The following is a 72089-nucleotide window of genomic DNA, read 5'->3' on the forward strand; positions in this document are numbered from 1 at the left end:
GCTTCCCAAGGGGAGGATTTTGAAGGTGACCATAGTGATATTCAGCAATGAGGTGTGTAGCACTTTTTCTAGGATGAATTTGTGAACTTAATTGTCTGACCTCGTATTACTTACTGACCTCTTGGTCATATTTTTTGACAGGTTGATATTGGAAGAGACAGAGGTAACATTGCATATAGCAATATCAACTTTACAAATAATTTCCCAAGATGGGTTCCTTTATAGTTGTCTGATATGTTTACTTTGTTATGATCATTTTCATAGGGGGCATTTCCTCACCTTGGCTTTAAGGTTAGATGACACTGAGTAACTTACTCTGTCCTTCTCAAAGGACAATATTTATTGATAAATCTCTGTTTGCTCTATGGCCAGCCTTCTTAATTTTTTGGATATTTATCATCTTTACTCCTAAACACTTTTTTTTTTTTTTTTTTTGTGAAAGTAAAGTTCACTAAATGAACACAAATGGGCTATTTATTCATAGCTGGGAGTCAGGCACCATCACTTGTATTTTGGCAGACTCAAAGGCAGGCTGAGGAGTAGAAAAGCTTTATAGTGGAATAAAATGGAAGGCTTCAGGTGTGGCCTGATTGGAGATTGTTGGCCTGGGGAAACGGAAGATGTGCTAACTAGCAGTGGGGCATCCTATGTGACTGGTTTGGGAACATATTTGTCTTTCTCTGGTTGCTCCTGAGTTGGAAGCGCGGGCAAAAAATAGGGAAACTGTCAGTCATTGACCAAATCTTGACCACCCTGGGTCAATTGCTGTACAAATTGAGGTTTGACTTCCCAGACCAGTTGATACAGATTTTTGAATCAGAGGTCTATGTATTGTCATAGATGGTCAGTCAGGCTATTGTGTGAATGTTCAGCCTTTCCAATCGGAGTAGTTGTGTGTGTGTTTTTTTTAATTATTTTTTTTTCAGTTACAGTTGACATTCAGTATTATTTTCTATCAATTTCAGGTGTACAGCATAGTGGTGAGACATTTATATAATTTATGCATTATGATCCCTCTGATTAGTATCCATCTGGCACTATACATAGTTGTTGCTACATTATTGATTATATTCTCTATGCTGTACTTTACATTCTCTTGACTATTTTGTATTAATAACTACCAACTTGTATCTGTTAATCTTTTCACCTGTTTCATCCCGCTCTGCAACTCCCAAATATTCAAAATTCAAAATCCTCTTAATCATTTAGATTGCTCTTATTTTGATGAATTTTTAGTTTATTTTCTTTTTCTTGAAGTCCAGGGATAAGTGTTGACCACCTATTATAATACAAATACAGACTTTCCATAGGTTCATAGATAGGCAAGATAATGTTTTTCTTTTCTACCTGAAGAGGATTTGTTTTCATCTGCCCTGCTAATACACTATATTGTGTTAGATGTGTTGGTTTATTTATGTATTTATTTTTCCCCAGTTTTATTGACATATAATTGACATATGACATTGTATAAATTTAAGGTGTACAACATAATGGTTTCATGTATGTATACACTATGAAATTAATAGAAAGAGTATTTTAAATTTAACTCAGTTTGGGATTTGTAATACATTGCTTAAAATATATTAAAAACATAACTTTAAAATATAGTTTTAAGAATACAACCATTTTGTATGCCAAAAAATGCCTGTCACATTTTAGGCAATATAATTAAAGGTAGTAAAAATTGCCAAAACTCTCATAGTGGAAGCTTGGAAGGGTTGATGGAATTAATTTATATTTCTGATTCTCCGACAGTGAATATTTATCTGTCAAAATGTCTGTCTGACTTTCAAAAGGAACTGCTTAACTTTCAGCAAAATACAGTTCAAGTCAGACAAAAATTAAGCTATACATTTAATCGTAGGAAATGCAGACAAAACCTGAATATTTTTTGATATGTTTCAAAATAATGCTGTTGATCGTAAAGCTGCTAACTATGTCAAGAACATAAACAAGTATGGATTTTGAAAAACAATGTGTTATCATAATCTTATCCATGACTATTCATGGCCAAAAGTCTTTTATTTCCTCTCTGAATACAATTACATTTTATTTTTTTCCTTGTCCCTTATTTCCCATGTTATTTTTTAAATTTTTTAGTTGATTTATTTGGGTGGCGTTGGTTAGTAAAATTATATAGGTTTCAAGTGTACATTTGTATAATACATCATCTATATATCGCATTGTATGTTCACCACCCAGAGTCAGTTCTCCTTCCATCACCATATATTTGACCTCCTTTTCTCTCAAAATAATCTTTAGTTTCGAAAAGAAAGAAGCTTTTTGTAATAAAAGAAGAAAAGGATGATGAATTAGTATATGATATTAGACTGTTTTTGTTCAGTTAAAGTAAAACAACAAAAAATAAACATATGCACATTTTTTGTTTTTCTCTAGAAGCCTGTTATTAAATTGATGATGCAGCTTCTATTTGATGGTGTCGCAGAATTAAGAAAATAGTGTATCTCTATATTGGGATAAGGAAGCACAGGCTTTTCTCACAGTTTTTATTTTCCCTATAAACATTTTCTTCTAAACTCATACAGCAATGTTTTGATCTGTTGACTATGTTGATTATAGGGCCCCATGGCTCACCTATCCCGACTCTCTCTTTTGTGCTTCAGCAAAGAGCTTTTTTGGCAGTTAATAGCTAATGTTTCTCTTGGTATCCTTTTCCTTGCTGGTGTTGTGACCAACTCTTTTGGAAATTAATTTTCTTGCTTTTAAATGCAAATTGAAGTCTGAGGGAGAGAAACATTTTGAGAAATCTTGCCCCTTGCTTTGAGATTTACATATTGATCTGCCTTTCGGATACTTGTGACCAGCTCACAAGATATGCTCGGACACTGCAGAATTAAAATGAATTGCTTTTACCTCTGGTGTTTCATTGGGGTTTTCAACATATTCATTAGCTTTTACCTTTAAAGCCAAAATTACAATGAGCAGAACAGTGCATTGGATACTATGTCTGGGTTGCTTGAAAATGTTTAGAGATTGTTTAGGAAGATAAATTTTGCTTGATAATGTTCTTTCTAGACTTGGCTGCATTTAGCACCCTGTAACAATTTCCAAATTGCATGTATTTTCTTAAAGTAGCTGGGAGCAAAGTACATGTGGGATAGTTTTTAATAGTACATATGGGATAGTTAATTAAACTCACTCAATGCATGTCACCATTAAAATGAATCTGAAAGCAGGTACTTTTTCTGTTGAATACTACACTTCCCACACACTTATCTTTCTAAAGTCGTATTGAATATCTCATCTGCACAAGCATCTCATCACCTTCTTATGGGATATCAGGTCAGCCCCCCAACCCCACCCCCCCTCACTCCCGCCTTGCATTTTGCCATTTTATTTGCATGAATATCTGAAGATGTTAATAGACATGTGGTGAAAAGCATTAGGTCCCCACCCAGATCATCAAGATAATCATTTCTGAACAAAGAAAGAAGCCATTCTCATCTTCTCAGAGAGATTGACTGACTGGCTAGCATGCTTGAAGGTAGGAGATATCCAGGAAAACGTTCTAGACTGTGTATCACACACCTTTTGTATGCCACTCCAGGTCTTCTCAAACTCACCTGTCTCCAGGAATTTTAGCCAGTTCCAGTCTCAGCCATTAACCATGTAATATGTCATCCAATCCAAAACAGTTTTTAGACTAAAAAGAGATGATTTAAATAATTATATTGTGACCATAGAACTAAACTGGGAGACTGTCTGGTGAACCAGAACATAGGCCAAGCTAAGTCTGAACAAATGACTTCCAGTGGCCACCATCTGACAGTGACTTCTGCTTGCCCACCTGCAACTGTTAGCAGGGCTTTCCTGTTGACTCTGGGCTGTAAGTCAAGGTCTAATCTTGGTGCTCACACATGTTGCAACTTGGAAGTGTGAGAAAATTAATATCCAGTAGAGTAAACCTTTAATCAATGGGACAGGGGAGCCAGTGGATTATTTTTACCCTGTCCTTCCCTTAACAGATTGTAATAAGTGATACAGGACCATAAAGGACCTCTCCAAGGACAATCACGGACAAATGAAGAGTCAGGCATTGTTGATGTGAAGCCTGGCCAGCTCTGTCTTGCAGGCCTGCTTTGTCTCTTCCCCATTTCCTGCTTTCTTCTCCCTTTCTCTCACAGCTGACCCATAAGATCTCACTTCCTAATAGGCAGTACCACAGAAGCCTATATGCTTTAGGCTCTCCTTTCTGACTAAAAAGGCTGAGAAAATTTGCAGCACTTCTGTCCTTAAAAATATACCGTGTTTCCCCAAAAATAAGACCTAGCCAGACCATCAGCTCTAATGCATCTTTTGGTGTAAAAATTAATATAAGACCTGCTCTTATCCCGGTACCTGGCACTGTTGTAGATGAATCCATTGAATGCATTTCAGTTAGTTCTTTGGGAAAATAGCAACTAGCTCTCGGCAGTAGGCAGCTGTAGAAATTAGAGGTCAGGGTCTTAAGAAAACATAATTTTTATGAGACCAAAACTACAGATGTAACACCTTTCTGTGAATGCTAACAAATGTAAAGTCTGAGGAAGTGTGGCTCCCACCTGATGGAAAACTTGTGAGAAAATAGTATGGAAATGGGGCGACACGGTAAAGGAAAGCAGAGGAGGTGGACACATGTAGAAGCAACGATTTCACAGGAAACAGTTGCGTGTGGCTGCGGAGGAGCAGGGACAACGTGCTTTGTGGGAACCAGCCTGTCTGGGAATTCAGGCAGGCTTCACTCCTCCTACAGAAACCTCCTGCAGACAGCTGGCTCCAAAATTCCCAGTACTGTGGCTAGTGTGATAGGAAAGGAGCTAGAACTTTCCTATATACAACATCCATAAAAAGATACTATAAAAGAATGGGAAGGAAAGAACAGCAAGATTACCAACAGAAGAAGTAGATTCTCCAGAAAATTCTGGCTTTGGAGGAGGTGAAAATTGTAAAAATTTTCATTAATTTAAAAGGAATACCATTTGAAAAGGTATATAGTGAAGCAGAAATGCAAGAACTCAGGAAAGAGATGTAAGACAGTGGGGGGATATCAAACACAGCCTGATACAGCTCAGGGTAAAAATATGATTGAAACAACAAACTATCACCAAAGTGAGGATGAAACTAAATGGAGTCGAAGAGCAAATAAACACTAATCAAAAAAAAAAAAAAATCAATGACATGAAGAAGTGAAAAAAAAGCAAAGAAAAATGAGGAAAATTTGTTAAAAATATTAGTGTGTGTGTGCGTGAGAGAAACTAGCCCAAATATCTTTTGAACATGGTATTTTGAGTATGTGCCTCAGACTAAAGATAAAAATAGTATACACATATCGAATTCTATTTAGAAGCTTTAGTTTTCACAGTCATATGGGTTAGAAATCCTGATGTTACTCTAGGTATTTTAGGATTCCGTGAATAAGTAAATATATTGAGGTAATTGGCCTCAAGTTTCTCCTTTCCTGTTAGAGAACTGAATTACAAGTACAGAGAGGGTAAAGATTAAATGAACTCTGTGATATGTAATGGAATTGAGGGATCTCTATAATTTCATGATTACATACACACACACACACACACACACACACATGTGTGAATTCATATATTTCTTAGTTCTCCTTGCTGAAGGAGCTATATGCCTCAGTACCAATGAGTACCCAGAATTTGGGTTCTATAATAAATACCATTCTCTAATAAAATGGCTTGGGGAAATGATTTCCTTGGAGAAATGACTGATTCTAGTGTTGTAGCAAGGAAACTGCAAGATGAGTAACAGAACATCCTTTTGTGGTGGGAAATAAAAAGGTAAACAAAGGATGAGGTGCCGGAAGTCACCAGGAGCCAACTGACAAAGACATTCCCACTGGTCTATTCTGGGACCATTTGAGCATCAAAACAGATAACAATAGAAAAGAATTATTGGCTATTGAATAAAATGAGAATCAATCAGTCATTACTGATATAAATACATAAATAAATAAATAAATAAATAAATAAATAAATAAATAAATAAACAAACCTCCCTCTTACTATAGAAAACCAACAAAGAAAAGTAGAGAGAAGGATGGAGTTAGGAAATCACTGTCCTACAACTGTTAAAGAAATAATTGACTCAGGCCAAAACCAGTAGGTGAAAGTTTGAGACTATGTAAATCTCCTGTTTCCATCAAGGTGTCTCCCGATAAGATATTTATTAGTTACAAAGGGGAAAAGTAGTAGCTTTACAGCAGAGAAACCTTGCAGACACCAGAGAGTCATGTGCTACATGATGTTTCCGTGAACTACGGATGCATATACCACAGTGTGCCCATAAAATAAACCTCCTCTGATAAGTCCTGTTTGGCTTTTGCAAACTCAATAACCTCATGTTCTGAATATATGTAGATCCTGTATCCATCTGACTGGACAATTTCTGTTGTAGGTTTTCTTCTATATTTTCACCTGAATTTGTATTTACTTGAGATAATTTCTTAAAAGTGATACTCTGGTGACTGGCATAGAGCAAACACTTAAAAAGAAAGCTTATACTGGAGCTGAAAAACTGCCATTGCCAATGATGTCATAGCCATCCTAAGGCTAGCACAATGCATTGCTCACTATTTTGTGGTGAGGCTGCTATAAACACACCTACTTCGCTGCCGGTCATATAAAAGTATAGCGATACAATTATGTATAGTACATGATATTTGATAATGATAACAAAAGACGGTTACTGGTTTATATATTCACTATACTATACTTTTTATTGTTATTTTACAGTGTACTCTTTCTACCTATAAAAACGTTTGCCAGCAGCAGTCTCATACATCTCGTGTTTACCCTGTCTCTTGATGGCATCATTTTCTCTTGTGCTTGGTTTAATCTCATGTTGTTTTATAAATTTAGTGCAGCCTAGTGTACTGCGTTTATGAAGTCTACAGTCAGGTGCAGTCATGTCCTAGGCCTTCACACTCACTCACAACTCATTCACTGATTCACGTGGAACAACTTCTAGCCCTGAAAGCTCCATTCATGGTAAGTGCCCCATACAGGTATACCAGTTTTTATCTTTACTTTGTACTTTTACTGTACCTTTACTGTATTTAGGTATGTTTAGATTCATACTTACCATTGTGTTACCATTGCTTACAGTATTCGGTACAGTAACATGCTGTCCCATAGAGCCAGGTGTGTAGTAGGCTAGACCATCTAGGTTTGTGTACATGCACTCTATGAGGTTCGCACAGTGACAAAATCGCCTAGCAACACGTTTCTTGGAACGTATCCCTGTCGTTAAATTGTGCATGACAGTATTCCCCAAGTGATTAAAATAAAGACTGCGACACACCAAGATCAAGTACCTCTGGGTATGATTCACCGGGTAGATTACAACATCACTTCTGTGGTATTTCTGCCCAAAACGTACAACTTGCAACTAATCATTACAAAATATCCAGTTACACACATTGAGTGATATTTTACCAAACAACTGGGCAAAGTCATTAAAAAACCCCAAAGTGTAAAGAATGTTTCAGATTAAAGGAGCCTAAAGAGACATGACAATTACATATAATGTGAAACCCTTTATTAAATCATGGACTGAAGGTGGGGGTGGGGAGACTCTCTATGACAGACATTATTAAGACAATTAAAATTTGAATAGACATGCAAGAAGATGCAGAACAAAGGAAAGAGAAGTTGGCTAGGCAACCACCAAAAACAAAAAAATTGAATAGAGACTGTGAATTAGATAATAGTATTGTATCAATATTAAATTTCCTAAATCTGAAAAAAAATTTCTGTGGTTACGTGTATATTAAAAAATAGCCTATTGTTTGGGAATATACTAATATGTTTCTCAATTGGTTAAAAAAATACATGTACATGTGAGTGTGTGTGTGTGTGTGTAGAGAGAGAGAGAAAGAGAGAGAAAAAGTGAGAGAGCATGCATACCTCATAAAACCAATAAAGAAAAAAGTAAACAATTGATGAATCTGGGTAAAGGAAAAATGAGGGTACTTTCTACTATTTCTGCAACTTTTCTGCATGCTGGAAATTTTATCAAAATAAAAGAAAAAGATCAGAAAGAGAAAAATAAATATAGATGACAGGCAAAAGAGATCCATAGGTGAATTGCTGAAGAAGAAAATCAAGATAACAGAACTGAAAAATATATTCAAATATATAAAACATTAATATTTCCCCTCGAGTTAATAGACAACTTGAATCTGCACTTAAGAAGTATGCCAAGTCCCAGATTATATTTAGCCCAAATAATCAACCTCAGACATTTTCTAGTAAAACTATTGGTTCTCAAGGGTAAAGAAAGACATTGTAATGCAGCTGGGCAAAATAAGACATGGGGGGGAATCAAGCTTTTCTGTTTTTTTTTTCACAAAAAATTTTGCAATATGTCAAAGACATCCAAGAAATAAAAAAGTGAGCTAAGGATTTTATAATCAGTCAAAATGTTCTTCAGCTGTAAGGAATAAAGGCAAAACATTTTGAACTTGTGCAAACTCAGGAAAACATTGTTCCTATTAGGTCGTCTAAGGAAGTTCTTTTTAGCTAATGAAGAGATGTTAAGAGAAACCACAATAAAAGGATTTAAGTAAGTATTGCATATTTAACAGTAAAATCAAATCTCACACAAATGTGGATACTAGATAACTTAGTAATGCAGAAATGATGCAAATCCCATTAAAAGGGAAAAGGGAAGAAATTGAGAAAAAATACTACCTTATTTGTAATAGTTGGAGTCAAAGAATAAATTTTAAAACTGACATATTTAGTCGTAGTTGTATATAACGTGGAGAAAGACAACAAAAACACATGTTGAAAAAAATTTAAGAAAGAATAGTGAAGAAAACAGATATAGAAGAACAATGGAGAAGAATTACTCTTAGCAGATACAAAAGATACTATACAGACAGATAAATTAAACCAGTGAGGTATTGTATGACTAGACAGACCAATGGAAAACAAAGAAAACAGAAAAAAGATCCAGAAATTTACCGTAATGCAAATTTTGCATATGATAAATGAAGAAAGACAAAATATTCAACAATTTGGGATATTACAACTGGACAGGCATCTGGAAAAAAAACTGAAGTTAATTCTATATCAGAAATAGAATATAGGTCATACTGCAGTAAAAAGGACACTTAAATCTTAGTGGCTTAATTTAATCTAACAATGGTTTATTTCTCATTAATTTTACTTATCCATTACGGGGAGGTTTGCACTCTGCTCTAGTCGTCATCATTCTCCCTCTGGAATCACAGCCTCTATCTGATACATTGCTATTGTCCTGCTGAAGAGAAAAGAGAGAACAGAGCAGAGTATTCACTATCTCTTAAAGCTCCTGTCCAGATGTGATATATACTACTTCAGTTCACATTTCATTGGCTAAAGCAGGTCACATGATCTAAGCTGATGTCAAGAGAGCTGGGAAATATATTTTCCCAAAGAAAAGGCACCAAATATTGTAAATCAGTTATGTAGTCAATAGTAGATGACTCACTCTGAGCTCCAGGACACATTCCACGTGGACCAAAGACTTAAATATTAAAATGTGAAATTATAAAATATTTTAGAAGATTCATGAGATAATCATTTTATTACTCCAGAGAAGGCAAGGTTCTTCTTCTACCTATGAACCACATTCCAAAGCCATTAAGGCAATTAAGGATACATTTTACTACATAAAAATTAAAAGAAAACCTTTTTCTTGGAAAAAATCATTGATTCTGTCAAAAGACAAACTGCAACAGGGCTAAAAAAGTAGTTGCAATTTATAACATACTCAGATTCTTAATATCTTTAATATATGAGGTTGGTGCAAAAGTAATTATGGTTTAAAAGATTAAAAATAATTGCAAAAACCGCAATTACTTTTGCACCAACCTAATATAAAGAGTTTCTATAATTTAATAAGACAAAGAAGGCCCAACGCAGTACTAAGGCAAATAATTGAAGAGGTTGTTCACGGAAAGGTAATACAAGGAATTCCTAAATAAGGTGTTCAACCTCGTTCATAATAAGATACATGTAAGTGTGATCAGACTGCAATATTATTTTCACGGATCAGACTGGCAAAATTCCAAAACCTTGACAACATGTTTTGGAAAGGCCCATCATTTGCCTGTGGGAATGTAGACTTGAAACCATCTTTTTGTAGGCAAAACTATCACTACTTATCAAAACTACAAACTCATATGTACGTGGTCCTAACAATTCAAATTCTAAGCATTTATCCTGCAGATAAATTCAAGAGCTTGTGAAGTGAAGGAGCTGTACAGTAAATCCACATTGAGCAAGTGCTGCTGAGAGAAACTGTCCTGCCCTGAATGGAGAATCTGTTGTTGGAGACACAGAGGCCATTGATTAAATAGAGATCAGAGGACAGAAATGATCACTTGGGCTGAAAACATACCAAGTAGAGACTCTTTAATAGGTTACAACCTTCCCTGCCTACACCAAATGCTAATCTCCATATAATACAGTTGATGATTCTTCTCTAAAATAATTGGTTTGACACTCTGGAATAAATTAGGACAGCTAGGATGGTTGCTAGTGTTCCTATTTAGAGGTTCCAACTCGTAAGAGCCACTTGCTCCTGAAGCATAAAATTAGGCCTGAAGGTAGAAAGCCTTGTTTACTTGCAAAGAGCTTCCAGGTTTCCTCCTATTTCCACATTTTAAAATATGAGCAAAACATTTGAAAGAGTAATTAATGCTAAAATAAATTACACCAAACCTAGAAAAAAGACACTGTAGAAACAGATGTACGTCAAGTAATGAAGAAAACTTTTAAAAGCTCTAATTAGTATCTGTAGAAAGATTTTAAGGATTTGCATCCATAAAATAAGAAACAGGAACTGAATGCAATGAAAGAGGAACAGATTGTATATTTGTTAAAAGGGTGGGGAGATAAGGATAAGGAAGTCCCTTTGACTATAGAACAGAAAGACCAATGGAAAACAAAGAAAACAGAAAAAAGATCTGTTTTTTTCATTTGAAAATGAAAATGAAAAAGAGAAAAGATTTGAAACTCAAGAGGATCAATTCAGAAGGCTATCCAACTAATAAAAGTTTCAGAAAGATGGCACAAAGAACATGTAAGGATAATATTTATCAAACACATTTAAAAATCTTTCCCAGAGTTGCAAAGAGAGATATCTTTAAGACCATAGGAACATGTGACAGGTAACCGCATCACAGCCTTGGGCTAAGCCTATTAGAAAGCAATCTCATATATTGTTCCTTCATATCTCAGTGAAATAGAAAATACCTAAGTGTAAACATTATCTGGATAACTTCCAAGTTGACTAGAACAAAGAGCTAAGAAGCAAAACATTAGCCAAAATCCAAATTCCAGAAAATTAGGACCATTCTCAAAAGCAAAACACCCCACGATGATGGTAGTCGGCACAGGGACGCAGGAGCTAACTGATAGAGCTGCTTTCAGCTCTTTCAAATTTGAAATAATTTGAGCAAGAAAATTAAGTAACATTGGATTATAACTCAAAGTATAAAATAAATATTCATGGGTCCATATTAATATACATGATAGGATAAATAAATGGGAGCGAAGAGACAAATCTCCTATGCAGAGTATTTCAAATAATTTATGTAGATACTTCTCCTTCAAGGAGAAAGAGCTGAACTCCCTGCCTTCAGTGTGGGCTGTACGTAGTGACTTCCTTCCAAAGATTATAGTATTAGTATGAAAAGGGGAAAAAGAGTAACTTCACAGTGGAGAAATCTGGTGGCCGTCACTGTGGTTAACACCAAGGTTAAGATCAGCAGTGATAAATCAGGCAGAGAGCACGTGTGAGAATAGCCCTGTTCCTTTATTGTCTTCCAAATCCATCGCCCCACTCGAACCATTGGACAAACGTTTGTGTCTTGGCTTTTTGGATAACATTAAGTGTAATATCTGTTTCTTATTCTTCTCAATTTAATATCTGATACATCCTCTATCTGAGGACAAAAACCAAAACCAATCAAACAAAACCCAAAAATACATTAGATAGAGCCCTACTGAGGGACATTCCACAAAATACCTGACTGGCACTCCTCAAAAAACTGTCAAGTCATCATAAAACAAGGCAAATTCTGAGAAACTGTCACAGCTAGAAGGACTTTAAGTAGACTACATGTAATGTGGTCTTCTGGATGGGGTTCTTAGTTTTCCCAAGTAAAAACTAAGGAATTTTGAATGAAGTTTGGACTTTAATTAATAATAATGTATCAATATTGGGTCATTAATTGTGCCAAATGGACCACGATAACATATCATGTTAATAATAGAGGAAATTGGTGGGGGCATGTGGGAAATCTCCGTAGTATCTTTGTACTATTTATGTAAATCTGAAACTACTTTAAAATAAAAGAAGTTCATTTAAAAAAATCCAAATTCCATACCCTTCTCTGAAGTGGGTGAGGTGCCACATGGTTTGCTGAGGCATGTCCTCTGAACTCGCCTCGATTTGGCCGGACACTGCTCCCTGATGTCCTGGCTCCCACACGTCAGCAGGAAGTTCAAGGGCACTAGGAGTAGGCACATTTCTGTATATTTATTACTGTTCCTAGATCCTGAGGCCTTTCCTGAAATCCCCAGAGAGCTAATTATTTATTCCTAACCTGCCACTGGCCGACCAGACCTCCCACATCCTTTAACTGTAATCACTGAGTTCCCGGCCTCTGCTCTGACCTCCTTCCTGCCTCTCGCAATTTGATTTATTTCTAAAGAAGAATCAAAGTATGGTAGACTATATAGGCATTTTTTTTTTGAGTTATATATAAAATGAAACTGAGATGCAGGGAGAAATGGAGGGCTCATTGTTAGTCTTGACCTCGTGGGCAAATTGATCCCTGCAGACCAGGATATCAAGGTTGATTTTGGCCCCTTCTTGACCAACTGGGCAATCCTAACAGCAGATCTGTTTTAAATTTCATGTTTTATGTATACACACAAAACCATAAGAGTGTGTGTGTGTGTGTGTGTGTGTGTGAGTGTGTGAGTGTGCATGTGTGTATACAAGTGAAGTTTTAGTCTGAAATCAATTTAGATCTTGCTCTCATCTTTTACCACAAAGCATTTTCTCTGAAGATATCAATAGGGAAACCTTGATAAGGAGTACAGGAACAACTATTGGCTAAAAAGACACACGTCTAGTCTGTTGAATGTTCTAACCTATTTTTTCAAATCTTTTGGAGTGAATGTAAGATAAAATATTCACCCAGTTTCTTACTCCTTGGCCACTAAAGCTCCTAAAATTCTTTAAAAAAAAAAAAGATAGCCTGTGTTTGATTCATTAGTTAATGCAGCAGAGTGTAAAAAATAGAATTGATTTTAACTTTTAAGCCTTGGTCTATATTTGTCTTTAAAAACAGAGGTCACATTTTTCTTCATGGAAATGAACTTGAGAATATTATGTGTTTGAATGAATCATTGACCATGTTAAGTTATCCTCATTTGGTTGATATGAGAAAATTTGTGGAAGCAATCTCCAAGAAAGCAATCTAAATTTAGAGTTGTGCTTTGGGTAAGATGTTGTAGGCTCTCAAAATAATACATTTACTCTAGAGCTTCTGCAAATTATTCCTTGGCAATCCCAACAACAACAATTTCAAAAATGGGGACATTTTTGAAAATATACTACTGGTACAGAAGCATGGAATTTTGGCCCTTTTGACTGGTCATATGTTTGAAAATATCCATGCTGGCAATATGTAATTTTTTCCTTTCCCAAAATCATTTTAGACCTTTCAGACAGAAAAAAGATAAAATCAAATTATCACCTATCTGAAACAATCCACCAAATCTCAGGATGGGTTTCAGAAGTGGAAAAAAATATTTGGGATTTGAACACAAAAAACTACGGTATATTTTAAAAATGCCATTTCTCAATGCTTTTCAGTACTCAAAGGCAATGATGTCTAATGTTTACCCTAACTTCCATCAAAGCAATAAAATGGGTATGATCACTCAATTTTTCAAGGAAAAAGACGTTTGGATCTCCCAACTCTCTTACCTCTTTGGATTTTCAGCATTGAGGTCATTTTGAAAATTGTAAGTATTTCCTAGAATTGACCATGTTACAGTAGATCCAGATCTTTTGAATGGAACCACAGATTAAATTCTATACAGGGATGAGAATGAACAAACTGTCATTACGAGCAACAGTATGGATGGATCTCACAAACATAAAGTTGAGTTAAATGAGCCGGACAGAATACACTGTGTGATTCCATTCAGATATAGCTCAGAAAACAGGCAGAACTAATCTATGGGGTCAGGGTATGGTTACTGTGTTTGTGGGATAGGGGCTGGCAGGAGCAGGAAGGTGACTTTGTGGTCCTTATAGTATTCTGTTTCTTGATCCAGGTGCTGGTTACACAGTTGTGTTATTTCGGTGAAAATTAATTGAGCTGATTACTCTTACGACATGGGTGCTTCTCTCTCTCTGAGCATAAAGTGCTTCAATAAAGTTGATATAAGGCCACGAGTCTGACTGTCTTTGTCTTAGGACAGATGATTTTAGCCTAAGGTTCCTAGTAAAGCCAATCCACATTCAATTAAAAAAATCAAATTATAATTATAAACACACTAAAGTGTTTGCCTGGATTTTAGGATTAGTCCTTCAGGCATTACTAGTGTCTTTGCTAGGCAGTGATCTGAGGAAGAACTTGTTCCAAATTCCAGCAGTTCTAAGCACCTCACCACATTTTTTCTAATGTTGGGTGTCAAAAGCATTTTAGGTGTATTGAAATCAAGAGTATTTTGCATGAAACTCAGAGCATTGAATGTTGATAGCCTAGAAATGCTACTGTAGTATGAGCATTATTCATTGCTATTTCAAGCAAAATGAGATTACTTTGTAGATACAGTATTTTCTTAAGAGAATGAGTCAAAGGAATACAGCGAGCAAAGGCCAAAAGCATTTTACTGTGTTTTTGTGGTGCTGATTTCTTAGTCCCTATCTAACTCCTGGCATTAAAGTCATCTCAGAAAGAAGTTACTGTTATCTAGTAGGCACTACACTTTTTCATTAATTCAATCCAATCTTCCTTAAAACAAATAAACAGAGCTGCACAAAGAATGAAAGTTTTGACTTGGCTTGCTAGTGAATAAAAATGGTATTAGTGCAAATGGTTATTTAGAGCTAAAAATAGTTCAGGTTGTCTATCATTTCAATTTTAAAAGACATTGAAAATTGATCTTGGAACATAGCATTTAGTATCATTACACAGTGTGCATATTTTAGCAGGTTTGAAAATACTCAGTGGATATGCTGGAAGCTCTTATCTCAGTAGAACACAGCACATTAAAAAATCTGTCCATCATTTGGTTGTTGCTATAGCAACAGCCTAGTTCCAGCTGGAGAGAACGGGATCACTTGTGTTGGCTCACACGGAACTCTAAACTTGCTTTCCACCATTGTCCACCTATAAATCGCCATTTCATATGTGGGCATGGGGGGAGCAGGGGAGGCGGAGGGAATAGCATCACACCAGGAAATACGGTTTTGGTGGTCGTAAGTCCATTAGCTGCCTTTGTTTATTTGCTTGTAACTAATGTAGTGATGTTTTACCAGGTAGATGCCTTGCAATTACTTCTAATGCTTTGGTTTTTGATCAAGATTCTTGGTTTTTGATCAAGCAATTTTACATAATTTAAATGTAATTTACACTCTCTCCTGTTGGAATTCTTGTTACCATCTCATGACTGTGACTGTCATTGGCCATTTTTGCCTGTAGGGGGCGTTGATGGTACCAATGGAAATTACCACTAATGCTCTCTAGCTAGGACTGGCTGATGGTGGTTTCGGCCAGAAGTTTGCTCTGAGTGATTAAGAAGAGGCCCTCTGTGGCTTGTCTGATGATACCTGCCCACGGTCCTACAGTATTTCAACACGTGGATTTAATTCTGACTCGGAACACTAGAAGTATGGTTATCTACTGTCCTGTATGTAAATTCTGGGTCACATACTTTAAACCCACAAGACATTATATTTTCTCTTTAGATATACATAACTTCTTGCTTTTAAATGTGTTAATTTAAAAATACAGAGGGTGCCCAAAAAAACCATATACACGTTTAAGAAAGGAAAAAAAAACTATTAAAATTATACTGATGGTAACCACTTTGAGCATCTCTTGTAACTGCAGAAGTTAAATGTGACTTGTATTCATCTTTTGCTATCGGTATGTATTGAGTATTACAATTTTAATAGTTTTTTCCTTTCTCAAAATGTGTATACATGTTTTTGGCACCCTCTGTATTTATTAAACAGCAAAACGATAGCAATGAATCTTTTGTGTGATGAATCTATGGGTTGTGATATTTCTCTTTTCTCCTTTTCAAATTTAAACAACCGTGACATATTAATTTTTTAATAACCATATCTTATTATTTAAATTACCCTAATGTTTAACTTTTCATCTTGAAAAAATTTAATATGCACAAAAAGTTGCCAAATAGAACAAAGAATTCCTGAAGTCCTTCATCAAACATCATCTAATGTTAATATTTTAGTACAATTATTAAAAGCTCATTTTTTAGTGGGAATTTTTCAGTAAAGAGGAGCTTTCCCTTCTACCTACATATCTATCTATCTATCTATCTATCTATCTATCTATCTATCTATTTATCTATCTCATGATCTATTATCTATCTTTTTATCACTGTGGACTCATGGGTTTGTTTCATTCTGTGGAATGCAATCCATTTCTATAATTATCTTCTTGCTCAAAGTTTCCCAAATTTGGCTATTGGGAGCCCTTTCAAGATACCTCCTGTGCCCTTTTGCCATGGCAGCATCATTCTTTGAGCACCACCTTACTCTCTGGTACCTTAGGGGTACTTCTTGCTTGTCCGGGAAGGCAACATAGAAAAGGAAGCTTTTTATCTGAGCCTTGGAAAGGTCTAGGATTAGGACCAGCAAAAATGGGACAGGGCCATGGGCAAGGTGCTACTTCCCTATGTAACGCTCATGGGATTAAGAACAAAAACAATTATATGCAAAGTAAAAATGTAAAAAAAAAAAATAAAAAAAAGATGTTCAAAGTTCATCTTGACTTTACCCTGCCTCAGTACTGGAATTCAATCACCACTTCTGAAAAATTCCTGATTTCTTTTATTTATTGCAGAATAGTATTTGGAAAACAAAATCAAAGTGTTGGTTTATTTTTTTTTAATCTCAAAGAAAGTTTTATTAGCTCACCATTTTTCTTGCTGTTAATAAAACGTATACTTTAGAACCATAATTTTATTTACAAACTGTACTTTCAACACAAAGTATCATTTAAAAAAATGTTTACTCTTTTCTTTCTAATTATAAAAGTGATATATGTGCACTGTGAAAAATGTTTTAAGTGGAGAAAGGTCCAAATGAAGTAAAACAACTCAGTTCCAAGTGCTAATCACAGTTAACAACAACAACAACAAAAATGTATATTTTTTGCTTTGGATTTTTACACATTAAAATAAATAAGAAACCAAACTGTACATAATGTTACCTTCTACTTTTAAAAATTTAACAGTATGTTTTGAACATATACCATGTTATTAAAAATGCTCCTAAAACACTCTTTTAATGAATATATAATATTGTTTTATACTGGTTCTATTTCTTGAAAATTCATGATGTTTTTGAGTTTTTAATCTTATGTGTAATCTGACAACAAATATCCTTATATATAAATCCTTGAGCTCATCCCAGTCTATTGCAGATCACATTTTAAAATAAAAACATATTCTTTCCTGCCTGCTACAGCCCCTATTTCTCCCCCCCAGAGCCTCACGGGCTGCATCGCGTTTGCTCCAGTCTCCTGCTAAGTTGCTGTCTCCTTCCAGCCGCCATCATGATCATCTACTGGGACCTCATCAGCCATGAAGAGATGTTCTCTTACATCTACAAGATCCGGGAGACGGCAGATGGGCTCTGCCTTGAGGTGGAGGGGAAGATGGTCAGTAAAACAGAGGGTGACACTGATGACTCGCTCATTGGTGGAAATGCCTCCACTGAAGGCCCGGAAGGCGAAGGTACCAAAAGCACAGTAATCACTGGTATTGATATTGTCGTGAACCATCATTTGCAGGAAACCAGCTTCACCAAAGAGTCCTACAAGAAGTGCATCAAGGATTACATGAAATCAATCAAGGGAAACTTGAAGAACTGAGACCAGCAAGAGTAAAACTTTTTATGACAGGGGTTATAAAACAAATCAAGCACATCCCTGCTCATTTCATAAACTACCAGTTCTTCTTTGGTGAAAACATGAATCCAGATGGCACGGTTGCTCTGCTGAACTACCGTGAGGATGGTGTGACCCTATATGAGATTTTCTTTGAGGATGGTTTAGAAATGGAAAAGTGTTAACAAGGTTGGCTGTTTTAATCCATCACCTGTCATCATAACTGGCTGCTGCTTTTGATCCACACACCAGGACTAGGACAAATGGGACTGATGTTACGTTACCTTAAGCTCTTCCTTTATTTTGACCTTGATTGATTTGGAGGTGAAGCTTATTTTTTATTTTATTTTATTTTTTAAAGAAAAACATGTCATGTAGGTTGTCAGAAATAAAATGCATTGAAACTCAAAAAAATATTTTCTTATTTTTACATAAACTGGTTTATAAGCACCATCGTTTAATAACTTTTACGTGAGTGAGGGAGCTTTTCAGAATGTTGTACATATAGGTTTCTGCTTCTCAGTCGTCTGTAAAACTCAGAACCTTAGTCTCTAGCTTGTGCTTACCAGGATAATATAAATATGGCTTTACCAAACAATACTAAAACAATGGTTTTAAATAGCTAAGATGGCAATCCAACTTTGGTCCGTACCATAAATATTTATATCCATTATGATAAGAATTTCACAGTGTCATAAAATAAGCTGATAGCATTGTAGAACTTATTCTCTATTGTTGCTACATTTCTGAGTAGTCAGAAATTTATTTGTAATCATTTAAATATGTCTGAAATGGAAATTCGATAGCTAGGAGTGAACTTCAAGAGATATAAAAAAAGGTTGGGTTGATGGTACCCATGCTGGAAACCAAGTTTTACACAATTTAGTGTTTAAAGGACTGTTAGGAATTTTTAGTGCAATAGGAATTTTAAAGAGAGTGGTGTGTAGATTGTATATTCCTGGATGGCTTCCTGGAGACAGCTGGACATATGCCATTCCTGAAAGACAGCTCCACTTTCCCAGGGCCATTCTTATGTCATCACAGTGAGAGCGAAACAGGTGAAAAAGAGTCAAGAAGAAGATTTCATGAATAGGGAAGAGCAGAAGTTTCTTAAGTGATGACCCTGGTAAGAATTATCTCCTGTGCGTTATTCTCTAAACAATCTTACTTAGACCTGAAGAGCTTTCTCCAAAGATGGGTAAGCCACAATCAAATGACAAATCTTGAGCCTAAGGCAAAGTTTTATCTTCTTCTCTAACAATGGAAAATCAATAAGGCCTGGATTATTAAGAGACTAGCTATCACATATTATCATGAAACTTTGCGATGTGATTGATTATGTAGACACTGTCAATAGTATATCACAGTCAGTTTGTATGACGAGCTACTGCTTACTTTGTCCCCTTTTTATTTCTGAAAATGCATATTATTGGGAGGAAAACACCTAAAATATTTTTTAATGACATTGTTAATGTTCTATGGAAATTGACACATGGAATTGCTAATAGCTTGTGAAACTTAATGATCATGCACCTAAATATATTTACAGGCCATTGCTCTTCCAAATATTGCGGAGGCAAAAATAGATGCAAACTGAGGGATGGAAGGCATATGTCACAGTGGAGTGCTCTCACGCTCCCACGCCCGCCCCTCACAGAGTGGGTCTCGGCGTTATCTTTTTGCAGCCGTGTGGTAAAGTGGATGAAGACACTATCTTCTCCCACACTTCTGACAAAGGTAGCTCACTTGGCAGGGAGAGGCACAAAAAGCTAAAAATGCCACTTCTCTCTGGGAGCTTAGAATTCTTTTCCATGGTCTCCAAGGTGGGGTGACTTCTGAAGTTCATGAAACCCCTGAAAGTGTATGAAAATTTTGAAAAGTCCAATGTATATATGGTGGTGCGGAAGGAAAAGAGTCAGAATTGCAATGTGTGTGACTCCAAAAAGGTGGAGAACCTCAGTTTCTACCAACATGATCATGAGGAGAAGATTTGAAGTACCGGGTTATGACTATATTTTTTTACCTATAGTGAAAATATTTTCTGAACCATAAATAGAAGCATTGGCAGACATATGGCCTAACAAAAGTAGTGTTCTGCTCTATTTGTTTTCATTGAGGCTCTCTGACAAAACCTTGGACAAATGGTGGGTGTGAGGTTTCTAACAGACCCCCTTCTCTTCTCAAGTCTCAGTCTCTGATCCCCTCAAAGCCCTGGCACCAGCTCCTGAGTTTACACAGTCAGAATAGAGACAAAATTGTGATTTTTGTCTTCCAGGCCCTTATAGTCCAAGGTAGAAACAGCCACATGAGCTCATCATCTCAATAAATGGTTTGTGTGGGGGGCAAATTCACAAAAGCAAAAAGACCTGTTAAAAGGCATTTCCTCCTTTATAAGTTATGCCAGCTTTCATTTATATTTTTCCAATTTACACATGACTAATGAGAATCAGACTTCATACGTGAAAACATTTAGAATTTTTCTTTCTAGTATTTCTACTGATACAACCCATTTTGGGATTATAAGTCCCAGAAATAAGTGATTTGAAAGGGTCTGTTTTACACAGCAGATATTCAGTGGACACTAGCTAGGTTTGTCAGTGCAGTAGGCAGTCTGCCTAGTGATAGGCTGTGCCCATATCACATGACAGGATGTGGGGCTCAGGGGGAAACTCTGGGCAGCCTTGTAGTTGAGTCCTGATGGGAACTCAATGTCAAATAAACGAAACGTGATGTCTTGATGAATAGGGACACCACACAGAGTTCAGAGGATGAAACTTCTAGAACACTGAGGGGTTCATTTGAATCAGCTCAGAGACTGGCAGTGCTTTCTGCAGGCTGAAGCCTCCAGCCCCCATGGCTGGGAGAGCAGAGCTGGCCAGAGATGACAAGTGCTAATTACTGCTACCGTATGTTGTTTGTCATTCGGAACAGAAACAAAAGAAGACTAGATTACACACCCTGAAACCTTCTCTTTGTCTGTAATTAGGTCTTCATGAGAAGAGTGATATCAGAGCCAGAAAATCAATCACTGAGCCTTTCATGCTGGCTCTTCTGTAGAGGTCCAGGGAGAGCAACTTCACAGATGATGTATATATGAGAACAAAGAGAGCTCCGGTGGAAAGAGAAAGACACATCAGGGGACACTGGGTTTGTGCACAACGGCTTTAAAAATGATAGCGTGTAATTTGACTCCATAAATGTTCCTTTCCAGGTGTTTATATAACCGGTTTGGAGTTAAGCTTCTGTCATGATCCATGGGGCCTACACTGGAACTAGAGGTTTTCTGCTTGTATGGAGGTCCCAGTCCTGTGACAATCAGATGCCGCAGTGGGTGCCACCCAAGAGACCTGGAATGTTGACCACTGGCAGCTCCCAGATCAGTCCTTCCCTACCAGGTTTCTGGTCAGTGGTCTAAGGTTCTAGAAGATCAGGTGCCACAGTGGGCAATTGACTGGTCACTGGCAAGTAGCAGAGTGGGGATTCAAGTTCGGGCCCCCATTCGGGTCTCAAGAGGCTTCAGCAGACATGGAAGGATGAAAAGACAGCAGGAAAAACTGCCAAATGATGACTGAGCACCTACTGTGAGCCGGGCACCATCTGGAAATGGGCATACATGGAGTGAGGGCAGAATGGATCCAGGCCTGCCTGGGAGCTCACACACTACCGGACAGACAGGAAGGGAAGGTGACAAAGCAGGGCAATGCTGAGGAGAATGAAAGAAGGAAGGGGGTATGGGGTCCAGTGGTGGAGAGTGATTTACATTTATATGGGACACCAGAGGAGGTCTCCCTGAGAGGGCCACTTTGAGCCAAGACCTGAAGAAGATGAGTCACCTTCTGTACTGAGGTGAGAGCAAGCTGGAAGGCCCTAGGGTGGGACAGCCTTGCAAACCTGAGAAAGAGCGGGGACGCCAGGGTGGCCGTCCTGGGGCCAGCAAGTGGGAGAGTGACAGGAAAAGAGGTCAGAACAGATGTTTATAGAGCCTTTCTGGTTACAGTGAAGACTTCAGCCTTTACTCTGAGTGAGAGGGGCAGTCAGTAGGGGTTTGTGCAGAAGGGCGCCATGGTCTGACGTATATTTTAAGGAAATTCCTTGAGAATAAACTGCAGGGTGGAAGGATGGAAGAAAGGAGCCCTGTGGTGTGAGAAGGCTACTGCAGCGATCCCAGAGGCAGGTGACGATAAAGGTCTGGTGCTGGGAGGTGGCAGTGAGGGTGGTGAAAGATGCACAAAGATCTTTTCACTTTCATGAGCGGGTTCTATGGGCTGAATGGTTGTTGGAATGCCCTGCTGTTGCACTGGTGGACAAGCAGAGGATTAAGCAGATTTTCTTATTAGGTAGCCAATGTTTCTAAAGACTGAGTCCTGTCTCGGGTTGGCTTTCCCAGAGGCAGACCTTAGGAAGGGGTCATGTGAAGGTGATGTATTGGGAAGTGTTCCTAGAAAACCCCTGTGGTAGAGGAGTAGGGAGGTGTGTGGTGACCAGCTCACTCAGTGTGCCCGTGACCAAGAAGTTTCCAAATGTGGAACTTCCAGTGTTAAAATTGGGACAGTCCCAGGCAGACCCAGGGAGTTGGCCACCCTTGCTGAGAGGGGAAGGGAAGGAGACCAATCAGAATGTGCCACCAGCAGGGCTCTGCAGGCGGTAACTTTGGCTCAAGTCCTGGGGATGATTTAGACAACTGCACCACTCACTTGCTGATGAAGGGCTAACCCCCAGTTTCCCAGTGCTTCTGACTCCCTTCCACAAGTAACGTGGGGCAGATAGACCGCAGAGAGTCCACGAGGGGCAGGAGCTGGCAGTTTGGAGGGAAAGACACAGGAGGTCATGTGCACAAAATGCTAAAGGAATGGAGGCGATAGAGCAGAGCCCAGGCAGGCTCTGATACAACTCTTCAGTAATTCTTTACCTTAGTAACGCTAGGATGAGAACACACACTGCCTCAGGATTTTTCTTAAACTCTAAGAAATTCTCTGACTGCTGAGAAATTGAATAATTCTTTATTTTGTTGTTTTTTTCCCCTCTGCTAACTGCTTGATATAACTGCAACCTCAAACTCCTTAATTAAAGAGGTAAGTGTTCCCACATCATCCTGCAGTGAAATGTCTCCTGGATGGAGATTCTGCTGAAGGAGGCAGAGATAGGAGCTTGGCAGAATTCTGTCACTGTACACACTGAATCACAAATGACAGGAGCTTCTGTTAACTCCCAGTGGAAGCACAGTTGGCACAATGTCATCGTTATGACTTTTCTTGCAACACTTTCAAGGATACTACTAGTCACAATATTGCCATGGGGATATGAAAGACAGTTTGGGGGATATAATCCATAATGTTGCAAAGAGTTTGTAGGGTGTCAGATGGACACTTGTCTTATTAGGGAGACCACTTCATGAACAGTGTAGATGCCTGACCACTGCACTGTACACCTGAAGCTGAAGTTGAATAATAATGAATGCCAACTATAAATTACTATATATATAGTCACGGGATATGGAGTAAAGCATAGGGAATAGAGTCAATGGAATTGTAACAGCTATGTACGATGTCAGAGGGGTGGTAGATTGGGGGCGGGAGTTATCACTTTGTGAGGGTTATAAATGTCTAACTATTTCATTGTTTTGTATACCTGAAACTAATAAAAAAAAAGACTACTACTAGTATTTCAGCTGTTATGGTAGTTTATCATCGGGTAACCAGTTTTATGCATAATGTGCCAAAACTTGTTGATGCCTCTAGGAGCCGTGAAATGATGTGTAGAAGGTAGATTACTTAATGCAATTTGCTAGCATCACAGTAATTTACAAATAAATTGTACCTTTCTTTCTACAGAAAATCATCAGCTATCCTCTTCAAGAAGTGTGATTTTCTTCCTTAATCAATAAAGGGCCATTGTATGGATTAGATTAGAAAGAAAGAGAATATGAGGATTCTTATAGCCATTGTATGCTTTCCCAAATCAAGACATTTGCAGGAAAAACAAAAAGGAAGAAGAAAAATATCTGGTAGCTGTGTACATTTAAGTGTGGGGTAATTTGGGGATTATTTCCAAAAGAAATGAAGGCACAGAACAATTACCTGATACCTATATTTCTTTTCCCTGAGCTAGTAAGACCCATATGTATCTTTTTCTCTAAAGACAGATTTCACTGAAGTAAGTTACAATTCCTTGTCATTGACTTAAAAATACCATGAAGATGCCATGATAAACTTTGTGTTAACTACCCTTTTTGACTATGGCTGGCAGAATGTTCAGAAATTTGAGTTTTCTGGTTTGATCTCTAAATTGGCAGTTGTCTTTATTCCATTTCATGCTGTCAAAATATGGATGCAACATCTACAAGCCCGTTTCCTATGAAGGGATGGGGGTAGGGGGGAGTGGCCAGAAAAAGAGGATAGGGCATCTGAACAAAATTCTCATGGGAATAACATGTAATATTGGCAATTTATTCATGCATCTATTAATTCAATAAAAATTTATTGAATTTCTACTGTATGCCAGACTGTGCGGAGCACAGCAATGGCAAGGATGAGTGAGAGACATGCACTACTTACAGTTTTATGGAAAAGATAAATAAATGGGCAAGTACATTGTATGCTCAGGAATTTTAACTGTATCCAGCGGGCAACGAGGAACCTGTGAAATCTTAGGGAGTCTGGGAAAGTTTCCTGGAGGAAGTGCCTCCCCAGCTGAGTTTTGGAGAAGGGGGAGGGAGAGTCTTCAGGACTTCCAGGGGAGGAAGCAGCATGTGGAAAGGCCTAGAGGCAGGAGGCATTGGCAGACGTGGCACTAGCCCTGAAGAGACGTTCTCATGTGATATGGTTTGGGTTGCTGGTTGGCAGGCTTAGCCTATTGGTTATTATAAAAGAGAACACACGCACGTGTCCTTGTAAGTGTATTTATGTTAGTCCAATTTTTTTTTAATAAAGGACCAATATCTTTTCTTGACTATATACTGTTTCACATTTTTTTTTTCATAAATCATCCCCTTAATACATCTTCTGAATTCTTGTTTCTCTTTCTTTCAAGTGGCATGAGAGATTGAAGTCACTTGGAAACAACTTTTGTTGAGAATATTTCTAGAGATTTACATCCCTCTCAATCTTTTATTATGGTTTTACCCAAATTAGAGAATAATTATTTTTACAAACTCACCTTTATCAAGTCTTTCCAAAGCATTCAATTTAGTTTTCATAGAAACAATTCTTTTTTGCCTTTATAGTTTACAGATTTATATAGTTTTAATTAAATTATATTATGATAATAAGTGTTAGCATAACCAATTCTGGGAAGAGCTGTCAGCCAGTAAACACTAATACAGTGGTGAGTCTGCTTGTTAGTAGCTTGCCTGAAGCAAACAGCCAGCCTGTTTTACAAAGGGGTGGAACTGTCACTCGCTAATCCAAGTCAATAAGCTAAATGAAGGGATTCAGGAACTTCAGAGTGTAATTCAAAGTTACAGAAGTATAAGATTCAATGATTATATAAATTGATTTTAAAGAACTAGATAGCAAGCTTATGAATGAGCTTGTCTGCATAGATGTTTGAACTGTCCTGCCAGTCACTGAGAAATGTCTTTGATTGCCCATGAAGGAGAGTAAAAGAAGACATGCATGGAGGAAGTTTCCTGGGGATTGTGTTTGCAGATCGACACTTGTAGGAAAGTGAAGGGACAATTTAAACTGTAGCAAAAAGGTACAGCTGACTCAGAGAAGCTCTGAAGCTGGGATGGCCCTCCAGTCTGTTCTGTCTTAAAGCAAAAGAGTCCTGCCTTTATCCTAAACTCCCATCTCTTCTACCTACAGGTCACTGGATGCAGGCTGCCCTCAAGTATGGGAAGTCACCTTGTGTGGTATAATAAATATATCTGGTCTTTCATCCCAGTTCCTGGCACAGAGCTTCAAACTCTTGGAATTTCCTAAATGATTGGATTGTCTCTGTTATGCAGGGTAGGCCCCTGGATAGTTTCAGGATGGGAGTGGTCACCTGAAAGACCAACCAGGTAATGAGAAGGTTGGAATGTTGGGGAGGAAGAGGGACTGGAGATTTGAGTTCAGTCACGTGAGCAATGATTGAATCAAGTATGCCCCCCAAAACTTCTGGACACCGAGGCTCAGTGGAGCTTCCTGGTTGATGTACACATTAATATGCTGGGAGGGCAGCACAGTCCATGAGAAGAGGCCGTGGAAGATGTATGTACCCGACCTGCACCTGCTCTTACCCTGGATGCCTCTTCATTCGGCTGTTTCTGGTCTGTATCTTTTATGGCAAAACTTCGTTTGTGTAGCAGTTTCAGTAAGTTCTGTGAGTTGCTCTAGTGAATTATTGAAACTGAAGAGGGTACGGGAGCCCCTGAATTCATAGCCAGTTGGTCAAAAGTGCAGGTATCCCTGAAACTTCGAGGTGGGAGGCAGCATTAATTTGCACTAGCAAAGATGCCACATGTAGCACGGGCTGTAATTGGGATTACTTCCTGTCTGAGATTGTGGTTGGTCCACTGTCATTCTCTAATAGCTCTCTGGATTGTTAGGGGCTAAATTGGTGATTTAATGTGGTAATGTTGGGGACCAAAATTGCTATGTTCTGTATGGTTTTAATATAAACTGGGGTAATACTAGTAATACAAAGTAATACTAGTAATATTCTTTTAATATAGAATAGGGTAGTGTTACTATAGGGTAATGCTAATATCTGAAATTCCCCCAGGGTGCAAAGATATTTTTGATTTATTATATTGGCAGGTGGGCATTTCTTTTTTTGGGGGAGGGCAAGGGTTGTTCAGAGACTTCCGTTTGGCTTCCTCTACTCTGATATTAGTTGGGTGCAAAGGTAATCGCAGTTTAAAAGGTTAACATTAATTGCAAAAACTGTTAGCTAGACGTGAGCCAGGACTCCAGTTATTACCTGGTTTTCATATAGCTCTGCTCTGACAGGGAGGCCATAACGATACCTGGTACTTTATGAACTCAGACACTGTGTACTATCATCATTGAAATATTTAGAAATGTTACTTTTCCTAGTGTATTACTATTCGAGTAAATGGCCATATGTCCTGGAGATATCATTAGTGAAGATACTTGTCATAGTATAGCAGGGTTCTTCTGCCCAGGGACCTGGCCTCTCCTTCAGTCTGTGGAATCTGGGTCTGAACACTTAGGTCCAGAAACTGGAAAAGTGATTGTGGCATTTTATTAGGGCAGTTATTCTCAATCCTCTGATCATCCATCCTTGTTTTATCTTGATTGCATAGACTGAACATGACCTTTGTTGTCTATCCTTCTGTTTTATTTGCATGTATGACACTTTCCATTATCTCCATCCCCAGAGCTTTTCGGTTGCCACAATGACCTTGCATATATTATGAACACTGTCCCCTCTTGCTTCTGATGTTTAAGTACAGCACCCAACCACTATTATTTTGGGATTTTCTCATACTTATACTTTCAACCCTGGCCTATAGAGCACAGTCATCTCTCAGATTCTCAGTGACACAACTGCCCCTCTAACCAGTGTATTTTTTATTGCTTTGGTAAATGGAATCTTTCATGCTTCCAATAGAACACAGTCAGCTAGTTGGTTTTCTGGCCTCATGTAGTACATTTCCTTTAGCATGTCTATTTCTCTGACATCCCCTATTCCATTGTCTGCTTTCATCCCCTATTCCATTGTCTGCCATAGTCCTTCTGGCATGTTGACTTTATATACATGGACCATTGCTATCTCCAATGTTCCAAGAACCATTTAAGCATGGCACTAACACTGTCTTCTGGGATCTTTGCCATGATATTCAATCCTGTATCATGGGAGAGTACTTCCGTATAAATAAACTGTTATACAAGCTTTCTGACTCCCATAATCCAGACCTCCAAAATATAGTCCCATATGTCAATTTCTGCTGGTTCATGTTGGTTTAGTCCTATGGCTTCTTTGGAGGGATAGTACTTTCCTCTCTTACTGAGTCTACTACCTTCCTGACAAGTATATGTTGTGACTTAGCCTGAGTATTTGATTTGTGTCTAGGAGAGGATTTGGGGGTATGTCCTAAAGAACGTATGTGTTATCATCCAATGCAGAGGCCTGTTCATCATCTTCAAGCAAGAGAGGAGAATCCTAGCCTTTAACAAGAAAGAGTACGCAAGTCTAGCAGGCCCAGAGATTTCAAAGGGATGCAGCATTCAAAATTTTCAAGTGCATGCGCCCAGATAATCCCGTCATGTGTCTCAGGGCCCCACTCCTTTCCAAGGACTTTGACCTTCGGTGTAGAAGACTTTCTGGTACTGAGGATTCACACTCTCATGAAGCTCCGCTACTCTCATAAGTATATCCTGGATTTGACCCTAAGCCTTTTCTGTCCTTCAGCTGCAGAAGATGAGAGTCGCTCTATTTCATGCCAAAGAATCCCTCTGACTCTTAGATTTACTCAGATTACTCACTATCAGCTTTTTATTGTTTTCTTCAGCATATTCATTGCACCCCAAAATGGCTACTTGACTCCATGGTCCTTCATTTCTATTTTCCTGAAATTTATCAGCGTTGAGATAGTTCCTACTCCAGCACATTCCTTCCCATTGATCTCCATTTCAGTTCATTACTGGTGAAAAGTAATTTCATTGCTACAGGGTACCCGGGGCCATTCTTGCTCACTTAGCACCAGTGATGGGATTTTCATAGCCAGCTGACCAGTGTTAATCTACTTCCAAAACTCCATTTTACAGTTAGTTTCCTCAGAGCACTCCTGGCACCGAGTCTTAGATTAGGTCCTCAGGTGCAGACACTGATATATACAGACGGTGCCCAACAAATGTATACACATTTTTAGAAAGGGAAAACTATATTAAAATTGTAATATTCAATATATACTGATAACAAAGGATGAATGCAAGTCACATTTGACTTCTGCAATTACAAGTGATCAAAGTGGTTACATCAGCGTCCAGACACTTCAGATTGCGGCAAACAGCAGCTTCAGCATAGAACACATCTCTTAAAATGTGTATACATTTTTTTTGGCACCTCTGGTATATACAATGAATATATAAACATACACACACACACACACACACACACACATATATGTATTTTTAAGTATTTTTTAGGAAGTGTTCTCAGGATCTGCATCTGTAGGGAAATGATGGAAGTAGAAATGAGCAGAGGGAAGAAGTGAACTGAAAACTAAAAACCCCACCGTATACTTCAGATTTGTCCTGATTAGAGGCGACATGGTCAGTCCTTTATATTGCTACATTGACTAGTCATTAGATGTGGGCCTTTCCTGGAGGGGATGACCTTGGATGAAGCGGCTGCCTTAGGCTAAGGGCAGCTCCTGGAGGGTCACCCCACTGAGAGTCATTAACCCCAACATTCCTGGCAACTGGGGGAATGAGTGCTCCGTTCCGAAGGCAGATCTAGGGAGCACACCACAGCATCCACTAAAAGAATTTCACACTGGGAAAATAACGTGATCAAATTCTTTCTTTGCAATAACCATCCTGTCAGAGGTGAGAAGAAAGGATTGAAAGAGCTCATGAAAATTTGTTATGCCATACTAATACATACATTTGTATTTGTGTTTGTATTGTATTTGTATTTATTCTACTTCTATTTTTATTTTTATTTCTATTATTTCTATTTGAGCGACAGTATATTTCTACCATGGAGAGACTCTAAAGTAGGAATCGCAAGACACATATAATAAAATATGGCTTATAAATAACAGTAATTCAGCGAGATTATTTCTATTTCTAGCCCTTATAAATCTTAATATGATTCCATTACTAGTCAATTTTCCATTCACTAAAAGTGCTTTCATCTCAGTGCCACACTATGCAGTTGAAGCAAAGAGGCAAGTGCATTCTTACTTAGTGATAACAGGTTAAACAAATTAAGATTCTTATGTAAGTTTCATGAGCATCAGGATATGGGTAAAGGTGTAATGGATGCAATAGATATGAGAAATAGACCTAAAGCTAATGAATAAAAGAAGGTAATGGACTTTGTGAGCACTTACTCACTATTCAATCTATAGCCCTGGTGGAAAATAAAGGAAGAGGAGAAGAAGAAGAAAAATAGAAAGGAGAACACAGTGTTGAAACAATTCTATTGTTTTTGCTTTATAGGATTAATATATAAATATGCTCTTTATAAAAAGCTTAGGAAATATGAAAATTAAAAAATAAAACAAATCTCTACTCCTATTACCAGGAGATAATGATTACTAAAATGTCCACTATTTCTTTTATGAAAATATTTTAAAGAAAATTAGTTATGTTATGTATTATATTCAAGGATTATTTCACTTAATAACATATCATACAAATTTTTTCATCAAAACAAATTATTTGAAAATCTTACTCTTAGTTTTGTGCAGCACTCCATCATATGAATATACCATATCATGTTTTATTGGACACTGAGGCTGTTTCACAATTTTTCCCCCTATTTTAATCAATGTTGGGAAGGATATTGTTTTATAGAAAAAGTTCAGTGTCATGCTGAATATTTTCTGAAGAAAATTGTCTAAAATCAGGGAAACTGGGTTAAATTACATAACTTTTTTTTTTTTAAGACTCTTGATTAAATCACAAAATTGTTTCCAGAAATGTGGTTCCGTTTTTCATTCCCTTCAGCAATGCATGTGTGTGTTAATCTAACCACATTCTTTTCAGAATGGAGTATCGTTTTAACTTTCTGCCAGTATGATAGGAGTAAATGTGATTTTGTTGTGGCCATTTTGTTGCATATTCTTTTAATTACGAGTGCTGACTTTTAGCTGTTTGAGTCAGTTTATAAATGGTCTTCCCAGAGGGCAGATTGGTGCCCACATAACCCCTCACCCAGCCATGAATTTCTGATGAGCATTCATTTAGCCAGCGGTAGATGTTACAAGAGAGTACGCCATTCTGAGATGACAGAACAGTCATCTCACTTCCCAGGAAGCTGTGTGTTTATGCATTTGGAATTACACTATTATGGAGTTCATTGTGTCCTCACCCCACTCCCCAACAATTTGATATGTTGAAGTCTTAATATCCATACCTCAGAATATAATCTCATTTGGAGACAGGATCTTTACTGAGTTAATCGAGTTACAGTAAGTCCATTAATCCATCAAGAAAAGACAACCCACTGAGTGGGAGAAAATACTTGCAAATCATGTATCTGATAAGGGGTTAATATCAAAAGTGTGTAAAGAATTCATGCAACTCAATAGCAAATAAATAAATAAATAAATATATAAATAAATAAAAGTTTGATTAAAAAATGGGCAGAGGATTTGAATAGATATTTTTCCAAAGAAGACATACAGATAGCCAACAGGTACGTGAAAAGGTGGTCAACATAACTAATCATCAGGGAAATGCAAATTAAAACTACGAGATACCACTTCATGCTAGTTAGAATGTCTGTCATCAAAAAGAAGAAATAGCAAGTGTTGGCAAGAATGTGAAGAAAAGGGGACCCTCGTGCACTCTTAGTGGGAATGTAAATTGGTGTAGCCACTATGAAAAACAGTATGTTGGTTCCTCAAAAAAATTAAAAATAAAATTGCCATGTGATCCAGCTATTCCACTTCTGGGTACTTATCGAAAGAAAATGAAAATACTAACTCAAAAAGATATCTGCACCCCCATGTTCACTTTAGCATTATTTAAAATAGCCAAGATATGAAAACAACCTAAGTGTCCATCAGTGGATGGTGGATAAAGACAATGTGATATACATATACATACAATGGAAAATTATTCAGCCATAAAAAAGAAGGAATTCCTGCCATTTGTGACCACATGGATTGACCTGGAAGGTATTATGCTAAGACAGAGAAAGACAAATACTATATGGTCTCACTTATATGTGGAATCTTAAACAAAAACAAAAACAAAAAATGAACTCATAGATACAGAGAAAAAACAGCGATGTGGGGGCGTGGGAAAAATGGGTGAAGGGCATCAAAAGGTACAAACTTACAGTGATAAAACAAATTAGACTTGGAGATGTAATGTACAGTATCGGGACTATAGTTAATCCTACTGCACTGTGGATTTGCAAGTTGCTAAAACAGTAAATCTTAAAAATTCTCATTATAAGAAAAAAAGAATGGTAACAGTGCATGGTGTTGTATGTTCACCAGACTTATTGTGCTGGTCATTTTGCAATGCATACAAATATCAAACCATTATGTTGAACACCTGACACTAATATGTTATATGTCAATTATGTCTCTATTCAAAAACTAGTCCATTAGGGTGGGCCCTAACCTAATATGACAACAGTACTTATATAAAGAGGAAATTTGTTCATGGAGACATGTATAGGGGAAGACAATGTGACAAGACCTGAGGAGAAGACGGTCATCCGTAAGCCAAGGCGATCCTTGCCTTACAGCCCTTGGAAGGAACCAACCCTGAGGATCACTTGATCTTGGACTTCCAGCCTCCAGATTTATGAGACAGCCATTTTCTGTTGCTCAAGCCACCCAGTCTGTGGTCCTTTGTTATATCAGCCTAGCTGACTAATACAGACACATTTCAGAATGTGATGTGTCCCATCCATCTTTCTCTCTAACATGCACAATTGTTTTCTGAGAGGGGGAAGCAGAGCACTTCCAAGGAGCCTGTCCAGGCCTATTCCCTGCCATATCAGGAACCGGCTGATGATGTGCTCTGCTACCCAGTCCCCTCTACCACGCTGTGGACCCCAGTCAATGCTGGACTGCTCAGAGCCTGCCTCCTGGAAGTACACAAACAGGCCTTAGGGCCATAGTGTGCAAGCTCTTCGGCTGGGAGGTCAGGGAATCAACGGGCCTCAATCAAATTACAGTCCATGCACAGGAAGCCTGGTGGAATACAGGGAAAGGCAGAGAAAAGCAGAGTCAGGACAGTGTGACTTCCAAGCTGTGGACGTGAAAGTTCGTTTTGGAGATTTTCCATTCAGTTTTTACATCTGAGAGGCTGTTCTTCCTTCCACTGGGTTCTATGGCCTCCATCTATTACTCCTTTACTTCAGCGAGCTTAAGTGGACTTCTCTGTCTTGTAAGTAAATGATCTAGACTAAGCTTCAGATTCTGAATCTATGAGGAACGGCTCTATATGTCAGTGGGGGTGGGTGGATGGTCGCTTGGACTGGGGTGGAGTAGGACAAAGACGGCTCCAGCATCACAGCATGGACAGGCCACACATTTGGGCTCTACGTTCAGTGACATTAGTGAATCTGGGAATTTTCCCAGGTTTTTCTCCTGGATCTTGGAGAGTAGTACAAGTTTTATGCCTTTTCTGTGTATTCTTCAGTATTGCAGTGGAGAGAAGTGGGAGGCTACAGCAGCGACTGCTTCTCAGAAGCCATTTTAAACCAGATGCCACAGGCTCAGTCTTGAAACAGAAAAGTCTTTTAACTAAAACCACACAATTACCTTTCCTCTTTTATTTTGCAGTGATTAACGAGAATTTGAAAAACCTCCCTCTTCTCTGGTAAGTCTCCATTTAAAAAATATTGTGAATGGCTAAAATAACAGCCCTAATCATATAATAGCATCTTAACCACATAAGAGTGTGTCAAAGATTAGTATATAAAGACTGTTCAAATACATGTGTGTGTAGCTATAATTACACATCTACTCTGGCTTCATTAGAACAAATTCCTTCCTCTTCTTTATCCCTTAATCTGTCGGTCTCCAGAAATGATTAAAATGTAAGACAAAGTCCCTGTCCTCATGAGTCATAACTTTGTTGGGATTTTCTTAGGGGAACGGGGAGTGGAGAAAGACAGGCAAATAAATAATTATGATGCAGTGTTTTATGTAATAATAAAATATATATACGAATACGCTTAGAGCCTAGAAGTGGTTCTGCCTCTGACTGCGGTTGCTGAGAAGGCTTCCAGAGGAAGTGAGCTTTAGGCTGCGCCTTGAAGGAGGAGAAGAAAACTTTCAGTTGTTTTACATCAGGGCCTGATGGCAAGGTCATGGAGTCTGACCTGGGCATTGTGAAGAGAGGCTGCAATTCTGGAGTGACTTGGTGACAGCAGATATGCACGGATACAGGGGGGTGAATTTGAAAGCTCCTTCCAGATCTATTCTCCAACCTCTGCTCCACAGAACCATGAGGGTCGGTTGTCACTGAGTTTTAAGTAACGATGTTGCCCATCAATTCAGGGAAAGCGGTCATCAGTTCTAGGTAAATGGGGAGACTGAGAATATAAGTTATTTCATTATCTCTGTCCTATGGCCAGGAAAGATGGACCACACAAATCTCCGGGCTGGTGAAACATTTTCTTTGTCTGCAAGGCCTGACCAACTGGAGTATTGCCAGGTGGTTTGAGGAACACTTTCTTCTGCTTTGCTGCACATCCGTTTGTGACTAAAGTACAAGTAATCCCACAGACCACAGCAGGTCTCTTGATTGAGGCTGTTTGCATAAACCACAGGAGTGTCTTTTAGGACTTTCCGTCCTGCCTGAGACTTTGCCCTCGGCTTCTGAGGCTGCCTTCCTGCACGCGGGTTGCAAACAGTCCCTGCAGTGGGTGTTAGGCCTCTGGGTCAGCTGAAAGTTTCTCCTGATGACTTTTTTTTTTTATTACCTGAAGAGTCCTCATATTGCAGGAGGTCACAGCACTCATGCGGATAGGAATTCTAGCTCAGAGTTTCAGTGATGCTCCCCAGAGGTCCATTCATTTCCTGAAGTCTGCGTGGGGCACGGCTGCATCTCTTGATGGCTTTAACACAATCCAAGTGCACTCGGGCATTACTTTCCCTGAGAGTTCCTTCCTGCTAAACTATTACTATTTTAATGATGGTGGTGGTAGTGGTGGGGAGTCAGTTGTTGTAGGGCAATAGACAGGTAGATAGGAACAGGGTGAGATGTCTCACTGAAACCTTCCCCAGCGTATGTTTTACAGAGGAAAACAGCGCTCAAGGGCCAAGACTAGTAGGACTTAGACACCTGAGTCGTCTCCTATTAAAACGCTGAGCCTCATCTTATGTTGTAAGTGGATACTAACTGGGTCTTTTAAAAAGATTGGAATTTGCAATAAAGACAAGAACTGGTCTATCTGGGATTAAACTTAATTTTTTAGAAATAAGGTGTAATTCCTTTTCTGCGTTCAAGCCCATCTTCTGTGAGAGGTTCATCCATTTGAGAAAAGTGCTAACTCAGAGGAAAAAAAATTGCTTCTTATCCACACCCCTCCAGCCATCCTCTCACGCTGTGAGTCATTCCGCGCAGAGGAAGACACCCAATCCGAAGTCAAGACGCCCTGATTTCAGATCTGGCGCTGGGCCTTGTGCTAGTTTTGAGCATCAGTCTTCTCAGCTCAACAAGAATGGCAAGTGAGGGAGCTGGGCCTGGGGAATCAGAGGATCAGTTATAAAAACCTGCTTTGGGTTGGCTTTGGACCATAAGGAAAAGCTAGTGAAGGGTGTGTCAATGATAGAAGATGGGAATGTGATCATATTACCTTAGAAACTATAGAAGCAGAGAGAAGAGAGGCAGAATGGACCACAAACGCATGACTTAGAAACGACAAAGGTTCCAAAATGTTCAGAGCGTGGCTCATGGTCACAAAGCTAAGTGTGCTCTGAAGGAACCAGGGCTGGAGAGGCACGGGTGACTGTCAGAAGCAGGGGTCCTTAGCACACAATCATAAAGCATCCCAGTGAGAAACAGGAGAAATTGGCAGAGAAGTGCCATTTAAAAAAAATGAGTGTGGTTTGCGTGATCTCAAGTATAAAAGTATAGCTCCAAGATGCACAGAGCCACCATAATCAAGCATAAAAATATTGAATGAGGGTAAAAGGGATCAAGTACATGGTGATGGAAGGAGAACTGAGTCTGGGTAGTGAATACACAATGTGATATATAGATGATGTATTACAGAATTTTACATCTGAAACCTATGTAACTTTACTAACAATTATAACCCTAATAAACTTTAATTAAAAAAAAAAGAAAACAATAATGAATGAGTTATCTTTTAAAACTCGGGCTTTATAATATTACCCCTTAAAAAGTCCCATTCTCTGTAGAAAACTGTAATCCCAAACTAGTTAACTTGGTACATAAGATGTTGTTGAACATCATTCTTCAGTCTCCCAACTGCTAGCCTATGTGTTAGATGTGTCGGGGGCGTGGAGGCCCCTAAACATGACATTACAAAAGCTGTTCCCAGTCTATATCATCCTTTTCTTTTGGGACCGTGTGCCTGCTCTTCTTACTAGATTATTTCTTCCATCTGTACAATGCTTATAGCAAGAAATCAAACATTAAAGGGATATAGTGCCCATTATCCTTCCCCATCTGGACCATTAGTAACAATTTAGTGTATATTTTGCTAGATTTCTATGCATACACTAACAAATAATATTGTATTTAATTATATACATGTCTATATATATATACCCATCCTTGCAATTTTCTGTTTTTCTTTATCCTACTGAAAATGATATTTTAGGCATCTTTTCATACTCATACATAAAGATTTTTCTTGTTTTAGTGGCTGTGTTCTAGGTATATGTTATGCCTTATGAATATCACTTAGAAGTTTTGGATTTAGCCATATAATAAACAAAAACATACTTGTGTATATATTTTGTACAACTATGGGTTCACTTATTTATTTTTTCATTTATTTATCCAACAACGTTCATTCAGCACATATTAATTGTTAGAATACGTTTTAAGTTCACCTGTGCTGTGAAACCTAAAACTGCTCAGTCACTAAACTAGGACAGAATCACTCCTACCTCTATGTCATCTCTTTGTATGAACATTTTTACTTGTGTCTTTCTATCCTTCTAGACCATGAATATCGTAATGGCTACCATTGTTCCAATTAAAAAAAAATATCCAATAAAGGTACATTTTGAGATTACAGAGGTAGAAAACAAACTATATTTTAATCATTTCAAAGAAAGAAAGGAATCTTTACAAGTCAGAATGGATTGTGTAAGACCAGACCATGCCGCATTATTCACATTTTCTTTGATGGTTTCTTATATGACAAATATAGATTAGGGAACTTTGCTGACAGAGACTATCTTGACAAGACCTTTGAAATTAAAAAAAAAAACAACAACAAAAAACAAAAAACAAAAAACACCTGACAAGCTTGTAGTTATCTAAAAAAAATGTATTCAATTACTATGTCACTATATAAAATATATATATTTTTCTTTTTGCCTGAATTGTTTAGACAAAACTAGTTGGTGATGAGTCACCTACTTGAATACTGAAAACAATCACTTATCATAGCCTGATGTTTTCTCCTGTACTGCTTACATTATGTAAAACCTATTTTGTGTTGAGATCCTCGTAGGTTCACATGCAGCTGTAAGAAATAATACACAGAAAGAAAACTGTTTACCCAACTTCCCTCACTGGTGACTTCTTGTATAACTATAATACAATATCATAATCGGGAAGTGAACATTGATAGGATCAATCGGCCTCATTCAGATTTCACCCTTTTATATCTACTCATTTGTTTGTGTGCGTGTGTGTGTATTTAGTTCTATGAAATTTTATCACATTTGCAGGTTCACGTGATCACTACCACAGACAACACACAGAAAGAACTGTGACATCACAAGGATCCGTCTTGCTACCGTTTAATGACCAAAGCCCCTGTCTGCCCCCGATCCCCTCAGCCTCTGGCAATCACTGATCTGTTTTAATCTCTATAATTTTGTCATTTCACGAATGGTATATAAATGCTCTATAAATAGAATAATATAGTACATAACCTTTTGAGACTGGCATTTTTCACTCAACATCTCAATTTCATTGAGATCCGTCTAAGTTGTTTCCTGTATCAATAGTTCATTCCTTTTTATTGCTTGATAGTATCCAATGGTATCCAGTAGTACGGATGCACCAGTTTGTTTAACCCTTCAACTTATGAAATACATTTGGGTTGTTTCTAGTTTTTTGGCGATTACTAATAAAACTGCTATGAAAATTTGTGTATGAATATTTGGGTAAAAGTTAAGTTTTCATTTCTTTGGGGTAAATACCTAAGAGAGCAATCACTTGGTCTTATGGTAAGTACATGTTTATTGTATAAGAAATTATCCTTCTATTTTCCAGAGTGGCTTTACTTTTTTACATTAGCAATGTATGAAAGATTCAATTTCTCCATATTCTCACTAGCAGTTGGTGCTATTATTACTTTTTATTTTAGCTGCTCTAATAGATGTACTGTAAAATCTCACTGTGGTTTTAATTTACATTTCTGTAAAAGTAATTGATGTGAACATTTTTTCGTTTGCCATCTGTATATTCTTTTTGGTGAGATGTCTCTTGCCCATTTTCTAATTGGAGTGTTTGAGTTTTTATTTTTGAATTTAGAGAGTCCTTTATACGTTGTAAATATGAATCCTTTGCCATATATGTTCTTTGCAAATATTTTCTCCCAGTCTGTGGCTTGTCTTTTCATCTTTTTTACAGGGCCTTTCACAGAGCAAAGTTTAACATTTTGGTAAGGTCCAGTTTATCAGTTTTTCCTGTTAAGCTACAGGGCTTTCAACATGTATGTTTTACTTTATTTTAAAAGAAAGTTTTAATTTTAGAATAATTTTAGATTTATGGAAAAGTTTCAAAGGAAGTACAGAGTTCCCATATTCCCTTCATCCAGTTTCTCCTATTGTTAACATTTTACATTACTGTAGTAAATTAGTCACAACTAGAAAACCAATATAGGTATATTACTATGAACTAAACTCCACGCTCTATGTGATTTCAGACTTTTCCCTAATTTCCTTTATCTGGTCCAGGATCTAAACCAGGACACCACACCGAATTTACTCACCAGAACTCCTTCGCCTTGTCTGGTGTGTGATAGTCTCTCAGACTTTTTTTTTAATTATTATTTCTGATGACCCTTGACCATTTTGAGGAGAGGTGGTCAAGTATTTTATAGATGACTTTCCATTTCTGTGTATTTTATCTTTTCCTCCTGATTAGATTGGTATTATGGATTTTCAAGAAAATGAACACAGAGTTAAAGTTCCATTCTTATCACCTCATATTAAAGGTATGTATTCTCAACATCACTTACCACTGATGATTGATCACCCAGCCAATGTAGTGTCTGGCAGTTTTCTTCATTGTAAAGTCCCATCCCCTATTTCCCTACAATACTCTTTGGGGGAAAAAGTCACTCAGCACAACTTCTTGTGGGGAGTCAGGGAGGATAGCATCTACATTAATTTTTGGAATTCTTTTGTACAAAAGATTGGTGTGTTTCTCCCTTATTTATTTATCATTGATTTCTAAGGATTAAAAAGGGTAAATTTTGTGAAGGAGTTGGAATTTGTTAAGTATGAATTCTATTGTCCAGAAATAGAAGTGAAGGGAATATTCTAGGCTGAAGGAAATGCAGCAGCAAACTGAAGATGAAAATACAACCTTTTCTTTTCTTTTTTTTTTTTTTGGATACGAGCAAGCAGTGAGATATAGATGGAGAATGGTGAGAAATGGGCTGCAGTGAGAAAGAAGGTATCAACATTAGATGAGTCCTGACTATGGAGGGTTTTGACTGCCAGGCTAAGGATTTGGGATTTCAGTCATGGTATAAGCCTCTTAACAAATAAAAGTTGTATTACTTTCATAAGGGTGTATATTGCTCCTCAAAAAAGATTATGTGTCTGGCTGTGTAAACAAAGAGCATGGATATCATGAAGTCATGGGAAATAATATTTAGAAAATATCCTGTTATGAATTATTTTGGAAGTGGGGTGCTCATCTTTTTTCCTCCTCCTTCTCTTCTTTCTTTTATGCAGATCTGGGTTTTCATATGTTGGCTTTATTTAGAACTTTTCGTTTTAATTAAAAACAGTGGATGCACCTTCAAGTGCATTTCAGCATTGTTTACAATAGCAAGATATGGAAACACCCTGTGTCCACTGTCTATGAATTGATAAAGAAAATGTGATATATATGTGATATATATATAATATAAATACAGAGAGTGCCGGAAAAATGTATACATATTTTAAGAACGGAAACAAAACTACTAAAATTATAATACTCAATACACACCGATAACAAAAGATGAGTACAAGTCACGTTTGACTTGTGTAATTACAAGAGGTGCTCCAAGTAGTTACCATCAGCGTAATTTTAATAGTTTTTTCCTTTCTTAAAATGTGTATACATTTTTTGTCACCCTCTTCATAAATATATATACATTTATATTTATATTTATATTTGTCAATGTCCTCAATTCAGGATATTGAGGAAGTCATGACAGCACAACTAAAGACACTCATGAAAGAGGACTTCCAGAACTGCTTCAGAAAGTGGCAAGAATGATGGGATAAACATGTTTGAAATGAGGGGGAGTATTTTGAGGGGGAGTAATGGCAATGTATCTTTTACTGTAATATATATATTTTTAAAATTTAAATACTCACCGTATTTTTTTGATCACACCTCATAGCTATCAATCCTTTAGATTTAAGGTACAATTTCCTGTGTAAAATATATTTAGTGATGCTACCATTGCCTTTTTAAAATTATACATGAGATTATGTTAATGATAGTGTTCTACAAATAGAACATGTGGGGATACTGGCAAACCAGATGGAGGCTGGATCCTTGATAGACACACTACCTAGAGCAAAACCGGGAGAGATTCTTGGGATTTGTTTTGTGTTATGAATCTTAATGCTATTTTAATGTCATTGTTGGTTTAATTTCCTTTTTATTGGGTAATAAAAACAAGCAGAAATAGTTTAGTGGGACTTAAAAGAATCTCTGCTTTGACTAACATGGTTAACATATTTTTCTTACATTTTGTTGGGTAGGGATGTACAAATTAAATGTATGGAAATGCTCTGGAAGCAGGTGTGAGTCAGTAAATGTCAAAATACAGCCCAGTGTTGTGTATGGCATTGCCTCAGTTTCTTTTTCTTCTTTCCAACTTCTGTGGAAGTATATGTTCTTCATTAGTGAAATCTCAATCACTTTCTAGACATTTCCCTTGTGTGATAAGTCTCTGGCACACACATCAACTTTCACTGTTCAGTTGATGCCAGTTCCCAGGGGAATGCAATGCTGCTGAATTCTTGCACATAATTAGAGAATAATTTGGTTTTGAGAATTTGTGCCATAAATTATTTTAAATATGATTTCTCAAGATCAGTCCTTTACACTGACAATTAGTTTGATTTCTCAAATTCAGATTAGGCAAGGGAAGTTTAGAAATGAGAATCCGAGTATCTTGGTCCTCATGTCTGAGCCTGGTAACTGCTCTTGTGGGTGGTCTATGGTCTGAGCCTTGAAAGTATTCAGAGAATATAACCATGTAGCTTGGAGATCAGCGTCAATGCTTGTAACTGGGCTCAGATGCCTACAGAAAACCACATTCAATTGCAGAACATAAAGAGAATAGCAAGCTCTGGGATGGTACAAATAAAATCCAGGGTGAGGGAGTAAAGTCAACATCACAGAGTTAGGAAACACTGTGACCGACACTGAATTCTGCAGAAAACACAAATTCAGGGAGATAATAGCAAAGAAATGGCTTGGACATTCAACTCTCTTACATAAAAATTCAGACCCAGACAAACTAAAAGGTGATCATAGTTATTTGTTTGATTTTTTCTGGGCAAATTTTTTAGTACAAATCCAGGCACCTCGTTTGGCAGATGAAGTAACTCAAGAAGGCTGTGACCTATCTTTGTTTCATAACTAGAGCAGAACCAGAAATAAAGGTTTTCTGTTTTGTTACTTTCCTTGTATGAGCACTTCTGGAGGGCTCTGGGGAGCGTGGCAGGGGAGAGTAATGGACTATGAAGACAGATTGAGTTTCAATATTGGTTCTGCCATCTCAGGTGTGATCCCTCTTTTATAAGAATGAGAATAACTTTTTTCAGTAAAGTTGTAAAATTAAATGAAGTAATGGATGTAGAATGCCTGGCACAGGATGTAACAGAGCATAACAAATGACAACTAATGCTGTAAATAAGTGCCAAGACTTTGAAACCTTATGATCTAAGATGGAGGTGGAGAGAGCGACAGACATAGTCACGAGTGTCTGGGCCAATGACTCTCAATCTAGTGTCGAGAGAGACCTGTGAGGGTGTTTGGGGCACCTTCTTTGGAACACAAAGAATGCCTCTTCTGCAAACATTTCTAACCTGGAATTGCAAGTTATGAACATTTTTTACATAGAGTATTGAACTTCCAGGAAAGAAATCCATCTTATATGTATTCAATTTGGAAAGGTAACCAAGTAAAAAACAGAACTGGGCTTAAGAACAAGGGAGATGAAGGGACAGTTGGAAGCAATGCATACTCTTGAGTAATGAATGTTCTGATGAGCCGAGCTGGGCACCTCTCCTAACTTTATTTATTTATTTACCTTTTATCAAGGTACAATTGACATATGATATCTTAGTTTCAGGTATATGTTGACATAAGAAATTTTCAAATCTGAAGAGAAGTTTAATGAGTTTATTTGTGCCAAACTGATGACAATTGCTGGGAAGCAAAATCTCAACAGATTGAGAAAAATGCTCCAGAGAATGTCAGTTTTGTAGCTTATTTTATACATTAGAATCAAAGTGGGAGATGTAAGGAGGTGTTACATGAAATCCACTGTTGGAGATTAAGGGGGTGGAGAAAGTAAAGCGGGGGAATCTCTGGGATTGGATAAAAAGTGAAATGGAGAGGCACACACTTCTTTTACATTGGTGGGCACAGACTAGTTAACAATTAACATTTACAGCACATAGAGATGGTATTTGGGGGACAAGATAACAACGAGGGGTTCTATAGTCTCGTGTTCTGGTGTGGTGGGCTGTACCTTGAGGAGTCCGGAAAAAGGATTACTCTGACATTCCAAAGATATGTTATTTTAGATGCAAAAAGACAATAGACAGTCTCAATAGACAGGCTCACTTAAGGTAAAGATTGACCTTTGTCAAGGAAGCTACAGGCTAAAGATGTGACTACTGGCCATGACCGACTTTTAGTTAGGAATTTTGTGTTCAGATCATCCAATGTGGTTAATTTTGGTCTCCGAGTTTGTAGGGCTCACCATGCTGGCCTCCCCTGAGCTTGTCAGGTTTAGTGTGTGGCCCATTTTTCGTCCACATGTACAACATAATGATTTGATATATGTATGTATTGGGAAATGTTCACCACAATAAGTATGATTATCAACCAAGACTCTCTTCACTTTAAATATTCCTCTAAGAAAAGGCAGGGATTAAAGGTAATCATTTGTTCTCACTAGAAGTAACCAGAAAAGGAAGGAAATCAATCTATAGATCTATTGTTTACCCCATCTACTGTGCTTCCCCGAAAGTAACACCTAACTGGAAAATAAGCCCTGGCACGATTTTTCAGGATGACATTCCCTGAACATCAGCCTTAATGCCTCTTTTGAAGCAAACCTTAATATAAGACCCAGTCTTATTTTCAGGGAAACACAGTAAGATCAATGGAAGCAAGTAGTTAATTTAAAGGATTCAGCGGACGCGCTATTGGTCAATGCTCTGATGCACCACGCATAGCATATTCGAATATACCAGAGAGATGAAGGCTTGGCCAGTCTCTCTGCAGAAACTCTATGGTGTCTGCTAATTCTAAAGGAAAGTTTTACCTGCATTTCTAAAGGATTGCAAAAACAGTTTTATGCTTTTGGCTTGCTTTGCCACCCTCCTCATATTTTCCATTACCCCCATTTTAACTGTAGGAATCTTGCTCAGAAAATTCTGCATAAACAAGTATGGTCCACTGGTCCTCCACCAAAGGTGATATTAATAAAGAGTATATTGCTGAGATAAGCAGGTGATTGAATGAATCATACGCTCAAAGCCTTGCTTCCCCCACTCCTGATATGAACCCTTCCTTTCTCTCCAACTTCAGTTTTCCTCTGTTTTGTCAGGTTGACCTCAGAGATCGGAACTATCTTTCTAATAATAAACAGTAGGAGAATTGCAGTATTTATCTTTAGTTGAACTATACTAGAGTGGTAGGTAGGTTTTTGATTTACTGATTGGGGAGATGAAGGCAAAATTGTTTTAAGGCATCCATTTTCCATTTGAGTTCAGATTTTGCTCATAGTCTTCCAGGGTGATGACATTGTAGCCTATATTACTTGAACACTTTCATATATGTTTGAGAAAGCATACAAGCTTTTTTGTTTGGTTGCATGTTTTGTATTTAGAGGATTCAGTGGATTTGTACTGCAGGAAATATGAACACCATTAACATTTTTTTTCATTTATCACAAAGTACTAGGTGGTGGTTCACTTGTACCCTAGTGCTCAAAAACTGAAAATCAGGATGACAAAGTAATTTGCTATTTCCCAAAGAGAGTGGAAATTCATTATGAGTATTTTAAAAAGATGGGAAAATCACTTAAAGTGAAGCATTCAGCTAAAAATGATTTCTTTCATGCTATGAATCCACACATAAATTTCAAAAACTGTCAAAAACAGCAGCCACACTTCTTGAGTTTATAATAATTTCAAATTATAACGATGTTCATTTTTTTTGGAAATGACATCATTTGACACTTGTGCAACTGTTAAGCAAATTGGTAACTAGATCCAACATTAAAAATAGGCATTTAAAACCTCCCATGGAATGAAAGCATTTAAAGTTATATTAAGTAAAACTTTCTGATAGTCCTGCTGAACTCATTTAAAAATTAACTTTTTATAGGTACCTCATTTTTAGCCCCTGGCTAAAGCAACTTAAAAAATTATAAATAAAATTTTTTTCACCTGAGTCCTTGAATAGAATTGGTACTGAGTGTCATAAACTGACATGTATGAATCTTCGCAAGTGATGGTTGGAATAAGCCCTATGGTAACTCAGTTTTAACAGCCTCGTCATAAGCAAGATCCTGCAATACACAACAGGCTCTAGCGTTTCACAACTCTGCTAGTAAATCTTTGTAGAGATTTTTGAGCATTCTGGCAAAATGTCCTGTACCCAACTTCAGCATTCAATTTACAACTTTTGTGTTAAACATATGTCCCTGACCTGGGACGAAGTTAACCATTCCCCTTTTCCTAGTAATAGCAATGTTCTCTGAAACTTATGTCTGTGGCCATGTGATAGGCTAATGTTCTTGGTATCTCATTCCTTAGATGTGTTAGTTAACTTGTTCTAGACATTCAAGGCTAAATTGCACTATTCCTTATGTCATTTGAAGTTATTTATTGAGAAATAGTTACCAGCTTTTAAATATATAGTGTGATTTATAGGTCAATTAATACCTTAGGAGTTTATACTTATTGTCACACCATCCACAGATGACTATTATACTCTTCCTTTGTGACAGTATTAGAGTCAAAACTAGTCCAGACACTGATCATGTTTGTGTAATGGATGGTTAGACAGGAGGTCAGATTGAATCAATTCACAATTTCCCATCTGGTGTCTGATTCTTTCTGTGAAGCTGCTGGAAACATAGAGGGTCTACAGATGACTGTTACTAAAACATGACCATAAGTGTGTGTTTTCTATCAAAGGATGTCAATGTGAACATTGCCCATGGATTCACTCCATGCTTGTGAAAAGGCCTGTGGTCTAACATTTCCTGATGGCAAAGGTTGTCAAGTATTGGTCCATGGTAAAGGAGACAGTAGCATGCTATAAGACTAGACACACTAGTCTTTATGGAGGGTTTAGAAATTGTCATGGAGATAGAGATTCTAGACTAAGCTGGAAAGATCACTAGAGATCCTTTGTCTTAGTCTGTTTGGGCTGCTATAACAAAAACACCACAGACTGGGTGACTTACAAACAGTAGAGATTTATTACAGTGTTGGAGGCTGGAAGTCCAAGATCAAGGCACCGGCAGATTCAGTGCCTGGTTCACTGTGTTCTCACATTGCAGAAGGGGTGAGCGAGCTCTCTGGCCTCTTCTCACAAGGCACTAATCCCATCCATGAGGGCTCCACCTCATGACCTAATCAACTCCCAAAGTCCCCATCTCCAAACACCATCACATATGGGGTGACGTTTCAACATGTGATTTTTGGGGTGGACACAAACATTCAGTCTATAGCATCCTCTAAACTGTGATTGTCAAAACTTAGAGACGGTAAGCCTCCCCACCATTAAAAATACCCTGTAGTAACGGCAAACCCATGTGTGCAGTGATGCTTTCTACCCTTAAATTGTGCTGCCAGCAGCCCAGACATCCTTGGAAGCTTCTGTAAATTTTAGAACTCTGTTTCTGCTGATTGCAACCCACTCCCCAACTCCCAGGAAAATCTTCTATTGTCTGACCCGTTGAATTTAGTTATGCTTATTTTATTGAGTGAACTAACTAATGAATGCAAATAAAATCAAGATTTTTATGAGAGCTTCAGTGTAATTAACTGGATAATTCTGATAAATGTACCTTTGAAGTCAATAAGCACATGAAAATATGCTCAATATCACTAATAATTAGGGAAATGAAAATTTAAGCCATAATGAGATACCATCTCACCCCCTTTAGGATGCTATTTTCTAAAAAGCCCAAAACAACAAGTGTTGGCAAGGATGTGAAGAAATTGGAGCACTTGTGCATTGCTGGTGGTGATATAAAATGATGCAGCCACTATGAAAAACAGTATGGTGGTGTCTCAAAAATTCAACATAGAAATACTATATGATCCAGCAATTCTACTTCTGGGCATATACTCAAAGGAATTGAAAGCAAGAACACAAACATATACTTGTACACTAGTGTTTATAGTAGCATTATTTGCAATAACCAAAAGATGGAAGCAACCAAAGTATGCATTAATGGATGAATGGATAAAGAAAATGTGGTATATACATAAAACGGAATGTTGTTATTCGGTTTTAAAAAGAAATGGAATTTTGATACATGCTACAACATGGATGAACCTTGTAAACATTAGGCTAGGTGGAATAAGGCCGATAGAAAGAGATAAGTAGTGTATGATTCCACTTATATGAAATACCTAGAGCAGTCAAATTCATTGAGACAGAAAGTAGGATAGAGCTTACCAGACTGTGGGAGGAAGGCATGGGGAGGCATTTGATAAATACAGTTTCAGTTTGGGAAGATGAAAAATTATGAATATGGTTGGTGGTGATAGTTGTACAACCATGTAAGTGTACTTAATGCCACTGAATTGTACACTTAAAGTGGGTAAAACGGTAAATTTTTAAAAAGGTAGCTTCAAGGCTCATTCAGAGTCTTAGAAAGAGAATGGACTTGTAAATCGGTGGCTCTAGGTTCGACTTTGATTCTTTTGTTGCCTTTGACTTTGATTGGGCCCGTTTCTTACACAGGTCACTTCCAGTACTAGGAGGGGCCCAAGTAATGTGCCCACCAAGTCATATATTTTCTAAAATTTGCAAAAATAATCTTTTCATCTCAGCTAATTAAGGCCATTCTCTTTCTGCTTTGTTTCTCATGTCAAATGCCATTGAAGGAGATGACAGGCAATTTTGGGATGCAGATAAGAGGAAGTTGAGTGAGTGAAATATTTAATTTAGTTTTAGGGGAATTTGTTTATGGGCTTTTGCAGTCAGTTCTTTGCATTCCACCTATTGGCAGCTAGCTCAGTATAGGATTGGCTTTGAAGTATGTGCCCTGGGCTCATTTAAGTCACCAGGTAAGGTTACAGGGAGTGGGGGACTAGAGGTCACATGGCAAAAAGATCCTGTCCTAGGTACTTGGCATGGAAAGTACTCATATGTAAGAGTGGAGCCAGAAGTGCCAACCATTTCCAAGTCAAAGAGAATCTAAGATTAACCATTGAATTCCTAAACTTCTCTAATAAAAGCCCTGAAAGTGACAGCACATGTTTAAAAAAAAACTTGACAAAAACTTTCCCTAAAAATTTCCCTACAAATTTACATGACATTGCCACTACTGAGTTATAAAGATAAAATAAACTTTTCTACACTATCAAGAGTAAAAACAAATTTGTTCCATTATGCGAAGAGCAATCTGTGGAATGATATTTCTGTTGTTTCAATAGAAAGTACAAAATCATGGTTATCCAAAGGGAAGGTCAATGAAGAGATGAATAAAAATATAGGGAAAGATTACTAATAATGTTCCTACGCAGTTAATTCATGAAAACATGTCATTTTACTGCATTTTATGATCTTTGTGTTTTTTGCTTTTAAAGTTACAATTTCTCTTTTCATTTTGAATAAATATTCAGTTTGATATGTACTTTTGCATTTGTGATTTCATATTACAGAGTGCTTAAAGGTTGTAAAAAGCTTCAAGCTCCATGAGACTTGGATCTACTCTAGTATGGGGCTGAGGGTCGTTCTTCTCTGGACATAGTTTCTACAGGCTTAAAAGTGGGTAACTGTCACACCTAAAAGGGTTATCATGAGGGTAAAATTAGGCTATGTGAGTGAGTTTCTGGCATATAGTAGCGTTTCAATAAATGCTCTATTTTTTCCTTACTTGAACTCTGATGGTGTAAGTTCATAATCTTCACTTTCACCTTTCTATTGTACCCTGTTAATTATCTTTTAATCTCCCCAGATTTTACTGCATTCCTATTGGTCTCTGCCTATGGTGTCTTCCTCTTTTAATCCGTCTTTGTTCTTCTGTCACAGCGATGACCTGATCTCAGTTAAAAATCTGGCCTTAAAAATCTTTAAGGTCTCTCTTTTAACAAAAGCTGAAACGCCTCAGTATGGAATTTAAGGTCTTTAAAGTGACTCCTGCTTGCTTTTTTACACTTAAGTCATGCCTTCCTCAAGTCCTATGCTCCACGCTGCCAGGTAAGAAAGAAACGTTCTTCCATGTTCCTGTCTTTTCTAGTTCCGGCAAAGATGTACTCTTTTTGCTTGTAACTGACTCATTCATTCACCCATTCAGTACTGTGACATTTATTGAGTCAGTGCTCAGTTTGTGCAAGATATTATACTAAACATAAGTTTGGAGATATGTGTTATGTGGGAAGTTAGCTCAATGCAGTGGTCACCCCCAAGCACCCTACGAGGGAAACTTGCCTAGAGATTATGGAACAAACATCTCACAGACTAACCCCCAGTGAGGACAAAAGGAGAGAGACGGGGTAGGTCAACACACAAACGACGGGTGTCGGCAGCAGAAGGGCCATGTCCACTGAGTTACGCTGTGCTCCCAGGTCCCGTTCTCTCTCTGCCACTTTAGACCTTCTCACTGATGTCAGACCCAGAGTTGAGGTTGTAGTAAGGGGGCCCCCAGCCAGGAGGTGGCAGGAACCAGAACACACTCTTGCTGTTGTAACTGTACATGAGCTTCACTTTTTAGCATGCATTCTGCTTTAATCCAAGCTAGCTCTGTTTATCCTGATAGGACTATGACTCACCTGCATTCTTCTCCAGACCCTCCTACCTGTGCTTATACTACATCTGTGGCTCCTTTTAATCATTAAGCCCTTAGGATATTGGGTTCTGGTCAACACCAAATTCACTTAAGAATAAAGCTTCAGGTCTATCAACCACGATGAAGATACAATAACAAAACCTCAAACTGGAAAAGGTTTTAGTCAAACAAAGACAACACCTGGATCTCAGTTATGTTTCAGCTCTGGACTCGTGAGAGCAGAACAGCCCAACGGACATCATCCCCTGGAAACCGGACAGAACGATGTCATGGACCTGAAGCCGTGGTGGATTGCCCCCTGCCTTAGCCCCCACCAATCAGTGAGCAGACAACCCCAGCTTGCATAGTGACCATGATTAATGATATTTCTCTTATATAACCTAGCTGCTCAAGGCCATCAGGGAGCCAGGTTTTTGACAGCGTTAGTGTCACCTGTGGGCTTGGTGCCATCTTCTTAAATAAACTTTTACTTTCTTTGCTGAAAACTTCTGCTCGTGTTTTGTTTTGGCTTAGATACTCACAGGCAAGCAGATACCTTTGAGTCTGCCGTAACACTGTACGAGGTCTGACAATTAAGTTTGTGAACTTATCCTAGAAAAAGTGCTACCTGTCTCATTGCTGACTATCACTAGTCACTTTAGAAGTACTCCCCTTGGGAAGCTATGCACTGACGCCAGTGCCTAGTCCACCCTTTAAAGCAATTTTGGAACTTTTTTTCTGGAATGGACATCAGAGCTATTGTTATATTATCATTGATGTTCTGAATGTCATCAAAATGTTTTCCTTTCAATATTTCCTTTATTTTGTGGTACAGAAAGAAGTCATTGGGGACCAAGTCAGGTTAGGAGGGAGGGTGTCCCAATACAGTTGTTTGTTTACTGGCTAAAAACTCCCTCACAGACAGTGCGGTATGAGCTGGTACATTGTTCTGATGCAAGAGCCATGGATTAATTGTTGGCAAAAAGTTCAGGTCGTTTTCGTCTAACTTTTTCCCTCAGCCTTTCAGCACTTCCAAATAGTAAACTTGGTTAACTGTTTGTCCAGTTGTTACAAACTCATAATAAATAATCTTTGTGATATCAAAAAAGTTAGCAAGGGTGGCCGGTTGGCCCAGTTGATTGAAGCAAGTGCTCTTAGCTGCGGGGTTGTCAGTTCTATTCCCACATGGGCCAGTGAGCTGCGCCCTCCACAACTAGATTGAAGGACAATGATTTGACTTGGAGCTGATGGGTTATGGGAAAAACACACTGTTATCCCAAAATAATAATAATAATAATAATAATAATAATAATAATAATAATAATAATAATAATAAAAGGTTAGCAACATCGTTTAGACTCTTGATTGGACTGATGAAATTTTTTTTGGTCATGGAGAATTGGCTGACTTCCATTGTGCGCTTTGACACTTAGTTTCAGCGTTGTATTGGTACACCCATGTTCCATCACCAATGATAACATGGCCTCAAACATCATCTTGCCTCTACAGAAGGTCTTGGCAAACTTTGACTCTCCTTTGCTTTTGTTCATCAGTGAGCTCCTTTGGGACCATTTTTGCACACACCTTCTCAGGCCAAGATTTTCAGTTAAGATTTTCCTGTTTCTCTATTGATGTTTACTTGGTCTGCTATGCTTCTCACAGTCAGCTGATGGTTCTGACTCACAATTCGAAGAATTTTTGCAATGTTTTCGTCAATCTGCTCGTTACTGGCCACCCTGACCTCTCTTCATCAGTGACACATTATCTCCCCTCAGAAAAACATTTACTCCATTTGTACACAGCTGTTTTCTTCATGGCATTATCCCCATAAACTTGGACTAACATGTCCCTCATTTCACTTCCACTCTTGCCAAGTTTAACAAGAAATTAAATGTTTGTTCATTGCTCTAATGCAAGCTCAGACATTCTCATGACGGCACACAAAACCATGCAACAACAATAATGAACGGCACTCAGCAAGACACCACCACATGTTGACACAAACACAGCTGTGAGACACTTATATACCAAGGTTATGAAACCTTGCTGAGCTGTTTGTACAGTGCTGCCAAGGTAAGCATACGGTGGCAAGATCACAAACTTAATTGTCAGACCTCATATTGAAGAGACTCAGGCCCTTTGCCCGCCCCAGCGATAGCTCACCCATTACTGTGTTGGACTGTGTTTGTGGTTCTTGGATAGAGGATATGAGTATATGGGGCCAGGATCATATCACACTGGAACTCCTGATGTGTGCCTGGTTTAGGGGTGACAGAGCTGTTAGGCCACAGGTGGCATGACCATGACTTGATTTTTGCAATTCTTTTGGTCGCTAAGTAACACTTTTGTAAGTCCCATCATACTTTCTATTAATCCTGTGTATCTTTGGTATGCCTTAGAGACTACTGACTTATTTCACACATCTTATGACTTTTGCCTATGTCCCATAAACTACTTGCTGAATTATTATGTTAATTTAGCACATAAGTTTCACTTACATCTTATGAGCTATTAGCTATTAGGCTGTCCTTACCACATGTGCTGTGGGGTAGACCTGTACAGATTCATTCCCGATTCGGCCAGAGAGCAGAGGAGGTGTCCCGTGGGGAGGGCTCTGGAGTCATAGGATGGTGGGTAGAATTCAGGCTGGTAGGGGCTGGCTAAAGGCATAGGCCCTGGTGAGCTGTAAGTTATTGGCTCTGGCTGGTGGCCAAGTCCCACCCACATGGAGGAATGGAATCATTGGGCTTGAGAGAGACTGCCAAGGAGCTTCTGTGATTGGCCTAGAAGGGACTTGGAGGTTATTACAAAGACTAGAAGGAGCTGTGAAAAAATTTTCAGTCTAGCTTTCCTTCCTTTGACCTTGAAACTCTTATCTCTATTTGTGATGGTTAATTTTATGTTTCAATTTGACTGAGGTACAGTAACCAGATTATTTGGTCACATACTATTCTAGATGTTTCTGTGAAAGCTTTTTTTTTGTTTGTTTTTGGATAAACATTTAAATCAGCAGACTTTGAATAAAGTAGATTATTCTCCATAATGTGGGTGGGCCTTGTCCAATCAGTTGAAGGCTTTGAGAAAAAAGACCTACCACCCTCAACAAGAAGGAATTCTGCCAGCAGACAACATTTGGACTAAAACTACAACTCCTCCCTGGTCTCAGCCTGGGGGCTCACACCCACAGATTTTGGACTTGCTAGCCTCTACAATCACATGAGCCTATTCCTTAAAATAAATTTCTCTCCCTCTTTATCTATCTATCTATCTATCTATCTATCTATCTATCTATCTATCTATCTATCTATCTATCTACCTATCTAATCCACACTTATTTATTTACATCTGTCTGCCCCACAAAACTGTGAGTAACTTGGGGATGAGGTCTTATCCATCACTGAAGTCCCTGAGACTAATAGTGGCTAGTACTAAAAAAGGTGCTCAATAAATATGTATTGAATGAATTAAGAAAAATGGATAGATGAAGGACTGTGTGCAGTTGCAGTTTCCACAGCGATTATATTGCATACTGCACAGCCAGCGATGGATGACTATCCATGTGGCGGTGCTAATACTGGAGGCGCTTATTTACCAGGTGACTCTGAACCAGACACTAGTCTGGGTTCTAAAAGTACCATAAACCTGAATGAGCTCACACAAATTCATTTTTCAGTAAATTAGGAGTTCTGCCAAAGATTGCTAGAAGCAGCCATGTCTCAAGTTACTCCTCCACCAGAAAGCCCTACCCATACCCCCTAAACTGTGAGTTCTCTTTAGTACCAGGACAATGCAGGGTTTGTAACTGGGCAAAGAGGCAATGAAGTAAATCGAGTCAGGAGGCGGGAGGGCCATTTTTGGAGATCCAAGTTCACTGCTGACACCTGGGTCAAATGCAGCAGCTTCCGTTGCTTTGACTCCTTCCCAGCTCCCTGTGTCCCTTAAGCCCCCATTCGAGAAACACCTGGGGACTTGTGGGCTGATCAAGCTCCAAGCAGGCCTTGGGGAACTATAATAGGATGGGAGAAAACAGGTAATAAATCACAAATTTGTATAGTTGAGAGAGATGACTAAAGCACGTTTGTAATTTATTTTCCCTTTAAAAGAAAAAGAGTTACTTCTTGGAGTGTCAACATCAGATCACTAAATATAAGTTACTGGCTTATTTGTCACTGAAGGTACGCGCACATCAACATTTACAGGAAATTCAAATCTCCTGGTGTGGGAGCCTTCCAATGGAAGACAATACAAGTCAGAACAAAGACAAACCGTTCTTCATTAGGCTGTCCAGCAAAGCAGATCCAGAGAGAGACAAAGCAAGGGGAAGGTAATTTCAGGTTTCTGTGTTCTGATTCCTTCTTAAAGCAATTCTGCATGTTTAGAGCCCGTGTGCAGCCCCTGGATGAGCGGCTGGAAACCTCCGTTGGATTTTGCCTAATTTTCCCTTCTAACCTTTCCTCACAGGTATTTTATCAGATTTCTTTCTACCCAAAGTGACTTTTCTTTTTGACACTGTTAACCAGTCTTGGAGATTAGTAGGAGAGGCGGGGAAGGGATCCCACAAGACAAACAAACTAACAAGTCAAACCCTACCTTGTCTTCTCCAAAGCCTGGCTGCCAGAAACTTCCCTTGGCAGGTGGTTGCAAGATAATACAACCCACTGTAAACATTTCCATTTGTGAATGTGACCACAAGAGTCAAATCAACGGAAGCAGGGTTTATGTTCCTGCACACGCCCCTCCCTTCCTAATGAGGAGCTCAGGAAGTGGATGAGAAACCTGAGGAATGCCGGAAGTGGAGGCACTCAGTTTGGCAGCCCGTGGAGAAGATGCTGCCATCTGGTTTAACCTCCTCAGTATCTACACAAATGCGCTACAGCTGTCACAGAGTTACCAGCCCCGAGATATGTAGGGCACTTATTTTGGGGAGCCTGCTCTGTATCCAAAAGCACTCATGATAAAAAAGAGTCAGCCAGATGGCAGAAACTCAGTCACCCGCCTCTGTGAAATCTCACTGAAATCTCGCTGTACTGGGCAGCCAAGGAGAATGAGGCCCAGATTTCCTCTGCTTCCTCCATCATCATGCTTGCCCCTTCCCTCACCTCTCCTGCCCTTCAAAAACAAAGCTAGATTTGGCTCAAGGAATTTTTTTTTAAATGCTCCAAACAAAATGTTTGCTCATTTTAATGGAGGGTAAGTGCAACCACAGTAACACAGGTGTCCTGCATCTTCTCCCTCGATAAAGAATGTTCTGCCAGCATCTCCTCTCCATACCAGTCCAGGGTGGCTCAGATCCATCTTTTTACTGAAAAATCCTTCTTTTATCAGCACAGAATGAGGCAGCATCCTGGCCTTGGCTTTCTCTTCTCTGGTGCCACGTAGCTGAGTGTCACCCATCCTGCTCTGAGAGCCATCACCTATAGGTCACTTCAGTAGGGACTCTACATCTGCACTGCGTGGAAGAGAAGGAGCCCGAACGTCCATGGTTTGACCATATGTTACACAGTTACAGCAACACTGACTTGGATGAATTTTATTAATGATTGAGACAAATGTGGTCTAGAAAACATATATAGATATCTTATTGAAGAACAGAGGAGGAAATTAATACAGCTTTGAGCTGAGTAGTTAATATATTTCATTACTTCAGAAACTTAAGGCTTGAAACACAGATACTCCACAGGGAAGTTTTATTTTGTAGTGCCAATAAATTCTGCAAAATATTCTTTGGGCCGTTTTATATACAGGCATGTACTACGTACAGGTCTTGTCCTCAAGTAGCTCCTGGTCCAGTAGAGGACATGGAATTTGGGCATGGAGTGGAGGTCAGGATTGTCATAAAGCTGGGTTCAGGGGGGATAGGGAAAGGGGGAGGGCTGGCCAACTCTACCACGGGGACTGGATCATGGAAAGCTCTGAGAAGGAGGAGCACTTGGACTTGACTCTGCGGCCTTTAGAGAGCCAATGATGTCTAATCAAAAGGGAAATAACAGAACCACACTTATATTTTGAACAGGAAAGTAGCAGCTCTGTGGCGGGCAAGTGGAGAGACTGCAAAATTAGGCAGAGTGGTTTGAAAATTTGTCAGACACCTAGATCATTGGCCACAGGTGGCAGAAGGCTGGGCAGATACAAGAATAAATCCACTGAGTTGGTATACTAGCTGAGGGAGGGGCGATCCCAGTGTGACTCCAGGTGTTTGGTTTACGGTTTGCCCTTTGCCCTCGAGAAAGCTGATGGCACATTCACTGAGAAGGGTGCCCACAGCTTTTGTTGTGGAGTTGAGATGGTTGTGGACTATAGGACAACATTCTGCAAATAGTTGAACATTCAGAACTAGAGTTTGAAAATGGGGAGGATCTAGACACCGCAACGTGGGGACATTATTTATACAAATTATATTTATAAATGATATTTAAATTCAGTGATCACTCAAAGAGAGAATGCAGAGAGAGAGAGGGTGAAGGCTAATGGTGAGATGATTTAGTTTATGAATTCTTGAGAAGAGAGGGCACAAGAAGAAGCAATGTGGTGCTAGGTGTTAGGAAAGCATCAGAGAGGGTGTTGATAAAAAGACACCTCAAAGGTGATAAAAGGAAACATACAGGGCAGGCTGGAGTGCCAAGACAAATACAACTTCCATCTTTGCCTAGCCAATCCCAATAAAGAATATCAAGTAGCAGTGTATCATCTTAGCTTTCAATCTGTTTCCAAGTTAAATCTAGTCCAATTTCTTACATAAATTCAAACTCTGAAGATGGCCAACTAGTTCTGTACTGTACAAGGGTCTTATTTCATTATAATAAACACCTACTCTAACTGGATCTGGGACTTGTTAAAGTACCCCTCAACTCCAAGCTCAAACCATTTCTTTCCACAGAGCAACTCATTTTAACTTTCCCAACTATCCTATGAAATCGGCACTGAAATCACTCCATTAAACAGATGAGAAAACTGAGGAGCAGAGACACTCAGCAATTTACCCAAAGTCATACAGTGGGTAAGTACTGAGAAGTGAATCCCAGCCTTGCTAATTTACTTAGCAGCTGTGTGACCCTGAGCAAGAGTCTCAGATTTACATACTCTTTAAAAAAAATGGTGAGGATTACCTGTGCCACTTGATTCCTTTCTCAGTGATTTTACAATCACTGGGATGAATTGACTTCCTCTGAGAAGAAGTTTGGTAAAATCTACCTTGTTAGGCATCTGCCAAACTGTAAAGACTAGTTCCTGTGATTGTACTGGTTACTGCTGCTTTTGCTGGAGTGGTTGCTTCCATTAGCATGACAAGTTTCTCCTATGTCTAGACCAGTGGGTCTCATTCTGGACTGCACAGCATAGTCACCTGGGAGCTCAAAAAAGTCCTGATGCCCACGCTGCACAAACCACACCAGAATGTCTGGGTGTGGGGTTCAGAATCAGGATTTTTAAAAATTCCAGCTAATTCCAGCAGCCATGGTGAACTACTGCTCTGACCTATGTCCAGGCAGAAACTGCCGCAGTATATCACGGTGCTACTTTTACGCATTCATGGTCAGAGCTCACAGCCTTTAGGAAGTGGTGAACTCCATGGTGAAGCAGAATCCTGAGAAGGCCCCAAAGGTTGCCATCCCCAATGTACATCCCTGTATAACCCCTTCCCTTGAGTGTGGGGTAGGGGGACCTGTGAATATCATGGATGTCACTCTCTTGGTTAGTTTACTTATATAGCAAAACTGATAAGATTTTGCAGATGTAAATAAGGTCTCAAATCCATTGATTTTGAGTTAATTAAGAGGGAGATTATCCTGGAGAGAGCTGACCTACTTAGACGCATTAAAAGAAGCAGAGAGATGAAGCAGCAGAGATCGTCTCTCCTACTGGCCTTGAAGAAGCAAGCCAGAATGAATTTTATAGCTGATCAATAACCACATGTGCTTGGAAGAAGACCCTGAACTTCAGATGAGATCCCAGATCCAGCTGATACCTCACTTGCAGCCTTATAAGACTCTGAGCAAAGGGACTAGCTAAGCTCTAGCTAGTTGTTATTGATTGTTATTGCATGGGAACTGTTAGATAATAAATACATGTTGTTTTAAGTCACTATATTTGTGTTCATTTGTGATATAGCTTAGAAAACAAATCCAGCTCTGTATTGAACTGAGGCCTGAACAACTTCACACACCTGAGAGAGGGTGCTTAGGACTTGACCACTCTCTTTGTGGTATGGCCAGAGCTGGTGGCAGCTCAAAAAGTAGCAGGTGCCAGGGAGGCACATCGCCAACTATCATTGGGTCACTGAAAAATGACAAATACACGAAAGGCACATTTTTATAGTAAGAAAATCAACATACGCTCTAAATGGCATACATAAATTCAAAATTGTAATTTTCCAGTAAATTGTAGACATAAATGATGTATATTTCTTACCTGGGATCTGATGCATGTAGGTCTATTGATTCATAGAGTCCCAGAGGAGAGGTGACCAGAAACACAGGTCAAAAATCACAGCCATCAGTGTTGACCAACGACTAACCCGTGAAAATGTTGGAGCTATGTTCTTTTTCTTTTTGTAGAGGATACAGTTGAAGGTGTTCTGAATTCTGCCTTTCTTGTATTTTTACCTTAGCACCTGAATTCTGCCTTACCTGTATTTTACCTTAGCAAAGGAGAAATGGGGATTGCATGATCTTGCAATTATCATGGGCTCCCAAAACTTCTCTTCGATCTGGGACTTAAGGTTAACACTGGGTTGGCAGATGTGATTTTCTGTTTATAAGAAGGATTTAGTAAGTTGAGCCAAACCATCTGGGGTATCTTAGCATTCCTAACGAGAAATCCTACATTTTTCTATTTTTAAGAGCAAATGAAACTGGAGTATGTGTATCTATTTTTGGTCAAGATATGTAAAGATATAAGCACTGGGGTGAAAAACTGACCTAAAACAAGATTCATTTTTGGAACCAGGAAATCTACTAACTTTATCAAACACAAGGACTGCAATATTTTAAGTTTTTATTATGAAACATTTCAAACGTAATAAAGTAGAGAGAATAATATAATAAACCTGATGAACTGATCGCCCAGCTTCAGCAGTCATCAACTCATGGTCAATCTTGCTTCATCTACCTTGTTTCCCTGAAAATAAGACCTAACTGGACCATCAGCTCTAATGCGTCTTTTGGAGCAAAGATTCATATAAGACCCGGTCTTACATTATATTATTATCTAACATAATATAATGTAACACTGGGTCTTATAGTAAAATAAGATCGGGTCTTATATGAATTTTTGCTCCAAAAGACGCATTCGAGCTGATGGTCCGGCTAGGTCTTATTTTCGGGGAAACAGGATATCTCCCTCCCATTTTTCCTTCCCTATCCTGGATGAAAGAATCTAGTTTTACAACAAAAGAAGATACAAAAAGTGGCATCTAGTTTTTTGGTCCATTCTGCCGAACTTGACCATGACCTCACGGTACCCACGCTTGCACTTGGCTCCTACCGTGTTTCCCCGAAAATAAGGCCTAGTTGGACAATCAGCTCTAATGCGTCTTTTGGAGCAAAAATTAATATAAGACCCGGTCTTATTTTACTATAAGACTGGGTCATAATATAATATCATATAATATAGTATAATATAATATAATATAATACCAGGTCTTATATTAATTTTTGCTCTAAAAGACGCATTAGAGCTGATGGTCCAGCTCGGTCTTATTTTTGGGGAAACACAGTAGACCAGCCAATAGGCTCAGGCACAGACTTGAGAGCAGGCAATCCCTTTGGAAATCAGAAAAAATTACCTCCTCCATTATGGCTTCTTCTTGTTTTCTGAGTCATCTTAGGCACCAGTTTTAGAAGAGGAACTTCTAGAAGAGAAGGATAATGTTCCCAGCCAGGATTAAGTATACCCAATAGAGATGTTACATGGGAAAGAGAACACCCTTATTTTTAAATTTTTTTCTACAAGCACCCTCATGAGCTCCTTAATGCCTAGTCAGTTCTCCTGTCAGAGTCTTGTCTAGGGCCAACTGAAAGGAAATAATCAACCACGTTCCTTATCATAGAGTCACAGCTGAAATGTGCAGGGAAGGGACATTAATTCTATCTTTGCCTTTGGGTAAGCCCTCGAGATAAGAAACACTCCTCATTTTGAAAGAATCCAATAGGGAAACTCCAGGATATATTGCAACGCTTAGTCACTCTCAGAAAATTCTGTCCCTTATCGCCAAGTTTTCTTACTCTATTTCATCAATTTCCTTTTGATCTGGTCCTTACGTTTTTTAGAGAAATACCATACACTTGCAGAAGAAACTTTTCATAGACTTGATAAACACCACATCCTGCCCAGGCTTTTGCAATATCTTTCCTAACCTTTATTTAGGGATTGTTGATTTTATAAATCAACTATCCAGCTGTCCTTATAATCAGTCTCTTTGGATCTTCTCCATATGTCTACATCCCTTTTAAGGTGTCAAACCCTAAACTGAGAAAGATACTCCAGAAGGAACTGAGAATACAGACATAATAAAAAGTTATGTTCTTTCATTTAAGACTAGTGGGTTATCACTGTCTATGATTAGCATGTTTTTAAAAAGTTGGACAATGTAAATGCCGTGGAAAAGAGGAAGAAGGTGATATCTGCCAGGGTGTAAAGTGCTTATCTTGGTTCTCTTTGAGAGCATTTTAAAAAATAAGTCTGCCTAGCTTCCAAATATTTAAGGGCATGGACCGATAGACTGCAGGAACTCCTTTGTTTACTACCCCCATCATTAGCTCTTAGAATCCTCTAGCACAGGGGTTGGCATACCTTTTCTGTCAGGGACCAGGTAATAAATATTTAGAGTCTGTGGGCTCTCTGGTCCCTGTTGCAGCTACTTCCTCTGCTGCTGCACCCTGAAGTGGCTACGAACACTATGTAAATGACCGGGCCTGGCTGCTTCGATCTAATTTTATTTATGGACACTAAAATTTAAAGTTTGTAAGTTTTATGTGTCGTGAAATTCTTGTTTAGATTTTTTTTCAACCATTTACCAAAAAATGTGAAAACAATTCTTCTCTCACAAGCCATATAAAAACAGATGGGTGGCTTTGATTATGGGTTGTAGTTCGCCTATCCCCGATTCACCATCTTTTTCCAATGAGCTCCAGTGAAAAGAAAGGATGAGATAATTAGAGATAACCTATAGCTCTTAAATTATCTCACAGAAACAACATTTTAGAAAAGGAATGGCAAGTTAATATTCTTTACCTTGAATTTATATTTATGAAGGGACCCTAAAAGATTTGTAGGGGATTTTAACAGGACAGAGCTGGGTGGGACATAGAGCATCTTTGCCTGATCAGGGATCCCATCCCATGAGGTCCAGGGTGCTGTTATAGAAATATTGACTGTACTTTGAGGATCCAAAATCAAGGCTCATATTTTGATAAAAATTTGTCAGATTTGTAAATTTATTTAGATGAAATGTCATAAAATTATAAACATTAAATGTCATTAATTACATAATTTATCACTTCATGAAAAGAGTTGGGAATTCTCTGGAAGCTTTAGGAGATGTGGTATTTACGAGGAGATTCATTAAAGTGTAACTTATTAACGGATCTTTCCCTGAGTATGTGTGAGCCAGGGTTAACCCTCCGTTACTGCTTAGAACCTGGCCTCACCTGCTTGAAGTTGAACCTTGCACTTTTTTTTTTTTTTTTTGTGGACAAACAATTTGAAATTTCATTGGCAGCTGTGTGTATTATTTCCTTCCTGGTTCATCGATGATTTACTGAGGGCCTTTTACGGCTTTAAAATATGACTGAGAATAATAGTACATGACATGATTTAAATAAGCTTATATCATTTAATCTCTCAATTTGCAGTTCAGAGCAAACCATAAAGCCATTTTGTTCTTGGAAAAGTAATCGACTTTGACTGACTGGAGCTGACTGATACCGCGTACTAATTTTGTAAATGTTGAGGCTGAATAGTGAATTCCTAGATGGGTCTTTGAAAATAAATTGAATTGCGGTAGGGACTTTTCTCACAATTAATCATAGTCTCAGAACAATAAGATTATGTTAGGCAAAACCTATACAAATTTTAATTGTGTAGAAGTTGGGTTGGAATGAATAATCTTTCAATTATGGGGGAGATAATCATCTCATGGTTAGAAACCCACATATTTGGGTATCACATAATACTTCCAGGTTCCAGAAGTTGAGACAATATATCTGATGAGGGATTACTATCCAAAAGTATAAAGAACTCATACAATTTAATGCCAAAAAATTAACCAATCCAATTAAAACATGGACAGAGGACCTGAACAGACATTTCTCCAAAGAGGACATACAGATGGCCAATAGACATATAGAAAGATAATCAACATCATTAATCATCATAGAAATGCAAATTAAAACCACAATGAGATATCAGTTCACAATGTCAGAATGGCCATCATCAACAAATCAATAAATAAGTGTCGATGAGGATGTGGAGAAAAGGGACCTCTCATGTACTGTTGGGATTGCAAATTGGTGCAGCCACTATGGAAAACAGTACGGAGTTTCCTCAGAATATTAAAAATAGAACCATCTTATGACCCAGCAATTCCACTTCTGTAATGAAACATTGAGTTGTGTTAAACAATGAGTCATATTAAATATTGAGTCATATCAGAGAGCTGCCTAGCACTGATGCCATGTGCCAAGTGAAGTGGGGTGTGCACCCTGTGGAGGGCCTTCGGAGCCAGCATCCGGGCTGACTGCTAATACCATGAGGACCACTGCTTTGCTGTTGGGGAGAACCACGTCACAGACAATAGGTAGTTTCCTACCGCCTTCTATTTTTTTTTTAAGTTTATTGGGGTGACAATTAGCAGGAAAGTTACATAGGTTTCAGGTGTACAATTCTGTAATACATCATCTATATATCACATTGTGTGTTCACGAGCCAGAGTCAGTTCTCTTTCTATCACTATATATTTGATCCCATTTACCCTCATCTACCACGCTCCTCCCCCCTTACCCTCTGGTAGCCACAAAACTGTTGTCTGTGTCTATGAGTTTTTGTTTTTTCATTTGTTTGTCTTTTTCTTTTGTTGTTTACTGTGGAAATGTAATGGCTGTATGCGATGTCAGAGGGGTAGTAGAAGGGGGGGTAGGGGGGGTTGTCACTGTGTGAGGGATATAAAGGATAAATGTCTAACTATTACATTGTTCTGTACTCCTATTGCCTTCTCATCTTGCTCTCCAGGCACATAAGGAGGAGGAGGCTCTACACCCTGGTCTTAAGAAAACACATCATGGAAAATTACTATTTCATGGACTGGAGTATGAGAAAAAGGTTACAGTTCAGCATAGTTTCCAGCATTTCCACCTGCACACCAAGTTAGTCACTTCTCTGTGATACTTTACCTTGGTATGTATTTCGTACAGGAGAAGGTCCATGGCTCCAACAATCACAAGGTCAAACAATGTCAGAGCTCAGCAAAGAGAAAAAAACACTTCTTTTCCTTAGTAGTTAATAGTGTAGTAGAAACTGGACATCTCAGAGAGGAAGACTTGGGGAGGATTCCTTCTTTAGAGTTTCAGGATACTACCAGTTCTTGATATCACACATTTAGGGACTTATTTAAGCTTCTTGTTTTTCATGCTCTATCTTCACTGCTCATTAATAGCTGGAATGGAAAGAAAACAAACTCCAGGATGACAAGTTTCAGGAAGGAAAGTGTGCCAAAATTGAACTTCTAGGAGTCCATTTGTCTATGAGGGTCGTTAATGAAACCTAACCTTGACTCCTGACATCACAGGTTTAATTGTATGATTATTCTTAATCTGTAACCAACGTTCCCACCCCCCACTTCCTGCCTTCCTCCCTCCCTGCCTCCCTCCCTCCCGTCCTTCCATCCTCCTTTGCCAACGATGAATGTGATCATCGTTGATGGCTTTTAAAGTTCATGAGCAAAAAGTGCTAGAATAGTAACAAGCCTCTCGATTGTGTCAGGGAACTCCGACAACTGCGAGGTAACTTTTAGCCCCACTTTCTTATGCCATCTTTACCTATTTGCAATAGCTCTCAGTGAGTAGATTTTTCAAAATATGTTTCAAAGTGTGCTGATAAATGACAAATATTTAAATATAGCAGAAGTACTGCAGTAGAAGTATACAGCTAAGGTTTGGTGAGCACAGAAGGCAGCAATTATTATGTTTTATGGGTTTAGCAAGGACTTCACAGATAAGGGCACCTGAATCTGACCTGGAAGAATGAATAAGATGCAAGCCGATGTGGTTGTGACTGAGAGTGAATGTTGGGGAGAGGATGATCTTCTAGTTCTGTGATTTTCAATTTTTTTTTTTTTGTACCAAGCTCTCTTTACAATCTTAAAAATAATGGAGGACCTCAAAGAGCTTTTATTTATGTGTGTTCCATCTACTGATAAGCAAAACATTAGAAATTAGAGTAAAACATTTTGGTTTTAATTTTTTTCTTTATTAATTCAGTTAAAAACAATAGCAAAGTTATTACATGTTGTCATAAAGAATATATTTTATGAAAAACAAATTTGTTTTCCAAAACCAAAAATATAGTGAGAAGGGTTGCACTGTTTTATACTGCGGCAAGTCTCTTTACTGTCTAGCGTTAAAGAAGACAGCTAGACTTTCACATCTGCTTCTGTATTCAATCTATTGTGATGTCACATGTGATGAAGCCTTTGGAAAACTCCATTGTATATGGATGAATGAATGAGAGTGAGAGAGACAGACAACACTGTAACATTATGATTAAATTGCTTTGGTGTTTTAAACCATCTGAAAGGTTTTTAAACACCTTCAAAGGACACCCAGGGGTCCCCAGACCAGACTTTGAGAACAGATGTTCTAGGTGGAAGGAATAGAATGAGCAGAATACCAGATACTTCTCTTAAAATGCACTACCAAAACCTGGTAAGTATAACACACACACACACACACACACACACAAAAAAAAAAATTGCAGACCAATATCTCTGATGAATACAGATGTAAAAATCCTAAATGAAATTCTAGCAAATCAAATTCAACAATGCATTAAAAAGATTACATCATAATCAACTGGGGATCATTCCAGGGGCACAAGGATGGTTCAACGTACACACATCGATCAATGTGATACAGCACATAAACAAAATAAAAGATAAAAATCATATGATTATATCAATAGATGCAGAAAAAGCATTGCACAAGATACAACATCCATTTATGATTAAAACATAATTAAAAATGGGTATAACCATGATTAACCATGATTAAAAATGGGTATAGAAGAAAAATACCTTAATATTATAAAGGACATACATGACATACCTTCTGCTAATATCATAATTAATGGTGGAAAATTGAAGCCTTTTCCTCAATGTTCAGGAGCAAGACAGAGATACCTCCTGTTGCCACTGTTATTCAACATAGTACTTGAAGTCCTTGCCAGAGCAATCAGGCAAGAGAAATAAATAAAAGGCATTTGATTGGGAGTGAAGAAGTTAAATTGTCACTTTTTGCAGATGACATGATGATTCTTTATATAAAAAACCCTGAAGACTCCACCAAAAAGCTATTAGAAACAATAAACAAATACAGTAAAGTTGCCAGTTACAAGTTCAATATACAAAAACCATTGCATTCCTGTATAACAACAATGAAATTTCAGAAAAACAAATGAAAAAAACAATTCTTTTTTCAATTGTAACAAAAAGAATAAAATACCTAGGAATAAATTTAACAAAGGATGTGTAAGACCTATATACTGAAGAGTATGACACATTTTAAAAAGGCATTGAAGACATAAAGAAACAAAAAAAACATTTGGTGTTCATGGATTGGAAGAATCAACTAAGTTAAAATGGCCATATTACCCAAAGCAATATACAAATTTAATGCAATCCACATCAAAATCTCAATGACATTTTTTTAAAGAAATAGAACAAAAAATTGTGAGATTCGTATGGAATCACAAAAGACCCCGAATAGCCAAAGCACTCCTAAGAAAAAAGAATAAGGCTGGAGGTATCACACGCCCTGACTTCAGCGTAGACTACAGGGCAACAATAATCAAAACAGTATGGCATTGGCAAAGAAACAGACACACAGGCCAATGCAATAGAATTGAAAACCCAGAAATACACCCAAATAAATATGGACAGATAATTTCTCACAAAGGAGCCAAAACAATAAAATGGAGAAAAGAAAACCTCTTCAATAAATGGTGCTGAGAAAATTGAAAGCCACATGCAAAAGAATTAAACTAGACTTCTATCTGTTACCATAAACCAGATTAACTCCAAATGGATTAAAGCGTAGGTACTAAACTCAGGGACCTTGGTTCAAAGAGGATTTTACGAATTTGACCTTAAAGGCAGGGGAAGTAAAAGCTGAAATAAATGAATGACACTATATCAAACTAAAAAGCTTCTGCACAGCCAAAGAAGCCATCAACAAAACAAAGAGACAAACAACTGAATGGGAGAAGATATTTGCAAACAACACTTCGAAAAAGGAGCTAATATCCAAGATATACAAGGAACTCATACTACTCAACAACAAAAAGACAAAAATCCAATTTAAAAATGGGCAGAGGTCCTCTTTCTCCCAAGAAGAAATACAAACAGCCAACAGATATATGAAAAAGTGCTCAACTTCACTAGCTATTAGGGAAATGCAAATAAAAATCACAATGAGATATCACATCACACCAGTTAGAATGGTTATCATCAACAAGACAAATAGTATGAAGTGTTGGAGAGACTATGGAGAAAAAGGAACCCTCATACACTGTTGGTGAGAATGCAGAGTGGTGCAGCCACTATGGAAAACAGTATGGATGTTCCTCAAAAAATTAAAAATTGAATTACCGTATGACCCAGCAACCACTCTCCTGGGTATCTACCCAAAAAATATGAAAACATTTATCCGTAAAGATATATGTGCTCCTACATTCATTGAGCATTATTTATGATGGCCAAGACATGGCAACAACCAAAGTGTCCTTCAATAGATGAATGGATAAAGAAGTTGTGGTATATATACACAATGGAATACTACTCTGCCATAAGAAAAGATAAAATACTACCATTTGCGGCAACTTGGATGGATCTTGAGATTATTATGCAAAGTGAAATAAACCAGACAGAAAAAGTCGAGAACCATATGACTTCACTCATATATGGGATATAAAAGTGAAGGCAACAAAGGAACAAGACAAATAAAGAAACAAAAGCTCATAGGCAATAGCTAGTGGTTACTAGAGGCTAAGGGGGAGGGTAGTAGAAGAGGGTAAAGGGGGTCAAAATATGGTGATGGAAGGAGAACTGACTGGGTGGTGAGCATACAACGTGATATATAGATGATATATTATAGAGTTGTACACTTGAAGCCTATGTTTTTTACTAACCGTTGTCACCCCAATAAATTTATTTTTAAAAAATGTACTTCCTGTGGTTTTCCCCTAAATTTGCCCTCTAAATTTCCTGGGGGAGCTAGCGCACACCTGTGTCCTTGGCTGGCCTTCGAGTTGTCAAATGCCTGTGTTGCATTGACCTCTCTCCTGAGCCCTCACCTTGCGGTCTACTGCCCTTGGCCACTTGCGCTAGGATGTCCATGGGTGCCTCAGCATTTCTAAAGCTGGCCTTCTCTATGCACATTTCATTTCCTGTAGTCCATACTTTGTCGAACACAGACAACGAAAGTCATCCTAGCTTTTTGTTTATCATCAATTAGTCTCTTGATCCTGAGTCTCTTGATTCTATCAACTTAACACTGCACCATGTCCAACTCTACCCTTTGTATAACTAAATAGTCTTCAAACTGATCTTTGAATCTCTTGGTTTTACGTCCTTTCCTCCGCTCTCTTGCTGTTACAACTGGGATCTTTATAAAATATAAGCCTTGGTATGTCAGCCACCCATTTTATAATCCTTGAAAAGTTCGCCCTTGTCCCCAAGATGAAATTAAATTTTCTAAGATATCTTAGAGGAGTTTTTGTCAAAATGCCATGAGTACCAGTTATGTGGATCATAGATTAAATTTAGTTGGTCACGACCAGCATCTTATGAAAACTATGGTAAACTAGAATAAGAAATACTAGAACACATTGCAAGTAGGGCTGATCATACATATTGTTTTGTGAAACTTGTGTTACTGTTATGTGTATGTGTAGCTATATGTATGTGGAATGGGTCTCAGGGCAAAATGTATTTCTTACTGTGAATCATGGTCAAATAAGTTTGAAAAAACATTTTCTTAGAAACCCCCTGCCTACTTTCTGTGTTGTTAAAGACAGCTTCTCCAGGAACAAGCCAACCTTCAGACAGGTCAAACTACTTGCAGTTCTCCAGAAGCTTTAGGATGCTTTTCTTCTCTTTGGCCCATTGTCCATGCTTTCCACTTCTTCAGCGACCCTTTGCTCTTCTTTACTCAAAAAATTAGGACACATCATTTGAGATTCAACTCATAGATCACCTATGAGTTGTGAAGGTTTTCCGTCTCTTCCCCATCACTTCCTACCTTAGCTTCCCGCAGCATTATCTCCAAATTTTAATAAAAAATGGTGCAGAATTCAAAGAACTAACGTATACACTGTTTACTTGTTGAATGCCCTCCTTGGCTGTTCACTCCTTAAAGATTAGTACAGTGTCTTTCTGTGTGGCCCAAGTGCAATCCTGACATAGAATAAAAGCTCAATCAATGCACTTGCATTAACTGCAGTCATCAGTTATGGCCTCAAAAACTCTAGAAGGCATTTTTGATGCCTTCCTGTTTCTCATCCTTCATACTGAAGGAAACAATACTATTTCACGGGTGGAAGGGAGAAGCTGAGCACACTCTTAATGATATCTCCAGTAATTTTTAAACATTAGTATGTGCTATGTTACTGTGACATTTTAAAGACTCCAAAGGCAACAGTGAGAAAGTAAGAACATGATACACAGTCTAGCCTACTTACTCTCTGTCCTAGCTCCATTTAAACACCCTTCCCTCAAGGAAACTTTCCTTCATTTACCAGACTCGATCAAATTTCTAGTTTACTGCCTCCTACTATGTTTTATTTCTAGTTGATAACAGCTTTCACATTTCCAATTTTGCATTCATTTTTGTGTTTATTTGATTAATGTCTCTCTAGAGTCATTATAAGATCTGCACTAGAATATATGTTCCATGAACTCAGGAATTGAATTTACTTTTGTTCTATTATATGCACAATAAGTTTTAAAGGAATGAATAATGAACCTAGCAGGCCAAAGACAGCAGTTAGACCAGGTGGGAGGAGGAGACAATCTGAAAGGTACAAGTATATGACTGGTTAATTTTGTGTCAACTTAGCTGGGTCGTGGTACCCAGATAGTTAGTCAATCATTATTTTAAATGTGTCTGTGAGAGTTTTTGGATGAGATTACCTTTTAATTGGTATGCTGTGAGTACAGCAGATTGCTCTCCGTAATATGGGTGAGCCTCATCCAATCAGTTGAAGGCCTGAATAGAACAAAAGATTTTCTTCCCCTGATCAAAAGGGAATTATTCTAGCAGATGGTTTTTGGACTTGAACTGCAATATTGGCTCTTCCTGGGTCTCCAGTCTGATGACTCACCCTGCAGATTTTGGACTTATCTGATTCCATAACCGCTTGAGTTAATTCTTTAAAATAAATCTATGCCTATACACATAGCCTGATGTTCTATTCTCTAGAGAACACTGACTAATACAACTATGAAGCTTTTGCCTGTTGTCCTGAGGCCTTGGGTTTCATCCTCTCTCTTTGACTCTCATGCTGAGGGGGTTGGTGCCTATTCAGAGGGCTGTGAAAAGAGCCATGTCAGCATGATTCACATACTAATTTATTCAACACTGTTGGGAAAAACTACTGATATATTAAAACAAGCATGGGTATAATATAAACGAGAATTCAAAATGTGTATGTGTTGCAAAAACAAAAAGAGGACTTCAGAGACACATTGTAGAGGCAGCTGGCAGATTGGCTTTTGGCCAGTAGACACTCTTGAGGGTATAGATTCCTCATCTTTAGTCTCAGGATTTTTTGTTATAATATTACAAGAAGCAGTCATGAATAGTTGAAGAGAAAGGAAGTTTTTTGTTTGTTTTTTGTTTTGGGTGCATTTCAATGATATCACTCTGTAGGCAGTATGGGAAACCCACTGGTACAAGTTGGTGGGGAGCCTGCAAAGGAGGGGCTGGTTATAGATCAGGAAAGGTATGTTGGGGTCCATGTGGAGGCAGAAGAAATTCAACTCATTATTTAGGGGTTAACTCAGGGTCATTTTCTCTAGGAATCCTTTTCTGACTCTCTCCTGAAGGTCTGCCCTTCTTCTAGGGTCCTCAATACCTTTTGTCATGATCATAGCACCTCCCACAGTGTGTTGTAGCTATTTGTTCAAGAATGTGTAACAGTAGACTGAAAGCTTGTTGGGTGCTTATTTTGGGTCTTATTCATCTTTAATTCCCCATGGCTAAGCCCAGAGCCAAACACAAGATAGGTCTCGGGAAATATTTGTTGCATGAAATGCAATGACTAACATTGAATTGGTGACACTGCCATTAGCTGAGATAGGGGATGCAAGCAATAAAATGGGTGTGAAAAAAAGATACTAAATTCACACATATCCTCTATCATTCTATTATTGTTTTTATTATTAGTATTAGTATTATTAGTATTAATTGCTTTTGGTCAAGCAATTTCTTTTCAAAAGTATCAAGAAGGTAAAGGCAAATAATGAAGATCCACTTAAAATTTAGTCAGTTCTCACATATTGGATCATATTTAATTTTAAAAATAATATTTCCCTAGAAAATGATAATTCACGATAGTGGATTTATAGTATATCATTTTAGTGTAAGCTGCTTAAAATGTTGTGGCTACTTAATTGAAATATTTAGTTGCACTATCTTTATCTCCGGGTTCTCCACAAAACTGAAGCAGAAATGTTACAAGATTGTCAAAAGAAAGGATTACATTCCAGGTTAAATAAATAAACAAATAAATACATAAATAAATAAATATATAAGGACACATTATCTCTACTGCTATCAGCATATGTTTTCAGAGTTACCATAAGCTAAAGTTTTGAAAGAGGGCATTTATTCCCCACATCCTTATTTCATTGTTTCAGTCTTGGGCATTTAATCCAGCTAGAGTTTCTGGAGGGGAGCTGCCTTCAAAGACTCCTGGCTCCAAGTTATATCAAGGAAACGCTGTGACTGGCTCCTGGACCCACTCAGACCCCAGTGGTGAGGCCTCCTGCTGTTAAAACAGGGCTTCAGATGGGCCCTCTTATAAGTCACTTCCTACTCCCCAGGTCCCTGACCTATTAACAAAACTGCCATTTGTTGAGCTCTTACTATGTACTAGGTGTGATGCTAATCTCTCAACAGCCACTTTTCCCTTATTAAGATCTGTCACTAAACATCACTTTGGAAAAGGAAGATGAACAATAATAAAAAAGGGCAGGAAAGAACCCTCAAATCCTTTAATAACAGCACTGTGCAATATTACTGGTGTAAAACGGGAATTTTCCATTGTTTCACCGTATTGGAGGTCTCCGTTTGGGTTCTAGATAATGCCTCCAGCATACACACTCACACTCACACACACACTCACACACACGTGTGCACACACGCATCCGCTCACAGACATACACAGTGGTCTTGCTTGATCAGGAAAAGGAGACTTAAACTTTCCATATACCTTTGCTGACCTAAAGAGGTCAATTCTCAGTATTATCCTCACTTTGAACATGATGTAGCTCTAATTTAATAGCACCTTTTAAGGTTGGCATTTTATAAATACAGATTTTTTAAATTAATATCTGTTTCTACCAAATTTTAAATTCTGTGTGCTCCTCCCTCCTTTCTCCATTTCTCCTTCCCTCGTTGCTCCTTCCTTCCTTCCTCTTTTCCTCCCTCTCTCTCTCCTTCCCTCCCTCTCTCATTCCCCCCTCACCATATTATCTCCCAGCACCCAGCACATAGTACCTGGGATGAAGTGTTGGCACTTGGTACATATAAGCTGCACGTTGTCTATGACAGTGAACGAGTGTTGGCAGAGAAAAGTCTTCACAGCCTCCTGCCCTTGGGGAGGGGAAGCTGTGTAACCACCTGTACACATGTTGGTTTTTTTTTCAATGGGGAGAGCAGCTGAGGTCTTTACAACAGTTATTCGTTTGGATTGGATTGTTAGCATGTAATGTACATAGGTAGCTGAATTGTTGGCTTGGTATGAGCCAGTCAGCAGAGGTCTCCAGTTGTGATGGAAGACTTGGAGATAGTACGCGTTGTCTCTGGGTCCCAGGCATCGTATACACAAATTTCTGTATGATAAAATGAAGAAACATGAGCGGACTTGATCCGGACCCAATTCCTGCTGACAGGATCTTGCAATTATGCATATCTAATGGATACCACACTGAGAATTACTCCCCCCCACCCCAGTATTATGATTGCTGTTGACTAGGTTTGCCACACTTTTGTGCATGACTTCCAGTTCGCAGAAGCTAGCCCTCATATATCAAACTGCATATGACAAGATGGAAAGGAACGTGGCAGGGTTTTTATTATCTACTGGGTGGGATTATAGAACGTGTGTACTCATGTGTAAACTTTCT

The 72089-nt window shown here is 38.3% G+C and overlaps 1 pseudogene; it reads left to right on the forward strand.

Moving 5' to 3' along the window:
- Positions 1-17839: 17839 nt before the first annotated feature.
- Positions 17840-18366, forward strand: LOC117020131 (translationally-controlled tumor protein-like; annotated as a pseudogene).
- Positions 18367-72089: the final 53723 nt, after the last annotated feature.

This window comes from Rhinolophus ferrumequinum, unplaced genomic scaffold (genome assembly GCF_004115265.2).
Source record: "Rhinolophus ferrumequinum isolate MPI-CBG mRhiFer1 unplaced genomic scaffold, mRhiFer1_v1.p scaffold_87_arrow_ctg1_1, whole genome shotgun sequence".
Classification (NCBI taxonomy): Eukaryota; Metazoa; Chordata; class Mammalia; order Chiroptera; family Rhinolophidae; genus Rhinolophus; species Rhinolophus ferrumequinum.